This window comes from Acartia tonsa, chromosome 11 (assembly GCF_053477335.1).
Source record: "Acartia tonsa isolate MP-2025a chromosome 11, ASM5347733v1, whole genome shotgun sequence".
Taxonomy (NCBI): Eukaryota; Metazoa; Arthropoda; class Copepoda; order Calanoida; family Acartiidae; genus Acartia; species Acartia tonsa.
In genome coordinates, this window is record NC_137270.1 from 48,409,054 (window position 1) to 48,481,142 (window position 72,089).

The 72,089-nt window shown below is 31.4% G+C and overlaps 4 protein-coding genes and 1 long non-coding RNA gene across 5 annotated transcripts; all 5 read right to left on the bottom strand.

Moving 5' to 3' along the window:
- Window positions 1-14,892: 14,892 nt before the first annotated feature.
- Window positions 14,893-29,209, bottom strand: LOC145331342 (polycystin-2-like protein 2). The gene is made up of 24 exons (XM_080175959.1): window positions 29,052-29,209; window positions 23,668-23,728; window positions 23,560-23,597; window positions 23,043-23,148; window positions 22,804-22,946; window positions 22,664-22,733; window positions 22,270-22,421; window positions 21,707-21,778; window positions 21,516-21,588; window positions 21,124-21,155; window positions 20,957-21,045; window positions 20,569-20,638; window positions 20,082-20,194; window positions 19,531-19,627; window positions 18,902-18,975; window positions 18,727-18,780; window positions 18,516-18,611; window positions 18,070-18,186; window positions 17,670-17,746; window positions 16,999-17,067; window positions 16,566-16,659; window positions 16,243-16,310; window positions 15,438-15,504; window positions 14,893-14,978 (listed from the first exon to the last, which is right to left on the bottom strand). The coding sequence occupies exons 1-24, from the start codon at window positions 29,117-29,119 to the stop codon at window positions 14,893-14,895; spliced, it is 1,986 nt and encodes a 661-aa protein (XP_080032085.1). The 5' UTR covers window positions 29,120-29,209.
- An 886-nt stretch (window positions 29,210-30,095) lies between these two features.
- LOC145331343 (polycystin-1) lies at window positions 30,096-42,590 on the bottom strand. Its single transcript, XM_080175961.1, has 50 exons — window positions 42,477-42,590; window positions 42,332-42,377; window positions 40,897-40,980; window positions 40,632-40,801; window positions 40,143-40,251; window positions 39,978-40,075; window positions 39,525-39,616; window positions 39,366-39,442; window positions 38,983-39,136; window positions 38,576-38,649; window positions 38,419-38,456; window positions 38,316-38,353; window positions 37,822-37,884; window positions 37,667-37,728; window positions 37,423-37,570; window positions 37,276-37,359; window positions 36,889-36,985; window positions 36,540-36,619; window positions 36,403-36,478; window positions 36,220-36,287; window positions 35,989-36,074; window positions 35,831-35,912; window positions 35,699-35,772; window positions 35,536-35,638; window positions 35,404-35,477; window positions 35,263-35,338; window positions 35,034-35,189; window positions 34,881-34,952; window positions 34,691-34,800; window positions 34,473-34,559; window positions 34,302-34,382; window positions 34,007-34,124; window positions 33,833-33,930; window positions 33,668-33,771; window positions 33,493-33,563; window positions 33,342-33,396; window positions 33,175-33,267; window positions 33,045-33,115; window positions 32,906-32,978; window positions 32,760-32,826; window positions 32,539-32,634; window positions 32,157-32,232; window positions 32,034-32,091; window positions 31,733-31,822; window positions 31,427-31,520; window positions 31,292-31,363; window positions 31,073-31,209; window positions 30,890-30,973; window positions 30,279-30,327; window positions 30,096-30,215 (listed from the first exon to the last, which is right to left on the bottom strand). The coding sequence occupies exons 1-50, from the start codon at window positions 42,545-42,547 to the stop codon at window positions 30,096-30,098; spliced, it is 4,356 nt and encodes a 1,451-aa protein (XP_080032087.1). The 5' UTR covers window positions 42,548-42,590.
- An 86-nt stretch (window positions 42,591-42,676) lies between these two features.
- On the bottom strand, window positions 42,677-43,876 carry LOC145332142 (uncharacterized). Its single transcript, XR_013884034.1, has 4 exons — window positions 43,753-43,876; window positions 42,965-43,054; window positions 42,806-42,876; window positions 42,677-42,720 (listed from the first exon to the last, which is right to left on the bottom strand). It is a non-coding gene; the product is annotated as an uncharacterized LOC145332142 (long non-coding RNA).
- A 108-nt stretch (window positions 43,877-43,984) lies between these two features.
- LOC145331344 (uncharacterized) lies at window positions 43,985-56,235 on the bottom strand. The gene is made up of 29 exons (XM_080175962.1): window positions 56,140-56,235; window positions 54,948-55,003; window positions 54,202-54,250; window positions 53,831-53,900; window positions 53,169-53,264; window positions 52,742-52,832; window positions 50,927-51,023; window positions 50,321-50,392; window positions 49,997-50,041; window positions 48,713-48,761; window positions 48,322-48,419; window positions 48,172-48,245; window positions 47,812-47,928; window positions 47,521-47,568; window positions 47,347-47,377; window positions 46,984-47,079; window positions 46,599-46,638; window positions 46,384-46,461; window positions 46,234-46,306; window positions 46,031-46,126; window positions 45,914-45,961; window positions 45,499-45,619; window positions 45,376-45,438; window positions 45,241-45,307; window positions 45,055-45,128; window positions 44,893-44,991; window positions 44,738-44,834; window positions 44,571-44,649; window positions 43,985-44,128 (listed from the first exon to the last, which is right to left on the bottom strand). The coding sequence occupies exons 1-29, from the start codon at window positions 56,228-56,230 to the stop codon at window positions 43,985-43,987; spliced, it is 2,259 nt and encodes a 752-aa protein (XP_080032088.1). The 5' UTR covers window positions 56,231-56,235.
- A 3,179-nt stretch (window positions 56,236-59,414) lies between these two features.
- Window positions 59,415-65,275, bottom strand: LOC145330988 (dynein axonemal light chain 4-like). The gene is made up of 6 exons (XM_080175575.1): window positions 65,239-65,275; window positions 64,934-64,982; window positions 62,813-62,872; window positions 62,136-62,205; window positions 60,509-60,563; window positions 59,415-59,687 (listed from the first exon to the last, which is right to left on the bottom strand). Exons 1-6 carry the CDS (start codon window positions 65,268-65,270, stop codon window positions 59,621-59,623), a joined length of 333 nt encoding a protein of 110 aa, XP_080031701.1. The 5' UTR covers window positions 65,271-65,275; the 3' UTR covers window positions 59,415-59,620.
- Between the last annotated feature and the right edge of the window lie 6,814 nt (window positions 65,276-72,089).

Sequence of the window (72,089 nt, forward strand, 5' to 3'; positions counted from 1 at the left end):
TTTATTTTTTATATTTTGCCGATTTCTTTTTGTAGGGTGGTGGTAACCCCCCCCCCCCCAGAAAAAAAATAGTCGTAAATTTTCCTAGGGTATATGAAAAGCTACACTGTAAAGGAGAACCATTTCGATTCAGTGGTTAGCGAGATCCTTCGATACAATCAAACACACATCCTGTTAGTTTTATGTACGATTAAGTAGAAACTTTTAACACTTAATTTTAAAAGCGAAGCTTCTCTATAATTAGGTTCGGTTTTACTTTTAAAAGCGAAGCTTCTCTATAATTAGGTTTGGTTGTACGGCCATAATGATTAGCTCTTTACATTGACATGTTAGAATTATCCTATTGATTTCAAACTTTACATGATGATTGCCCTAACAATTAGGTACATTTTAAAAAGCGTAGTATCTATATAATCTTTAACAGAAATTCCGAACGTCTGTACGTTTGACAACAAATTTTTGATGATATTAACATCCTTATTATCTTATTTTTGTGATAATGATTACTTAGACAAAAGGGTACAAAAATCATAAACATATGCAAGTAAGTCCTTTTACTGTATCCTGAATTAAACAATTTTGCAACAAATTTATGCACAATTTTGTGTAGACATACAAATTAATGTTCCAGTTCTGTGTCTTATGTTAGTTCTTCCTACATCTTAGAGTTCTGTTTTATGGAGGTTGCCATCCTTGTTTTTTTTTACTGTTAAAGATGTCTTTATGCGTATATGTTTATCTATCTTTGTAATATTACTTGAATCTTACACCAGATTTTTAATTTTTCTGAAATAACGATTTCCTTTTCCACCTCCCTTTAACTCAATCCCTCCCCTCCTACTGGTTGAACTAACTGGCCAATAGACAAGTTCCATGTTAGCAAGCTAAATCTACGATAATTTTTAACAAAGAGAGAGGGGACGATGGGCGGTTTATTACACTAGTCCCCAAAGTATTATAATTACGTTTTCTTATACATTTCCTTAACAACTTTGAATACTTTAGTGAATTTTGATTGGTTGATTCATTAAGTTGAATATTCAAACAGAAAGGGTAATTTTGTGTATCATCATCATCGGCCATATCATCATAGTTATATCACTTTAGATTTTTTCCCTATCATAATATCCATATATATTCTACATCTATTATCCTTGTATAGATGTTTAAATAGACATACTATATCTAGATTACCCGTATTATCCTAATTTTCGTCCAATCTAAAAGGAACATTTTTGACAGACAAAAGAATTGTTTACTTTTGACTCAAGCTGAGGTGGATTCTTAAATTAAACACACTACTCGTTGGAGGAGCAAAATTATTTTTGCGAAAAATCCTCCAAAATCACATTAAAGATCTTTGAAAATTAAACAAAATCTTATGTTAATGACCCTTTTATGATTTTATTTAAGTTTTTTAGATTTTTTATGCGATTTTGGAGGATTTTTCACAAAAATAATTTTGCCATACCAGCAAGTAGCGAGCCTAATTTTTTGTCCGGCTATTACTGTAGACATATATCATGAATATCGTGGCTTCTATTACAGCTAGAGACCTATACATTGTTTTGGTAAATACTTGAGCAACAACAAACAGATAAAAATATTAATTGGCGCCGCCAACCGCCGTTTTACCGACGTAACCGCCGAAAATGGCGGTTTCCGTTATTTCCTGTTTTTCAGCGATGATCAGAAAAAGTATTTTTTTTTGTTATGAAAAATAAAAGTTCGTCCTAAAATTTGGTTATCCTGGCTGCAAAATTGGCCGCTCTACAGCTGTTTTAAAATTTAGCGGCTGGCCCCTAAAAAGCGGCTAAGGAACGGTCTTACCGCTATGACTAGAAAAAGTAATTTTCTCTAATAAAACACATGAACCACCAGAAAAATCTCTCTACTGATGTTGGTAACTTAAAAGGATATATTCTAATTTGTTTGTTCTAACTTTATGAATAATTTATTTATTTCCAGCTAAATTTTAAATTCACAGTCAAACAACCACAAGTGTTAATCCTTGTAATAAAGTGACAGGATGTGTGTTTGTTTGTATGTCTGTTTGTCTGTCTGTCTGTTTGTCTGTTTGTCTGTTTGTCTGTTTGTCTGTTTGTCTGTCTGTCTGTCTGTCTGTCTGTCTGTTTGTCTGTTTGTCTGTTTGTCTGTTTGTATGTTTGTCTGTCTGTCTGTCTGTCTGTCTGTCTGTCTGTCTGTCTGTTTGACTGTTTGTCTGTTTGTCTGTTTGTCTGTTTGTCTCTCTGTCTGTCTGTCTGTCTGTCTGTCTGTCTGTCTGTCTGTCTGTCTGTCTGTCTGTCTGTATGTCTGTCTGTCTGTCTGTCTGTCTTTCTGTCTGTCTGTCTGTCTGTCTGTCTGTCTGTCTGTCTGTCTGTCTGTCTGTCTGTCTGTCTGTCTGTTTGTTTGTACCGAAGGATCTCGCTAACCGCTGAACCGATAAAATTCTCTTTAACAGAGTAGCTTCTCATAGGTCCCAGAAAGGTTTATAACTATTTTAAAATCCTAGATAATAAATTGGATTGTCAAATTCGACTCTCCCCTCCTCAAGTGCTCCTAAAGGCCTCTAGGGGGCGTAGCCGCTAGTTACATATATATAAGTAACAGGATGTCTATCTGTGTCTAGCAAAGGATTTATACATATATAGTTCTCCTTTACAGTGAAGCTTCTTTTGTTCAGGATCTCGCGAGCCATTGAACCGATTGATTTTGCAAAAAGTCATGGTATGGTTTTAGGCTATTGTATTTATGTATTTGAATCGTATTATGGTTTTAATCTATTTTAATGCATCCCTCCTCAAAATCTCGCTTTGAATGAATCCATGGATGGTTTAAAGCTATTTTAGTTCTACATGTGAGGTTTTTGATAGTTTGAGGCCATTTTCTCATTTGTGACCACGTATTTTATGTACTGATACCAAATTAAAGAGTAGCTGAACTAGTAACAAGTAATCATAAACACCTTTCCGCAGTCAAGAAAATGAAAATAAAATTAGATTAAAACCAGTTTTGTTATCCCCGCGGAGCCGAAGGTCAGGGTCAACAAAACTGGTTTTATTATAATAATTTTAATTTCATTTCTCAAAGAAAGTGTCTGTAATACAATGCTATACATGATTTTTCCGTATGGCTCAGATGTTGCTCTAATCCAACGGATATTAAACTGTTTCCAAGCCATACTAGAAAACTATTTCTACATCTAGTAGATCTAGATGGTAAAACTGGCCCTATAATCCATCAAACTATACATATCTAACTCATTATGCGAATGAAAAAAAATGCTGCCTTTTTGTATCGAAACCAGTACATTTTCTGACCAATAACATGGCTAGATTTTTGCCATTGGCTGATTTAGAGATTATATAACTATTTTAATTATATTATATCTATTTTAATCGATATATTTTTACTTGTATGTTGCACTAGATTTTCATGTACTCTAATTAAGTAATAAACAGATTTTTAATATAGATGTATATACGGTCAACTACCTCCCTTCCTTTTTCAAAGACCTCTTTAGTCTGCTTCTAAATTATTTTCTGCTACTTTGCTGTGTTATTATAGGCGACACCATTGGTTGATTTGCAATGACCCAATAGAAAGGTTGCACAAGGTGGTTGCGATGGGGAGATACTGTTATTTAACTCTTTCTCCCTCTAGTGTTTTACTCTAATAAGAAATACTCGCAGCTAGTAAAAATATTAATTCGCTACTTCCAAAGCTGATACTTCATCCCCTCCCCTCCTACTTGATAAACGAAATGACCAATAAATGAGGTCTATGTTAGCAAGCTAAATTATAACCAATTTTTTCACATGTTAATATATCCACGTATATGCTATATCTATTTATTGTACATATATCAAGTTAGAAATTCTAGGCTTTATGTGTATTAGTTTTGAAAGGCTGATCTAAATTTAGCACACTATATTATTTCCACAAAACAAGAAATATTTAAATTAGCATTTAAAAACAGGGATCTAAAGGGATAAGACAATGGCCGATGAATTGATATACAGGGTGCGCCACATAAATCCGGACTTTTTTAAAACGGCCATAGCGCTAAAACTACTTGACCAATCAGGACGTTTGACCCCACTATAAAAAGCTTAGGTAATGACCTTTTCGCCCATGAAAATCTTTGGACGATGAAGGACGTGTATGCCGAGCTGGCCGCACAAATGTTCAATTGCGCAGGTAAATTACCGTGGATTTATCCTCAACTGACCTAAATCTGACCTCAACCCATCTGTAGGTGAGATGGACTTATGAAACTTGCTGGAGATACTATCAGATACCTAGTGAAAACACTAGAAAATACTAGAGCTCTCTATCCCAGCTAACTTGGCTGTAGTACTCCGACAAAGTGGATCGTGGTAGATTTTAAGATGTCAAAAACGTCAAAAATCTTGAATATTTCTCGGTTCTTGACTTCAGGGGCCCATATGGAACCTTAAAACTCGTTTTAGACTATGTATTGCGCTGATAACCCTATTCTAATCTTCGTGCCATTTTTAAAAAGATATAAAACGTTGTTCTAGCTTAACTGTAGCCCAAATGAGAGCCGCCGTGTCAAAGGGTAGCTTTAAAGATAGGTTAATTTGGATCCTGCTGTTACTCAATCCTTAAGGAGATGTGGCCTCCTAGCAGCCCCGATCTTAATCCAATGGACTTTTGGGCCTAGAGCGCCATTAAAGCATGAACCAATAGACGCGCCCATACCAAAAAGACCTCTCTCATTGCTCCTATCATGGAGAACTTCGCCTGCTTGAACAGGGACATGGTGACCAGGGTCGGCGGGCGGTTCAAGGGGCGGGTAGAGGCGGTGATTGAGGCTGGCGACGATTTTATTAAATAATCTAATAGTCATATACCTAGGTTGCTTCCCAGTTTTTAAAATTCAATAAAATCTTTAAAATTGACGATTTTATGTTTATTTGTTTGAAAATAAGAAAAAGTCCGGATTTATGTGGTGCACCCTGTACATTCCCAATGATGACAAAAAAATACCTCTTCTGTAGATTATATGTAGTGACTTGCTTTTAATGTTGCTTGAATTATGTTTAAAATGGACGTATGGACATTCTGGTAATGATTATAGAGTTTCTACGCTTTCTAAATTGTACCTAACTACTACAGGAATCACCATGCAAAAATTTAAAATTGATAGGACAATTTAAAGAACCTAGTAATAGTGTCTAACTTTTTATCTTTGTGACGTAACAAAAATCAAAGGATGAGAGGGGAGGTGGGAAAGGAAACCCCCTAAAAAAAAGAGATGGATTTTTGTTACGTCACAAAGATAAAAAGTTAGACACTATTACTACTAGGTTCCAATTACAGAAATTTTTAAAAAAAATTCTGCTGGAATGTATACACACAGCTCCACAACACATTTTCCTGATTAAACATTTCTATATTCAAACCAGAAATTAAAGGGATAAGAAAATGGCCGATAAATTGATGGATAACCCCAATAATGATTCTCAAATTTACCCTTCTGCAGATAAATGGTTGAAATGTTTGAATACTTAACTTATTGAATCAGCCAATCAAATGTCACTAAGGTCCCCAAAGTTGTTAAGGCAACATTATTATAGGACTTTGGGGACTAGTGTAATAAACAGTCCATTCTCCCCTGTATTGAAACGCATGGAGAATCATGGATACGACAACGGATAAAATTCTAGAATTTTTAACAAGGAAGGAGGGGACATTAGGCTGTTTATTAACTGTTAACTACAATTGGGGTAATTTTGTGGATCAACATTCTGGATGTACATTAATTAAACATTTCTATTCAAACATGGAGAAGAATCATGGATAAGACAACAAAACTAGAAACGTAATAAGACCTTGCTGTTGTTTTTCCTATAAAGCAAAGCTGATTACATTCATAAGTAGCGAAGCATAATAAATCAAAGGATTTAAAATGTATTAGTTAAATCGAGAATATTTTTAAAAAAAACGTTCTAACATATTTGTTTTTTATTTTTCAATAATTATATTTTCTATGACAGAATGATGGTCAAAGTAAATTGAATGCTGAACCTATGAAAGGTGAACATTAAAGGAGAACCATATCGGTTCAGCGGTTAGCAAAATACTTTGGTACTTACAAACAGACAGGATACACATCCTGTTATTTTTATACAGGTATACCTCAACCAAAACATATTTTCTCGCCAAACAACAAACGGTCGGATATCCAAACAGACGAACAACGGGAATATATAATTAAATCAATATATTGTTACAGATTAACATTTGCTCTAATAAAATGAAACTCGCAGCTGGCTAAAATAACAATAACCCCCATCAACCCCTTTTATTCCCTCCTCTCCAATGAACGAACTGAGTATTAAATCAGATCCATATTAGAACCTAAATTGACTAAATAATTTCTCCTGTTAATATATCCACCTATTCTATATTATCCATTTATATAGCAAAGCAATATTCTGAAACTTTACATATGCTTTATTTAAAACAGCAGAAAACTTTTGAAGGAGGTTACTTCAAACACCCCCCCCCCCCCACCAAAAAAAAGAATACTTTGTATCATATGTAGTCTATGGGCTTTGCCGCTGGGCATTGGACAACAAATAAAATAACATAACAATTTTGGGTAGGCGGAAAAAGATATGACATAACAGTTTTTTGGGGGAATCAGAATTTTAACAATACCCAAATTTTTAATGAATTATTTTTCAAAATGCTTAAATTCAATATTTTGCATAAACACTAAATTTTCCATTCTGATATACGCTATAAAGTTTGATTTTACATATATTTATGTTTAGAAACAAAATATACAGGGATCTAAAGGGATAAGACAATGGCCGATAAATTGATTTACATCCCCAATGATGATACACAAAATTACTCCTTCTGTAAATTAAAATTAGTGATTTAAATACTCAACTTCATGAATCAACCAACAAAAATTTAAGAAAAGTCAACAAAGTTATTAAGCCAACGAATAAGAAAACGTCATTATAAACTTTGGGGACTAGTGAAATAAACAGCCCAAATTCCCCTCCCTTCCTGCAAAATATCAGTTTAGAATAAAGAGGAATGTATTATACTAGCAGCTACGACCCTGTAGGGCCTCTAGGGACTCTTGAGTGAAGTTGAGTGTTAAAGTCGAAAAAAGATGTTTTCCCGTATTTATCGAATCCGGTGGATAGGAACCGGTTCTCAGCCATACTGAAAAATTATGTCTAGCATCGTGTTATTTTCATTTTTCTACAAATATAAAAATGTACAATCATAAGATTAAAACCGTTCTTATAGCCCATACCTTCTGCATTACAGGGCTAAAAACTTGTTTAACTCTAATGATTGTACATTTTATATCCGCGGAATGCTGTTTATAATACGATGCAAAGAATAACTATTCCATCTATTTTTTCTCAATCTTTATCATTTAGGATGAGTTTGGATACTAAAGAAAGGAGCAGAAGGTGTGAAATTAGAATATTTGAATAAATTTGTGTTAGACTTTAAAATTACCTCATCATTTGTTTTTGTTAGTTCTTGGCGTTCTAGTTCAGGCATTTAAAGGGATTAGACAATGGCCGAAAAATTGATGTAAATCCCCAATGATGATACACAAAATTACCACTTCTATAGATTGAAATTAATGGTTGAAACGTTTAAACACTCCACTTAATGCTCTGGTAATAGTGACAAACTTGCTTCTCTGTAATTAACTATTTCATACCGTCCGTCAGGCAATCAATGTATTATTTAGACAACTAACTGGCCCAAGTGGTGGAGACCCTTTTCGTCTACTAGCCAATTACTTTCTGTTCGTTTGTAGGAACTTGACTGTGTTTATAATTCCGATTTCAAAGACCAAATATAAAATCGGGACAGGGTATCCACTCTATAGGCAGAATTACATATAGCTCATGCCCCCTCTTTTTTTTCTTTTCTTTAATCGTCAGTGCGTCTGTCTATCTGTCTATTCCGCAGATAATAAAATGAAAAAATGACACATTAAAACCAGTTTTGTATAGCTCCGAGGGGATGAAGTCAAGTCCCGGACTAACAAAAAAGGTATACATTTTTTTATTTTTATTTATTATTTGTTGAAAATTGTCTGTCATACGATTATATACATGATTGATCAATACGAATGAGAATTGGTTCTAATCCAGCGAATATTAAGCGGTTTTGAAGCCTATACTGAAAAAGTATTCAGTTTGCTGTTGCGCTACTTTTTTATTGTATATCTAGTTTTGCTTCGAAACTGAATTATTTCCACTGGATTAGAACCGGTTCTCAGCCAAACTGAAAAATCATACATGTATAGCATGATATTACAAACCCATTTCCACGAATATCCAAAAAAAAAACATAAAATAAATTCAACTTTTGTTAGCCCTGGCCTTCGGCCCCTGAGGGCCAACAAAACTGGTTTTAATCTTGTCCATTTTTAATTTTAATATCCGCGGAAAGCTGTCTGTTATACGCTGCAATAAATGACTAATCCTTTGTCCCTGACAATGAAAATAAAGATTTAAGATTTAACTCTCTCTAGATTTGACTCAATTTATAAAGAAAACACCACACTTATATTGTTTATTTTAATATACGCGGAAAGCTGTCTGTTATAGGCTGCAATAAATGACTAATCCCTTGTCCCTGAGAGAGAAAATAAAGATTTAAGATTTAACTCTCTCTAGATTTGACTCAATTTATAAAGAAAACACCACACATGGAAAAAAACAGGGTATATAATGTCCATAAGTTGTGTAGTTACTAGAGGCCTATAAAAATGTAAAAACATACTTTAAACTTTAAAATATTATAATAGACAGCTTTCCGCGGATATAAAATGAAAAAAGTATAGACCTAATGTTTGATATTTTGGTCCAAAGGGGCCGAAGGTCTAGGTAAAAAAAACAAGGATTTTAATTTTCATTCGTGTTAATTTGTACATAATACGAATTGATACATGACTTTTTTTCAAATAGCTAAGGACCGGTTCTAATCCAGAGAACATTAATCGGTTTCAAAGCCATCCTGGAATAACAGAAACTTTGTATTTAAATGTTTCTTTTGACTGTTTGGCCAAGGTAAACATAGTGGTACACAAAACAAATACAGAAAAATGTGTATTTTAAACTAAATTATGTCAAAAAAGATCTCAAAAACCAGTAAATTCAATTTAAAAAGTAGATATGAACATATGTTAAAGAATGTGTCTGTCTGTGTGTGGGGTTGTACCAAAAGATCTTGAATACTGACACTCCTTCTCAATGAAGTATTATATTTATAATTAATTGAATCACTTTTAAGGACCCACTAGGGGCGTCTAGCGTAAATTATATGAATTAAAATGCATGAAACCAAAATATAGGGTCTTCAATAACAATTACTTCAAAACCTATTAATATCCGCTGAATTAGAACTGGTTCTCAGCCATACTATCGAAAAGGCATCTATAGCATTGTTTCTAAGGCAATTTTCTACAAATATTAAAATGAAAATAATAAATCGAATACAAGCTTCGTTAGCCTGGACCTAAAAGTCTATAACATGATGCGAAAAATAACTTTTATATAAGTTTTTTTTTTCAATAGTAAAAACTAAAAGTTTGAAAGTTATGTGAGAGGTTATTCTAGTCACGTAATCCAGAGCTCGATCTTTAAATCATTTTGATGGTGCGCCAAATCGGGGCGATCCAACTTTCCACCAATGAGAGCACAGCATTGTGTAAAATGCCGCGCTGGATTGGCTGAAAATTTGGTGCACCCCGATCTCGCGCACCATCAAAATAATTTAAAGATCCAGCTCAGATTTCTTATATCAGCTAACAATAAAAGATTCTAAGCTTTTGTTGGTCTCACAAAACAACAAGTTTTCAATAAAGGAAAAAAGTAATAGAATGTTTGTTTGTTTGTCTGTGTGTCTGTTTATGCCAAAGGATCTCGCTTAAAGCTGAACCGATCCCGTTTTCCTTAACAGGGTAGGTTCTCATAGGTCCCGGGAAGGTTAATACCTATTTTTGGGGAGGGTTACAACCACCCTCCCGAGATAAATCGCCCCTAAAAAAATTAACCCCCCAAAAAATGTTTCTACTTTTCAACTCCCCCCTCCTCAAGTGCTCCCAGAGGCCTCTAGGGGCGTAGCCGCTAGTGTAGGAAAAAAAGTAACAGGATGTATATTATTCTATCCGGGTGTGTTTTCTGAAGGATCTTACTAACCACTGGACCGATATGGTTCTCCTCTACATTGAAGCTTCTAATAGGTCTTGAAAGGTGACGGTACGACTACTCTCCCAAGAGATATCGCACCTAAAATGGACCTACCTCTCATTTAGAATACACAGTCTCTAAATGCTAGGGACGCAGGGTTTTAAAAGCGAAACTTTTCTTTAATCAGGGTCGGTCCGTCCTTCCCTGTAAAAGATAGCTTTTATTCGTTAAATTAGGCATGTTAAAATTGTCCTATTGATTTCAAACTTTGCATTGTGATTCCTGTGGTAGTTAGGTACGATTTAGAAAGCGTAGCAACTCTATAGTCGTTACCAGAATGTCCGTACATCCATTTTAATTTTTTTTTACCAACTCATTTTTAATTTCATATTCTTATTATTCAGTTCTGACATTCTACAAGGGTTAATGTTCGTTTGTCCAACCGTTTCAGAGCTTTGCTTTTATGGGTGTTTTCATCCTTCTTTTTCTGTAAACAACTCGCCAACCACTAAGCTTTTTGAGCCCTAAATTTTAGAAAAGTTTTACATATCTTTCCAGATGGTTTTTGGGCTAACATACAAAAGTGATACAATAAACTAGTTCAAGGATTCGCAATATCTAAACCCGAACAAACATATTATGCAAATCTGAATTTTCAAAATAGCAGCTTTATTATTCATTTAGGATGATTTTACAATAAATATAAAATTTAGATGCCTCTTTTGGTTACAAAATTCCACTGTTATTTTTTAATTAATCAGCACCAATAAAGCACAAGATCTCAAAAACAGCATTTCGGGGTAATACTGGTGAACAAATATATTATGCAAATCCAAAACAAAGCAATAAAAAAAAGGTTTTTTTGGCACTTTTCTCCTCTTTTAAAGATTGATTATGATAAAATAATATTTTTTTAAGGGATTTATGCATTAATTATTATGAAATATAGTATAAGGTAGAAATTAATGATTTTTCTAAATAAGAAATGATTGAAAAAAATAAATTCGATCCCTATCACTTTAGAAGACAGCTGCTGACCCCCAGTCTTATGGATGGACCTAAATACATGTTAAAGATAAAAATTACCCTGAAAATTATACAAAAATGTTTTTAGGTGTGTTGAAAAAATCTATTTTAAAATCTTGATTTTGAGGATGATGACCTTTAAGATGCCCCTATTGGTGGTGATGGTGAGCCAAATGTTATCAAACTGCATGTCCATGATGACAACTTATATATTAAACTATGATCCAATTTTTGTAGTTATAGTATCCTTCAGTCCAGCATTATTAAAAAAGAAAAGAATTGCAATTTTATTTGCTTCAATTCATAAGGTGAATACTGTAGTTTTTAGAAGATGGTTATATTTCTTGTCGGAAGGCTCCATTGGAGGCTGCTTTGACTACAAAAAATGGTACATAGGTTATTAGACAAGTTGTTGTAATGGGCATGTACTTAGATAACTTTTGGCTCACCATCACCACCAACAGGAGCATCTGAAATGTCATCATCCTCAAAATCAAGATTTTAAAATGAATTTTTTAACACATAAAAAAAACATTTTTGTATACTTTTCAGGATAATTTTTATCTTTAACATGTATTTAGGTTCATCCATAAGACTGGGGGTCAGCAGCTGTCTTCTAAAGTGATAGGGATCGAATTTATTTTTTTCAATCATTTCTTATTTAGAAAAATCATTAATTTCTACCTTATACTATATTTCATAATAATTAATGCATAAATCCCTTTAAAAAATATTGTTTTATCATAATCAATCTTTAATAGAGGAGAAAAGTGCCAAAAAACCTTTTTTTTGTTGCTTTGTTTTGGATTTGCATAATATATTTGTTCACCAGTATTACCCCCAAATGCTGTTTTTGAGATCTTGTGCTTTATTGGTGCTGATTAATTAAAAAATAACAGTGGAATTTTGTAACCAAAAGAGGCATCTACATTTCATATTTATTGTAAAATCATCCTAAATGAATAATAAAGCTGCTATTTTGAAAATTCAGATTTGCATAATATGTTTGTTCGGGGTTTAATATACAGGAATACATACTCACATATTAGATAGTATAAAACTTAAATTATTCTAAAATTGTTCATTTAACTATCTGTTGCAACTAGCGGCTTCGCACCAAGCCTCCAGGAGCTTTGCATCAAGAGGTAATTAAAAAATATTCATTAGGGGCATAAAAAATAATTTGTGAATATTGAAATAATAACATCTTTTATTACCTACCCAGCCGAAAAAAATTCGTAAATTTCGCAAAAATTCTTTTTTAAATAATGAAGAGGAGGGTTGGGGGTGTCCAACCCCCCTAGAAAATAGCCAAAAATTACCACAGGACCAGTAGGTATATTCCCTGAAGTGTAGAATCCAATCAAACAGACAGCATTCTACTTTGTATTTTAGATAAATGATTAATACAGACTGAAAGGTTAAAGCAAATTTAGTATTAAGTTTATTTTTTGTCAAACATTGGTAAAATCACACAAAAATCTTTAATTAATCACAAACATTTCATGATTTGTCATCTAAATAATCAGGGATCTAAAGGGATAAGACAATGACTGGCTATTTTAGTCCTTCCTCAATGATGATACACATAACGACCCCTGTTGTAGATTACAATTAGTGGTTGAAACGCAGGAACACTCAACTTAATGAACAAACCCATCAAAATTCAGTAGAGGTTCCCAAAATTGTTAAGCCAACAAATAATAAAACGTTATTATAAAACTTTGGGGACTAGTGTATTAAACAGACCATTGTCCTTTCCCTCCCTGGATTATTTTCTATTCTTCTCCATATTTTCCACCGTATCAAGAACCTTGTGGATCCTGTTTAATTTTTCAGCAATTTCATCTCCCCGCCTGACTCCTGGCTCTATTGCAGTAGCTCCTGCTTTTTTATTGTTTTTACAATTATATTTATTTTAAATTGTCGTAGAATGTTATTTTCTCGTATTCATTCGAATCCGGTGGATAGGAACCGGTTCTCACCCATACGAAAAAACTATGTCTAGCATGGTATTATATACAGCTTTCTTCGAATATAAAAATGTACAGTCAAAAGATTAAAACCAGTTTTTTTAACCTGTGCCTTCGGGACCTCGGGGCTAAAAAAACTGGTTTTAATCTTATAATTGTACAATCTATATCCGCAGAAAGCTGTTTATAATACGATGCGAGAAATAACTATTAGGGAATTGGGAGGACGGGGACATTCCATTCAAATTATATTTAAACTGGTACCTAACGTTTTATAAACACGTTGCTTGGCTTGAAAGCTTTAAATACTCAATCAAATCTAGATGGTTTCCAAGCTTTTCAACTAATAAACTATTTACACAGAAATAATTATTATCTGTTTTGTTGGATATCCATTCATTTATTGTTTATTCGCCGCTTAAATAGAAATGGTTTATAATACGATGCTAGACATATAACTATTCCAGTATGGCTTCGATTACTGATTGATATCCGCTGGATCAGAACAATCATAAATAGCATCGTATTACAGACAACTTTCCACGAGTTTTAACATCAAATCATAGAATAAATACCAGTTTTGTCACCACGGCCTCTCGGGGTTAACAAAATTGATTTTAATATTATAATCTTTTATTTTAATAACCGCAGAAATTTTTCCCTTAGATCTATATATTAAATTTTGCTTTTTGTTGGCTATAAATGTTTTTAAAGAAGTTTGTCAATGTAGTTTGTAACAGTGATCTTAATGGATAAGACAATAACCGATAAATTAATGTATGTCTCAAATGATGATACACAAAATTATACCTTTAGTAGATCAAAATTAGTGGTTGAAACATTTCAACACTCAACTTAATGAATCAACCAATCAAATTTCAGTAAAGCCCCTAAAGGTGTTAAGCAAACAAATAAAACAACGTAATCATAAAACTTTGGTGACTAGTTTGATAAATAACAGCACGTTGTCCCCTTACTCTATGATTAAATAACCCACTTTGCTTCATATGCTATAACTTTCATGATCCTTTTTTTTCTTTTACCCTTCTGACAAGAAAGAAAATTAGCACAATTAATAATTTTTTCCTATTGTCTCATCACTAAGCTCTCTATTATATTATTACAAATTTTTATCCACTGCACTGCAAGAAAATTTGCACATAAGAAATTAGTTAAGTTTTGTTATTTTTCTTTTTCCAAGATTTTTCAGTATCGCTTCGAATCCGATTAATATCCAGTGGATTAGAACCAGTGATCATTCATACTGAAAAATTATGCATAGCATCGTATAATATTTTTGAATACAATAATGTGCGTACAATTATAAGATTAAAACTAGGGCATCTCGAAGCTAGAGAAAACTTTCAATTTTAGTTTAAATCTTATAATTGTACATTTTTTATCCGCAGAAAGCTGTTTATAATATGATGCGATAAATAAAGATTTTATATTTCTATTTGTATGTATAAATGCATTTTAATGAAAACAGATCTATAGTATAGATGTTTATACAGATAACTACCTCCCCTCCCTTTTTCAATGACCTGTTTCGTCTGCAAATTTTGTTTGCTACTTAGCTGTGTTAATATTCTGACACAATTGGTTGATTTTTAATGACCCAATTGAGAATCGGCACAAGGTCATTGGGATAGGGAAATACCGTTATTTAACCACTTCCCTCTCTAGTGTTTTACACTAATGTAATGTAAACACATTCCTGTTTTAACTTTACTTTCATCATCAACCACCAATTCTTCGTTTTTTAAACCTAGAAAGAAAGAAAAACTTTTAAAAGAAAATCAACTTAGAAATACATATATGCATCTAATATGAAAAAAAGTTAAATTTGAAAACAGTAAAAGTGTCTGACTATGACGTCAGAAAAAATTAACAATTAACCAATGAGAAGCCAGTATTCACAATTGTAAAATATATAACGGCCTCTCATTGGTTAATTGTTAATTTTTTCTGACGTCATAGTCAGACACTTTTACTGTTTTCGTTAAATTTTATTGAACTATTTTTTTTAAATGGTAAGGGACAAAGAAAAAAAGAAAAAAATACCCCCCCTCATTATTTCAAGTTCATATAAAGAAATTTAAAGAATTTTTGTGCATGAAAAATTATAAAGATAGTTGCTGTTTTTACAATTAATATTAATGTATAACATTTTATGTTTAACAGACAAAAATTAATAAATTTGATGATACAAAACACAATAGTTTACCTTGAGGGGAGAATTCATATAGGAATCCAGGCCTAGCCCTTACTCCAAACATGTATTTTGTCACATCCTAATTCAATATGTAAATCAGGCGGCTATGCCCCAAGAGGCCTCTTGGGTCACTTTAACTGGGGGTTGGAGGACAAGGAATAGGTTGACACCCCCTTTGTGGGGGGGGGGGCATTTTTAGGGGTAATTTCTCTGAGGCGAGCGATGGTACCCTCCCAATAAAGATAAAACCTTCCCAGGACATAGTGAATGAGAACCATATCGGTTTTGCGGTTAGCAAGTTTCTTACACACAGACAGACACGCACAAACATAGACATCCTGTTCCTTTTTTATACATGAAACACAAGGATAAAATCATCTGTAAGAAGAGAAGCGAACAAAAATTTACGGACAAAGTAATTTGAGAGCAGATGTGTAGTGTTGATATTTTTTAAAATCACAAAACCTTTCATATACGATATATAGCAGCCCAAAAAAATTTGCTTTAAGGACTGACAGATGGGCAGATAAAGAGTAGCATCGCTACTAATATTACTAAAATATGAAGTATAATTTTTTAACGTGACAAATTGGAAGCTAGTAGAAGTGGCTGACTCAGATTATGACGACCAAAAAAAAAAAAAAAATGAGAGGCCACTCTAAATTTTACCATTGGTCAATAACAGTGCAGTGTACACTGGTTAATTTTTTTTTACGTCTTATTCTGAGTCAGCCACTTTTACTAGCCTCGACAAATTGAATTCCTCTTATTAAATTTCACAGAATTTGATAGTTTTGATATTACAAAACCAATTTACCTTCATGTACTGAATAACATCTAACTCATTTTTCTTTCCAAGCAGTTCTTGTCTCACCTTTTCATACCCTTTCAAAATAATAATATTTTTTGTTAAATTTGCTTTAAAAAATTGTTTTCTCTTTCATAAATACACCTAACTAAATGATATAAAAACAAGGATGACAGCATCTCTGACAAGCAAAAGGAAACAAACAAATGAAACATGACTGATGAACAGACGGACAAAAACAATGTATAGATTAGATGTCATAGGAATCTTATATTTTTTTATTTCATGATTTTTATTTTAATAACCGCGGAAACCTGTTTATTAGTTATTACCTTCAATGATAATAGTAAGCAGAACATTTATGAGGATAAAATTGACAGAAACAGCAAACAAGAAAAACATTATTGCTGCAGTTGTGCTTGTGTCCTAGATTATTAAAATTGTCATTTTTAAAGCAAAGCATTTCTATAATTATGGTCATTCCGTCTGAACTCTTTATCGTTACAGGAATGTTCGTAAGTACATTTAAAAAATTTTATTTTTGATCTTTTTAATGAATATTTTTTATAATAGATAATTATCATATTCAACTGATTTTTGGAATACTGATTACAACAAGGAACAATGTTTAAGTAAAATATCTCTATAATCAAGTATGTCATTATTAGTATCCTGTACTTGAACATTTTTGCAACAAGGTTACCACAATTTTATTTAGACTTATACATTCATATTCTGCTTATGCAATAAATTCTAAAGATTTACCAGAAGATCCCCAAACTTGAATTTGTTCAGCATCATTGTAAAACAAGTTTTGAATGCAGAATTTATATCCTAAAAAATGTAATAATGTCCAATAAAAAGTTACGTCAATCAATACAAATGACCAATGATAGGATAGTATACAATTTACCATAGGTCAATAACAAACTATACTGGCCTATCATTGGTCATTTGTATTGTATGACACCATTTTTTATTGGACACTGTAAGCTGTTTCTAAAAAAATGAAACATCTAAAATCATACTACATTTGCTTTCCAATAATATTTCCACAATTCATTTTTCTGTCATGTCAGTTTTATGCACCCACAACAAAACCAAAAAAATGATAAAAGGTTAAAAAAAAAATTTTTTTAAATTAATTCAAAGACTTGGTTTTTACTCATATTTGAGAGATAGATTATTTTCAGAAAATGTTTTCAAGTACATTTGGATTACTTAAGAATTTAAAATGATTTGTTACTTGAACTAACCTGCTTGTCCTTCTTACTAATAAAATTAATGACTGTGTGATATTCAATATCTTTAAAAAGGAAAAATTTCTAGCCCCTTATCTTCATTGCAAGTTGAGATAATAGGGGACAAATTCCCTAAGGAACTAAGTCTGACAATGGTTTAGGTTTACTTTAAAGATGTTTTAATAAAAGATTTACCTTGAAATCAAACATATCAGAGAAGAGAATAAAGAAGAAAAGCTGAACAAATGCAAACAGAACAAAGAAGAATATTACTGAAACAAGTTATAGGATTTTATTTCCAGTATCGCTTTAAAACCGATTAATTAATATCCGGTGGATTAGAACCGGTTCTCGGCCATAATGAAAAATTATGGAAAGTTTTCTACAAATATGAAAATGTACAATCATAAGATTAAAACTAGGTTTTTAGCCCGGGCCTTTGGCATCTCAGGGCTAAAATGACTGGTTTTAATCTTATAACCTATATTTTTATATCTGCGGAAAGTTGTTTATAATACTTTGTAATAAATAATCATTTTGTTGTCATATTTTCCAAACTATTAAAATCTAACAAATTATTAAGACTTAACCCAACCTAGGAAACCAGATAGTTCAGACCAGCATCTGTTAAGTGTTGTTGTTAGAAGAGAAATCTTGTTATTAAATTCAAGAATCTTCAGCAGTTTCAGAATGGCCATGAATAGAAGCAGGCCTAAAAAAATAAAAAATACATTCTTTTCTTCACAGATTGCACATTCCAAAAGTTGTACAGAGTAATGAGTAGATAATGTTGTAGCAATAAAAAGATACTTTTACGAAAATATAAGAGAAGAAAGCTAAAATTTCTTTTATTCCTTAAATTCATGTAGCTGCCAAGATCAACAAAACTGTCTTAATTTTTACATTAAAACTGGTTTGAACTCCCTAGTGTTTAGATCAATCTTTGATTCTTTGAAAAACAATTTTACTTGCATATTGCAAAATCAAACAAGATATGAGTCTATTCTCTATTTAAAAGTGAAAATTAGTAATTCATTTTACCTATGGTATAGCCATACATTTCATCAATCAGACCAACCCTTTGTAACTTTATATATCCATTACCATAAGTACTGCTAAACACATTCAAGATTCTTTCTAAAAATGTAAATACTCTTACATTTTTCAAGTTGAAGTTTAGTCTTAATGTTTTAGTAATTATCTCAGAACAAAAGCATGTTAAGAATTCTTAAGGCTAGCACAAAAAATAAACCTGTTTCAATTCTCTTGTAGAAATAAAGTCCAGTTGCACCAAAAGCATCAAGAACTAAAAATTAAATGTAATTTCTTTAAGCATTTAAATTACCTAATCAAGGACTTTTTAAATTCAGAAATTATTACAACTTATAAAAAGAGATATGTTTATGCAGGAAAGGGTGAAAAAATACTTATGCCCCATTCCACAAAAGACCAGTAGGTACTCCAGTAAGCCATTTTCAGTTGTACAAGCTTAGTAAATTCCCTTAACAGATAATTATTTGGTTATGTTTTCTATTCATAAATTTAAATCATCAATAATTTCCAAAATTCCAATATGATAATTTCAGTATATTATATTTTGTTTTATTTCTGTAGATTGTGCTAAGTAAGACGACATCTATTATTACTATTAAATACTGTAAGATTAAAGTAGGAACTTTTTTGAATTTTTTATATTCTGTATCATAATTAGAAGACTACAAAAAAAGACAATAAATTGATGTACACTCCCAATTACAAATAATAAAACAACCTTTTAGTATATAAGAATTAAAACACAAAATATGATATAGAGAAAATAAATCAGTTATCCTTCCCAATTTAGAGTCTTTAGAATAGTAATTTATCACATCATATCACCAGTTTTGTTAGTCTCCATGCATGGGCTAACACCACTGCTTTTATTTTTATGATTTTTATTTTGATATTTATGGAAAAATGAATGTAAAATTTAATTTTTGGCATTGGCTGAGAACTGGTTCTAATCCAACATATAATATTCGGTTTCCAAGCCATACTGGAAATAAAACTTATATACCTGAGAGTAAAGTAGATAATAAAGCAAGCACAACCAACCATTGCAACATAAGCACTTATACCATTGAAGTCAAAAAAAGTTATCAATCTGATGGGATCTGGAAAAAATCAATTGTTAAATTAATTAGAAGTTTGACAACAAAAATCATAGAAAATTGCCTTTAAACAAATCAATTATCATAAAGATCAGAAAAAATGAATCAAAATTCCTTTTTTTTATCCTTATTCAAAGAAAAGGACCAAATATAGATTTCAAAAGCGTATTATATCATATAGGTTAACCAATAAACAATTAATATTGCAAAAATACATTAAGTAGTGAAACTGAACTATAATTTACTTTTAGTTCATAACACTTTCTATCTTAGCTGTTATTCAATATAGAAAGGTGAATTTTTGTGAAGATTTCCTATACCAATAAGCATTTAGTATGTAATTTACTCAGCAAAATAATAAATATCAAAAATGTTTATTCTTTATTCCATTCTCATCCATGATTTATTTGTGCTTCAGTACTTTTTTACATTTTTCAAAAAAATCCATAATTGTTACCTATTCTCCAGTAAGGAGTAACCCCACCCCCAGGCAGCCATTCAGCCACAAATGTACACACAGCAAACAGGTTCAGGTTCACATTGTAAACACCAAATTCAAGAAGAACTGCCCTAATAATTTATACTTTGTTCTAATATGTAGAATGATGATAAATGGGGGAGTGGTGACACTTTGGATACAAGTCCTCTCCATGTCACTTTTGAAAATTTTTTAGGGTAACCAACACCCATCAGACAACAAACCCTTTGATTGCATGACCTTTGGCTGAGGAGTCCTAACTGTGAATGGTTATGAGTTACACCTGTTTTGGGCCAAGGCATTCCCCCCACTCAACTCTTCATATTGCGCATCTGACATAGCAGCAATAGAAACCATTTTGACATCTTAAGTTATGATGCAGTGTCAGACCAAGATTATAACCTTCCTGACAACGAGCGGATGAGCCTAAGAAGTAATATAAAGATGAAAAAATTCTCTGTAAAACCTGGTTTGGTTATTAATCCAATGTTGTTGTTGTAGTCTGCGTATATTTTCTCTGATAACCTTGTTTCCACCTAAATTCAAAAGTTTAAAATCTCTGGATTAAGAATGTTTCTGAAAATTCTAGCAGAAAACAAACCCAGAGATCTAAAGGGATAAGACAATGGCTAATATATTGATGCAAACACCTAACTATGATACACAAAATTGTCCCTTCATATATAAAATTAGTGGTTGAAACTTTTTAAACTTAATACATCAAGCAATCAAAATTCAGAAAAGTCCACAAGCTAACAAGTTGTTAAGCTAACAAATAAGAACATGTTATCATAAAACTTTGGGGACTAGTGTAATAAAAAGCCCATTGTCCCTATTCTCTCTCTGGAACAAACCTTTAATTCTGAATACATATCCACCACCAAGATAGGTATCCTTTCTTCCAATTACTGGATAACTATGCAATTCCTCAGCAGTACTATATCTAAGTAATATTAATTTATTTAATGAGATAGTTTAAAATCAGAATTTATTAATCTTGTAATTTTTCTTAATAGGTTACCTAAACTCTGGCATGAGGCAGGATGGCAGATCCTAAAGACAAGTTGTATGAGACCCAATTTTCCATATATATGTATATATCTTACATATTTTTGAAAAATATTCACCATTTTATTATTTTATTCCTTTTTATGTCCTTTTTAAATTCAACTATTTTTAGCATTATCAAATTGATCACTAATTAATTTTTAAAATTTTAAATCTTAGGTGAAATAAGTATTTTAAAAGCCCTTTAGTGATCAGGCCTATTATGTTCAGAGCATTCTGCTAAGGATAGAAACATATTTTTCTACTTTTGAACATTCAAATCATATCATCATTTGAAATATTAATACTTTTTGGTTAAAAGACCAAAAGTAAGTCAAATATTCAATTCTATTCCATAATTTCTACCTTTGTCAAGTCATTTCTCTCTTTCCAAGCATTACAAAAGTGGCTTGTCTCTTCATTTATAATTCCAGATTGTCTGCAACAAATTAAGAAATATTTTTCCAGTATCAATCCGAAACCGAATAATATCTGGTGGATTAGAACCAGTTCTCAGCCATAATAAAAAATCTTATGGAAATATGATATGTAATTACCTTGCACATTCTCTGGTGATATTGACTATGGCAGGGGCCACCATACAAGTATTTCTTTTCACTAGAATTTGTCTAAATTTATTTCAAAATAACATACAAGAATATTATTTTTGTAACAATTAAGATAATTCAGGAAGGGAGGGAACATTGGCTTGTTTATAATACTAGTCCCCATAGTTTTATAATACCATTTTCTTTTTAGCTAGAATAACATCTATCGGGACTGTTAATGAATTTTGATTAGTTGGTTCATCAAGTTTAGTGTTCAAACATTTCAACCACTAATTTAATCTACAAAAGTGGTAATTTTGGAAGAAATATTGTGCTGTTTATAACACTAGTTCCCAAAGTTCAATAATAATAAATATTTTCTATTCTTATTAGTTAGTTAGAATAACATCTTTGGAGACTATTAATGAATTTTGATTGGTTGAGTATCCAAAACATTTCAAGCACTAATTTAACCTACAGAAGTGGTTTTTTGTGTATCATCATTAGGAATGTACATCAATGTAATGGCTATTGTTGTATCCCTTTAGATCCTTTTGATATAATAAACTTACCTTAGTGTACCATACCCAATCATTCTCTGGGTGTGATCACCAACAAATCCTCTCAGACCATATGGAGGTTTACCATTGTACAGTGGGCCAGCTTTCAGTTCAGGGATCAAAGTTTTCTGGGTCCAGTTCCAGTAGTCATTTGTTGTATTAATCTATATAAATAGTTTGTGTCAAACACTCACTTTTTATTTCTGGAGATTTAAATAAAACTATCAACATTATAACTATTTTGGGAGTTGTATGATCATCCTCCAACAGATATTATCTCTAGTAAAAAATCCCCCCTGCCCCCAAAGAAATTTCCTTTTCTTTTCTAAAACTATAAGTTCCATTTAGAGGCCTCTAAGAGTGTAGCTCGTTGAAATATAATGTGATATATTTAATAACTATTTACCATATGAAACCCATGTTTGTACACAAAGTTATTTTCTATCTGAGACATTAGCTTGTAGGAATAAGTGTCTCTAAATAAATAATAAATCTTAAAGATTAATACAAGTACTAATAAATCAAAAGAAAATTATTTATTTTAACCTGTTTTCAACAGAAATTATGTATATCATTGCCAAGAATATTAGGTATGTAATAATTTCTTTGGCAAATGCCTGACTCTTTATCTCTTTAATTCTTGCTTTCCTAAGTGCTTCTAGATGTTCTTTTGTATATGGTAGATAGAACTAAAATTGATAAAGCTTTAAATAAATTATAAATTCATATGCTATTATCTTAATATATTTAAATATCTACTAATAAACTATTTAGGAAATTTTTACTTTAGTTTTTCTCATTTTTTCAGTTGACTGCCATTCTTTGTGAGGTTGAATTATTATTCCATCTTCATCAAATTCACTATCATCTAACCCAGCATCTAGCTCTAATCTATAATAGAGTTGGGCCAGATATCCGGTTTGGCCAGATACAGATATTGAAACTATCCAGTTACAGGATATCCGGCTGATTTCTAATGCCAATATCCGGTTATCTGGTATTAAAAATTAGCTGGATATCCGGTATCTGGCCAAAAAGTATCCGGACCAACCCTAAACTATAATTTACAGTAATATTTAAGATACCAATTGATATTTATTAGTTTAGAAAAAGAAAAAGTTTAATCTGCTAAACTTAAAATGTTCACAAATCATTGTGTCAAAAATCTTTTTTTTGTAATTTTTTTTATATTGAATAAATCTAAACTGCCTAAATTACTGATTTCAACAATATAACTTTCTTACTTTAGCTTTTGCTACATTAATATGCTTTCTATTTTAATGTTAAATAAAAAAAACTTACTTTCTAAAGAAATGGCTACAGATTGCAAAAATCACAACCTAATCAAAGCATATTTATAAAGATTTATTGGAGTAAAAAAATTGATAATTTTCAAAAAAAAAGTTTTACCTTTATTGGTTCAATTATCAGAAAACTTGTAAAGAAAGTAATAATCATACAGGCCAGCCATCTAAAACAAGAGTTTTGTAAGCATATTCTCAATTTAAAGTTACAATAGCAATGTATTGACTTAGTAGTAGATTTATTTTCCAATATAATAAAAAAAAAGACAATAAAATAATGTACGATAAAATAAGCATAGGTATATTTATAATAAAATAATTTCATATTTGTGTTGCTTCTGTATTTACATTGGCAGCTAAGATGTCGCGTGAGCGGTGTTGTCTCTAGCTGTTGAAAAAAAAACTTCTTTGGTTACTGAAGCAAGAAGATGTACATATGTACATTTATATCAGGTCCCGTTTTCCCGTGTGCAGCTTTGTAGTTCCCCCCTTTTTTATACACTTGAATTGTGTATTGAAAAAAAGTTATGTACTGAAAACCTTTCTGAAAAAGAAATAAATATAAAAAAAAATTAAAAATTAAAAAAAAAAAAAAAAATCTTTTACATTTTTTATAGGTTTAGATGACATACAGGGCATAGTAGTCTTGAACATTCAATATTAATAGATTCAATAAGATGTGCTTTAAGTTTATTTTTAAATTGAATTTTACTGGCCAAATTTTTGATAATATGGCAATCAAAATCATTCCAAATTATAGGAAAATTACAGTATGGCAATCTTTTTAGAAGCCCAGTTCTAAATCTAGGAATTCTATAATCAAAATTGTTTCTTAATTGATAATTGTTATTGAATTCTGCATTAGTTTCCCAAGTGTTTGAAAAGGATCTAGGTAAATTATTCATTTTATAATTATGCATAAATTGCAATTGAAAATATTTAACAAGCAAATCAAATGGTAAAATATTTAGCATTTTAAACATTGGCGCAGTATGAGCATTATACTTAGAGTTCATGATACATCTAATGGCCATTTTTGCTTTGTTATAATCGGTGTTAAGTTGGCAGAGGCAGCAGTAGAATAAATGAGAATTCCATACACAAGATGGCTATGAAATAGTGAATGATATAGAGAAATCATAGATGTTTTATCAAGTATGTTTTTTGATCTTCTAAGAATAAACAATGCTTTGGAGAGCTTAAGACTCAATTGATCAATGTGATATTTAAAATTTAAAGTTGGATCAAAGTATATACCAAGAAATTTAATGGCAGGAATTTCACTAGAATTATTAACATAATCAAGTTTTTTTACTAGAGCATCATTGTAATTTGTACAATCAGGATCATTTTCATCTATAACAAGGTTGATATCATCCCAAGGAATATTTTGTCCTTGGGTGTGGAAAATAGTAAATTTAGTTTTTACAGGATGTAAAGACATTCCATTAGCCCGAAACCATTGAGAAATTTTTCGAAGTTCAGTGTTTACAAAATTGACAAGGTCATTAAGATTTTTTCCTGAAGCAAGAATAGTTGTGTCATCACAGAATAATAACATTGATAGTAAAGTTGATCTTGGAAGATCATTAAAGAAGATCAAGAATAATATAGGGCCTAAAATACTTCCTTGTGGTACACCACTATCAACTATGAGTAAGGAAGATTTGTCTTGGCCTATTTGAACAAATTGTTGACGTTCAGTCAAGTAGTTTTGGAACCATGTTAAAATGTTTCCATTAATACCTATTTTGCTTAGCTTATTTATTAACAATCTTATTGGAACCATGTCAAATGCTTTGGTTAAGTCACAAAATATTCCAATGGTAAACTCCTTATTATTAATAGCTTCAGTAATTTTATTAAGTAAATGAATCATGGGATGGATTGTTGAGTGATTTTTTTGAAATCCAAACTGGTTTTTGTCTATTATGTTATTAGACAATAAAAAACTACTGAGATGGTTACATACAATTTTTTCTAGTAATTTACCAAAAAGAGAAATCAAAGAGATTGGTCTATAATTATTTGTTTCATCTAGAGAGCCACTTTTAAAAACAGGGTGTACCTTAGAAATTTTTAGTTTTTTGGGTACTATTCCTGTCGCTAGAGATCTATTAAAAATATGAGAAAGGGGAGATGAAATTAATTCAATAATGTTTTTCATGAAATGAGAAGAAAGATCCATATAATCACAACTTTTTTTATCTTTTAAATCCTTAAATGCTTCAATGACTTGGTTAGGGGTAATTTGGGGTATTTGAAAGTTTAAATTTAGTGGCTCAATGTAATCATCTGGAGGCTTATCTGTGGGAGTTATAGTTTCTTTAATTTTATTTGCTATGGAAGAAAAATGCTTATTAAACTCTTCTGCTATGAGTTTATTATCTTTTACAGTGTGACCATTGATATTTAGATTAGAAGGTAGACTAGAAGCTTTAGCTTTAATACCTGCAGCTTCTCTAATAGTCAGCCAAACATTTTTTAAATCACCTTGGTGTTTTTGGATTTCTTGCTGATAATATAATTTTTTCATATTTTTCAAGAGTTTGTTATATAAATTTTTATAAGTTTTGTAAATATTATGATCTTCAATGGTTCGGCTTTTAGAATAAATTTTGGACAATTCATCTTTTCTTAATCTTGATGTTAAAAGACCAAGAGACATCCAAGGTTCAATTTTATGTACATTACGATTAAACCTTTTTTCTTTCTCTTCAAAAACAATGTTAAAAAGATCAAAAAATTTGTTATGAAACAAATCATAACTTAAGTTGGCATCATTTTCTTGAATAACATCAGCAAAGCTTAATTGAGAAAGTAGTGATTTAAAGGAATTTATGTTATCTGCAGAGTAATCTCTATATTTAAAAGTTTTTGGAATTGGGCGTTTTTTCTTAGAAGATAAAATATGAAAGATAGGAAAATGATCACTTAAATACATAGTTAATATTCCTGTTTTATATTCATTACTAATATAATTTGTCCAACAATGGTCTATAAGAGTAGCTCTATTTTGTGATATTCTAGTTGGATGGTTTATAAGTTGAATAAATCCACATGCAAATAATTTATCTATGAACTCTAAGGTTTTAGGATGGTCCTTAAATCGAATTAAATCACAATTAAAGTCACTAACCAGGTAGACTTTTTGATTAAGTGTTGATAATTGATCTAAAATATTACTTAAAATGTCTAAAAAAGAATTAAATTGCTCTGAAGGAGTTGATCCATTATTTGTAGAGGGTGAACGATAAATATTACCTAGTATAAAACTATTTTTTTCGGAAACATCTACTTTAATAAATAAAGATTCAAAAATTTTCTCTTGGAATATTGAAAGTTCCTCGAGAACTTGAAATTGAAGATTGGTAGAGACATAGAAAGCTACGCCCCCACCCTTATGTATCGTTCTTGTTTTATACTGTAAATTATATCCTTGTAAGCTAAACAAGTTTGGATCAACTATAGAAAATGTTTCTTGAAGTGCCATTATGTCAAATTTACATTTACTAGTTACTAATAAATTATGAAAATCTGAGAATTCATTAAATTTAGAAGCCAAGCTTTGAATATTTAAACTAAAGAGAGAAAGGTTGGTTTGATTTTGATTGCTTTCAATAAATTCTTCAAGACTATAGTAATTAGAAAGAATATCAATATCCCTGTAGGGTGAATCATTAAAATTACTATTTACTCCTACATCAATACTTGAATTAAAAATTTCTTTAAAGTTGAAGTTAAATGAACGTGAAAGGTTTTCAGTACTTAAAAAATCCACATTATCCTGGTTCATAGTTGTAAAAAGGGGAGAGAAGCTGCGCACGGGAGGGGAAACCTGAAAATAAACATATTTTAGTACAAGAATTAATCAGGGACAAGGGACGGCAATTGCCCTGATATATATACAACAAGTAGAAAAAGTAAGACATTACAAAAAAAACTAAATGCATAAAAAGCGAAGTATTGTTTAAGTGCATATTTATTTTAATTTTTAAAATAAAATTCTATTCTTAAATTTGGATAGATTTACATAGACAAAAAAAGTTTTTATCAATATCATTATACCAATATACGTGGTGTAGTTAGTTTTTTAGTTACATTCAAATTTAAATTATACATCATACACGAAAGTAGGATGTCTGTCTGTATGTATATAAAAAAGAGATAGATTTGTCATATTAGTATAAAACAGTTAATAATTTAGTTATTTTAATCGATAGAAAATAAATAAGAAAGCTGATAAGAAAACCATCAAATTAAAACACAGAAAATCTAAATTAATTATTCTTAGGATTATGAAATTTTACATTATACCTTTTGATTATCAAAATCAACATCAGAGTCCTCATTTAAAAGATCTCGCTGCCTTCTGGCCTCCAGGACAGCTGGTGATGGGCCATCAAGCAGGACAGCTCTGGTACTGCTGTTGGTTCGCCTCTGCTGCTGCGGCTGCTGGTGTTGCTGCTGTGGCGGCTTCTCCCGGGCACCCTGTGCTGTTGAAGTGGGTGCGGCAGGTGCAGCGGCGGTTGCCGCTACATATGATGTTGGTTTCTGAACATCTGATGGGAATGCCTTGCGTCTGGATATTCTCAGAGTGTTGACAGCTGAATCAAGTATTTTATCTACAGAATCTAAAATACAAGAAACGGTATGTACATACTTCTGCTTCTGTAGGTCTTGGACCAAGGTAAATTTTATCTTGCCATCTAGGGTCCAAACTTTATCAACCCTAGCATCATCACTGATCAGTTTCATGAGTTTGTAGTTGCGTGTAGTTAAGTCGGCGGTGGCAGTGAACTTTTCTACACCTGCTTCCATCTCCAATTCAGTAGGGCTAGGCATGTGGTCCTTTTTTAGCCGCAGGAACAAATTACGCTGCCATCTCTTAGTGAAACGTATGATTATAGGTTTTGGCAAAAACAATGAAGGATTTCTTTTAGATTTAAATGATTTACCAACAAAATGTCCGTTTTCGAGCAAATCAAACCACTCTGGCACTGCAGGAAGGATCTTTTTGTCAGCACATTCCAAGACAGGTTTGACAACACGTTTGTAAACTGTTATCATGCAGGCCACATCAAGGCCGAGCTCGTTGATGTCCCCCTGTTCGACATTGATGCCGAAAAAACGGAGAGACCAGTTGCGGCAATACTGCTCACGTTCATTGTCACAAATAATCCGCTGACGGTCAGAGTGGTAAAAATCACTTTTTAACTTATCATAGTTACTTTGAAGGGTTTTCAATTTCATTAAAAGTTCTTGGTTGTTAGCCATAGTTATTATATAAACAAATATAAAAAGAATAGCAATATATGTGATGTGTTTCTTGCACAACAATACTCCCGCCAAATAATTATACAGTCATGTATGGTGTGTGTGTGTGACTGTGTACAGCGGGCGGTCAAAATGTTCAAACACTAGTATAAGGAGGGGAGAATTTGGTTACTTGTTACCCCTTCGGCGTCTGAACTGAAACTGAAACTTTACCTGTAAACTCTATCATTGCCCATAACTATAACAAATGTCCAAAGAAAAAATATTGAAACAACCACCATAAGGATGGACAATATCCATGATAGTAACACAAATATTGATGGTAATTCACATCTAGTTCTTTTGATTTTAGTTTGGGCTGGGTCATCAGACAGACTACAGTTAAGAATCATTTTTAAAGGTTCAAAGATAAAATGAAGGTTTAAGCAATGATTGTTGCCTTTATGTAAACCTTTTTAAGCATGGAGGTATGATTTATACCTACCATTTGAAACAGGTATAATCTTAAAATAGTATTTTAAAAAGCCATGATGGAAAATATGTTTTAGAAATGTTCCTTGAGACCAATGGTGATGATTGTATCCATCTTTCAATATTTTCTTTTTTCTTCTTGTTATATATTTCTTAATAGATTAGAATTTGGCATAGTCCCTTTCGTGACATCACTTCTTAAAGGGTGTTTCCTTGTATTTCCAGAGTAGCTATTGATTGGTTCTTTTAGGTTAGGTTTGGTTAAGTTGGATTAGGTAATTGCCCTACAGGGTTAGGCAATCGGCACTGCAGGGGCTAGAAATAGGGGAAAAGCTACTGTAAAAATACAACTGAATACCCCTTAAGAGTCATTGCCACAAAAGGGACTACGCCAAAAGATGATTAGTTAATTTTGTTTACAGGAAGAATTGAAACTGTTTGAGCTTTTAGATTACCTTGTAAATCTATATCAGATTCATCTTGGTTGTGTATATCATGTTCTTCTCTCATCTTTTGTTGAACAAGAGAATTTAGAAGACCCATTATGATTCTTCATTCAGATGATAATTTAAAGATATAATTTGAATTTAATAATTTGATTAAATCAATGTAAAAACAAATTGGGGAATGGAGCATAAAATCCAATCTACATTAAATTTATTATCATAAGTAATATGTTCCAATGAAATTTAATTTTAGGTTTTGTTTATCTTACATTAAAAAAAAAGTTAAAGGCAATACATTTTGTCTCAATTATTTTATGTACTTTCTCCTTATTCAAATAACTCAATTTACAATATCATTCCTATTGTTTCTTAAGCTGAAATGTTTTGAATGTTTGAAAAGGTATGTCAGTAGGAATATTGCTGGAAAAGAAAATACATTTGCCATAATTCCAATAATAACCTAAACAAAATATTTTATTATAAATCTTCTTTTGTATGAAACATTAATGGAAAATAGAAATACCTCTCTCACAGATAGTTTAACAATTCCCAAGTCTACATACTGATAGTCTCTGAACATCATAGAAAAGTATATTTATCATATGCATTTATGAAAATTTTAATAAAATAATTGTTATTTCTGGCATTGTATTATAAACAGCTTTCTGCAGATATAAAATGTACAATTTTAAGATAAAATCCAGTTTTTTTAGCCCCTAGATGCCAAAGGCACTGGCTAAAAAAATCTAATTTCAATCTTATGATTGTACATTATATATTTGTAGAAAACTGGATATAATACAATGCTAAGCATTATTTTTGGTATGGCTGTGAAGTGGTATAATCCACCAGATATTAAACCGTTTTGAGGCAATAAGGGAATAGTTATTTCTTGCATCGTATTATAAACGGCTTTCAGCAGATATAGAATGTACAATTATGAGATTAAAACTAGTTTTTTTAGCCCCGAGGTGACGAAGTCACCGGCTAAAAAAACTAGTTTTAATCTTATGATTGTACATTTCTATATTCGTAGAAAGCTGGATATAATACGATGCTAGACATAGTTTTTTCGTATGGATGAGAACCGGTTCCTATCCACCGGATTCGAATGAATACGAGAAAACTACTTACTCAACTTTTGTTATGCTGTACCAAAAAGCATTGCCAAGCATTGACACAAATAGAAAAGTAAAGCAGCAGGCAACTCTTTGACACCTGTATAATAAATTTTTGAATTTTAATAGATAATTACTTTTTGAAAATGCTAAATTTAGTCAAAACATATTTAAATTTAGATTTTGATGACAATGTTACCTTGTGTATCTAGATCTTGGTGGTCTATCAAAAGCAGAAGTCCAGAGATGGTTTTGTTTCATACTTCTCATCTTTTGAGTATGAAAGTTTTGTATTAAACTAACATTGTTTGAATTTACTGGTATTGTTCTCTCAATCTACAAAATAATAATCTTTCAAGATAAAGCTTAAAAATACAAATGAAATACATGATTACTACAAATAAAAAAAAGAGAATACCAATCCATCTCCTTTTTCAAGAGCAAGCCATTTATTACACACAAACTGATAGTTTACTCCTGTATTTATATCCTAAAAAATGTATACATATATAATAAACATACAATTTACAAAAATCAATAGAAATTAAGTTACCTTTACAACAATGCCGCTTAAAAACCATGAGGCGTAATCACCTATGCCAGAATTATCATGCCAAACACGAAAAAAGTTCAAGTCTCCAAGAGGTCTAAAATATTTTGTTTTATTTTTTTATCTCTGGATAAGTAATAAGTTAAATAAGATATATGTGAAGATTTTTTTTTTTTTTTTTTATTTTGATTGGAATATTAGAAATATAGCCTTTTTAGACAGCCTTTTGTTTTTAAATACCTTATTGTTTAAAGAGATAAACTTACAGAAGCTATCTCATCCAATATGCAGAGACGAAAAATGTCTTACCTTTGACAAGTCAAAATAAAACTCTTCATTCCTCCTTTCTTGAAATATTCTGTTTTAGAACAAGGGAACCTTCTTATGTCTGTTTCATTTCTAGAATAATATTTCATAATAAGCTATATTTGTAATGATTGGTATAGTATCAGACACCAAATTTCTTATTGTGGTATTTAGTCTCTAGAACATTAACAAAAAAATGAATTTTTAGGAAGTATTTAGAGGCAAGGTAAATCACTTTAATTTATTAGATTCTATTTTTTTTGCCTTAATGTTTTTGAGAATAATAAATATTAAAACTTTTTACCTATCTCCATTAATAACAAAGTATATATTTGATTTGCAGGTTGCCTGGCTTTTATTTCCTAAAAAAATATTTTGTATGATCTGTGATTAGAATCATTTCGTAAGAAAATTCAAAAGTTTATACCTGTAAAAACTATAATCTCATAGACATATGTATCAATTTCTAACTTATTATCCTCAAGACATATGCTTGACAAGTTCTAAAGTTTATAATTGGATTATGGTACTCACAAAAAAAGTTTATAATAATTATCTCTCGCATCATATTATAAACAGCTTTCCGTGGATATAGAAAGTACAATTATAAGATTAAAACCAGTTTTTTAGCCCCAAGATGCTAAAGGCTCAGGCTGAAAAAGCTGGTTTTAATCTTATGATTGTAAATTTCTATATTTGTAGAGAACCTGATATAATACAATGCTAGACATTGTTTTTTTGTATGGATAAGACCGCGTTCTAATCCACCGGTTTCAAATGAATATGAGAAAAAATTTATAAATATATACCTTTGTGTCTTTGTGATCCATGAATCTTGCTCCAATTAGAAATATTGTGTAACATATAAGGGTTATGATTACAGTCATGTAGATGATTGTATTATCCTAAAATTATTTGAAATTATATCATTATTAAATATTATGAATTTTAAAAATACAAATAACACTTTATTTTAAATAAATTCAATATTTATTTACAACAGTTAGTTAAAAGTGTTTTATATTTTTACCTGAAAATCAGCTTCTTTTATGATAAAGTCAAAATTATATGGAGTTTCTTGAAAAAAGAATCCAGCACTAAATTAATATAGTTAATATTTTTATCTATGGCAAAACTAAATTACTCTTTTTATTGTTGTTTGAATAAAAATGGTACCTGAATAAAGTCATGTGAGAAGTTAGACATACAGTTTTTTCATAAGTTGTTTCTACAACTTTTATTCCACGACCTGTTATTCATAGATTAAAAGCCAATACTTTTGTCACTGTTATTAAAGAATTAGAATCTTTTTTACCTGTCCAAATGTTATGAATTTCATCCAAGTAATAACATCCAGAAGTGAAGATACGCAAATCATAATTAACTCTAAAAAAAAAATATAAAAGTTCTATTATAATCAGTTTATTGTAAATTATTTAACAAACCTAAAATTGTTAATCTTTGCTTTATCAAACTTTCCCTCTGTTATTTCTTGGTCAGATAATGATTTAGAAAGGTCAGCTACTGTAAGAAACCACCTATAACAATTTTAATTTGAGTAATGATTACAATTGAAGATGTTGTTAAAGGCATTTATTGAAAAATTTTGTACCTTCCTCCAGTTCTATTTTGAACCACTGAACTATCCAAGAACCAGTAAGATATATCTAAAATATGGATATTTACAAGAAAATGAAGTAATTATCAATTGTATTTGTTTGAAATCACAATCGTGAAAATTCAACAAAATTAAGTTGTTATACCATTTCTTGTTGGAAGATTTTTAAATTGAATTGAATACATAAAGCTTCTGTAGGTTGGTATTCTTTCATGACTAAAACAATAAAATTTTATGCAACCAAAAACTATTTTACCACTAAACAATTAGTTTACACAACACATGTAAGTATTTCATTGCATTAGTTTTAAAAGTTTTACCTTATAAACAAAGTTAAGTTGTGGCTCTCTGATCCTTTGACTTTCATTTCCACAGTTATGGTGGAATCAGCTTTAGGTACAGGAACAAGGTGGGAAATTGGAACCTGTCAAATTTAAAGTTAACAATATAGATTAAAACCCAAACAAATAGATTTACAATCACACCTGTCTTTGAGTCTTAGAAATGCTGATTGCATCTGTGAATGTGGGTTTCTTAGGATTTTTCAGATTTCTAGGAATCTCAATTCTTATACCAGGATTCACTAAAATATAAAATATCAATTATTAATGAATGTAATTTTAAAAAAAGATCAAATTTAAAACAATTATTAAATAAACCTGATTGTGGAGGGTCATATATACCAGTGACATCTGAGGGTTGGTGAACCCTATCGGATAATTTTACTTCTACAGCAACAGAATCTGGACTAATTCTGTCTACATATTTGGCAGTTGTCTAAATTGAAGTGAATATACAATTATTGGGATCATGGAAAGAAAACAGAGAAGTGGGTTTTGTTGTATTTTCACTGTAGCTTTTGATTATTTTAGGTTAGTTTAGATAAATGTTAATAATTGCCCTAGAGCGTTAGATAGAGTCCCTTACAGGAGAATAAAGACGAATATAACTTACTCTAGGGTTAGAGTTGTAGACAATAGCAGATATACCAACAGGTGCATTACAATTGCCCTTTTGCTGATTTTCCAAGCAAAACTAATATTAAATATGTTATTAACAGAAGATGATAATTTTATTATGCAACAATATTCATTTTAGATGCAAAATGTATCTTATGTTTAATACCTCATCTGGTAAATCTATTACAACTTTAGTATTGGGAATTTCAAATGATTTCTTTGCATCTTCTCCACTAACAAGCTTTGTGAAGATCTAAATGTTTATCAGCTATCAATCTTAATTCTAGCATCAAAGTATGAATTGATTTTCTGTATAGAATTTACATATTCTTTCTCCTAATCAAGAACATTTTATAATTAAGCTTTATAGGAATATAATTGAACCTTAATATCATCAGTTTCCACTAGAAATTCCTCCCCAATAACAGACTTTGATAATATTAATGCAGCTAAGTCTTCAACCATATCAGTAGCCTTGGTACCAGTAACTCCACCTATAATTTGAATAGATTATGATTTTTAAAAAGAATAATAAATTTTATTGATTCCTTCATTAAAAAAAAAATAAACTTACTAGCTATTTGAGTAGCTGCATGAAGACCTTTACATTGCTGAGCTTTTGGATCTACAGGAACAGTCATTGAATCTTGAAATACATTACATTATTATAGTAACCCAATAATACCAATGAAAGATACAATTTAATGTATGGCAAAAAAATACTTACAATCATCCCCAATCTCTGTCTCATAATCAGTGCCAGGTTTCTCAGCATTGTATTTATCAATGGGAGAAATACTTGCGCACAATTGTTCAGAATCATCAGTTTTGGTTGCTGTTGATTCATCCTTCTTCAAAATGTCTAACACTTTTCCAATATTTTCTACACACAAAAAAGAAAAATCCAATATTTCCATCATTGTAAAAATTTTAAACTTTGGAAAATTGATATTTACCTACAATTGAAGTTGCAACTGGCAGTATTTCAGTAGGTGTTGAAATATCCATAGTTTTCAAAGCTGCAACTGTATCCTATTCATTAAAATAATTCTTTTTTCAAATCTTTAAGGTAAATCATTGTAGAAATAGAAAATTACCTCAGTAATGTTTATAACTTTTTCAGTCAACTCTAATCCAATTGTAGCTTTGTTTGCAGAATCACTTGTATCTCCTTTTTTAAAATAATTAATAAAGATTCTATTTCATTTTACAAATTTTATCAGCTTTACCTAATACGTTTGAAACTGTTTGTGAAACAATATTAGCTCCATCTAATGTTGTTATAAGATCCCCACCATTTTCTTCAATAGATACCATAGCATCAACTTTCATCTATATGGATAATGTGTCAATATTATTGACTGAGATTACTTCTGTGTATTTTTATCATACCTGACCCAATGAAACAGCAACTTTTTCTGCCTTTTCTTGTGGAGAAAGAATTTCATTTTCTGGACTGTTTTCCACTTAAATTAAATGAAGATAAAAACATTAAGTATTTTTAAAAATATAGATACTTCTTACATACTAAAGCAGTGTCTCCAGTAGATTTTATAGCCAATTGTGCTGCAATTATAGCAGCAACCAAGTTGATGTCTCCACTTGCCTGAATAAATATATAAAAAGAAAGATTAGATAAAAATTTACATATTATACTTCAAAGTAATAGTAAATAATATTACTTTTGCTTGTTCAATGAACCCACTATCTTCCAATTGTTTCAATTGTTCAGCAGTTGGCAAACCAACAATAGCTGTTTCTTGCAGAACTATAAATATAAAAACATTTAGTAGACACAGGAATAAGTGTGCAATAATTTCACCCATTAATTCACCCCTTTAACCAACTTCCCTTTTATTTCATCTGAAACTAGTTTTATTATTTTCAAAGATTATTTATATTATAAGACTTACCCGTTTCTTTTATAGCTCCATTTACATCAGTTACTAACACTTTAAAAGAAAATGTTCCAGGTGCCAATCTGAAATGCAATTTTTTTAAAAATAATTAATTTTCAAAAAAATCATTTTATCATTTATGTGTTGATTCTAAATTTACATTTAAAAGATAAGAAAACAATTATTTTATCCATTTACCTAAATGTAGAAGGCTCATCAGAATTAAATCTAGACACAACAATAACATTTGATTCTTTTCCTGTTCCATCAATAACTGAAAAATTAAAATTAAGAATTAAAGATTGTTTAAAACTCTGCAGTAACAAGATAAATACCTAAGAGTTTGTATGACCCTATTCCAATATCCTCAGGATCCATCCAGCCATCACATGACAGTACCAGTTCATCTACAAGGCTAAATAGATAAAACTATTTTTATAAAAACAATTATTTTAAATTTATTTAAAAATATAATTTATAGTGAAAAATCTAATAAGATCCTTTTTAACTAAATTCCTGAGACAATCGATATATAATTGATTGGATATTGTGACAGTGGAAAACTTTTGTTGATTCAGGTTGCTACTAAAGTCTACATGTATTGGTCAGCAAGTTCCTGCAGTGGGTAGCTGGGGTATTTTATTTTTATTTTTTATCCCTGAATTCTATATCTATAGATAATACCTGGTTACACTACTCAGTACCACTGGAGACTTTGTTGAAATTCTACATGATCCACCATATGGAGCCTTGTTCAGTTTCAATGTGAGATATATAAAACCTTAAACCAGATTAATCAAATTTCTAAAATTCATTCCATTATTAATATTTGATGGATAAGAACTGGTTCTCATCCATATTATATCCATTTTTCTACAAAAATTAAAAATGTAAAATCATAAGATTAAAACCAGTTTTTTAACCTGTGTCTTTGGCATCTTGGGGCTAAAAAAACTGGTTTTAATCTTATAATTATACATTTTAAATCTGCAAAAAGCTGTTTATAATATGATGCAAGAAATAACTATTATTTTATATGGATAAGATTACTGACAAATTGTGTTTTAGTACCTGTGTCCCCATTTCCATTTGTAGCAGTAAGTTTGATATCATATGCATCATTTTCAAAATCAACAAAGAACTTTTGTAATATGCCTAAATGGTAAATATTTCTATATAGAAAACATAAATATTAAAAGAAACATATAAAGATACTACCTAAATCAGATTTACATACAAGTTGTCCACTAGAAAGCTTGCTGCAACCAAGACTGTAACTTGGATCTGATAATTCTAGCAATGTTGTAGTCATTCCAGTTTTAAATATTTCCCATTTATATGCTAAAGGCTCTGTGCAATCACTTCCCTTTAATAAAAACTCTTTTTTTACTATTATTGATGGTTATAAATTCAACACAAATAAATAACATGAATAGAAATATTTATTTCATATAATACTTACAAATTTTGATGAACACACTGCTCTTAAACCTAATCTTAAATTAGGATTGATACACTGCTCTCCTAAAAATGATTTTATTTTATGGCTGTATGCATAAATAATCTTAACAAATCAAAATATGTTAATAATACTGTTGGAACATTTAACTAGTTTACCTTTACTGTTTGTGAAACACATTGAAGGATCTGAACAGACAACTTCCAATATAGGTGGGACACCTATAACAAATAACATTTAAAGGTGCCCTTCATTAAAAATTTGATTTTCTAAATGACTGCCACCTATATCCTTATTTACAAAATATGATTGTATATATACATTTGAATAATTAAAAAGTTACAAGCATTTTGAAATGGTCTGTATTGGGGAAAAAAACTCGCACATTTACCAGCCATAAATAAAAAAAGATACATTATATTAGATCCTTTGTAAGTAGAAAAGTGATTAAATGAAATTATAGCAAATATTCTAAGCATTCAAAGTAAAACCCTTTAGATAAAATATTAAAAATAGGTCACATCTAATTTTGTACAAAATTTAATCATTTATTTCACATAAGGTGAGTATAATTTTTCTTATTATATTTATTTCTACAGATGGTCCATTCTAATTTACTGATAAGATGAAGTGTTTAAAATTTATGTGTTACCTGTTACATAGCTAACAATAACAGATGAGCTTGCATTTCTAAAACAAAAGATATAAGTAAATAATTTGAAAAGTTGTATAGATTAGATATTTAACTTACTTACCTTCCTGCCTTTCTGGCAATTATTTTGAATTCATAATCCTGAAATGAAATATGTGTATTCTTCATATAGGTTTAGCAGCTTTTAAAGTATTTTCAAGACAATTGATTCTATTTAATGCTTTAATCTATTTTTTATCATATTTACTAATATGTTTAACCTTTCCAATTTCAGTTAGGATATCAGTTTTTATGTTTAAAATTCCTTCTGTTTGTTCTTCTTTATCCAAAATTCCTAAAATGAAGGAATATATTTTTCAATCTCAAATTATAAAGCTATACTACACAATTCTAATAGTTTAAGAGTTTCTGTAAAACAAACACATGTTAACTGTTGGTTACATGGGGTGAGGAGAATCTACCCTTACTTTCAATTCTAGTTTTTACAAATATTTTTGGGGAATCAATTTTCCTACAGTTGATTTCTCTTTAGAGGGTGGTGGTTCCCTCCAACAAAACAGTTGTAATCCTCCCAGAATCTATATATAGCTTCACAAAATATATCAGTTAACTATTCAGCAACATCCTTTAGTACAAACAGACTAATAACTATTATATGGATTATTACCTGGTCCTGTTCCAAAGCATCCTCCTAGTGAGATATCAGATAGTTTTTCTTCTGGTATGGTGTGATTGTTGGCTGTATAGAGATCTCCACTTCCCAGCACAGGATATACCTCATGGCTTTCCTTGCATAGCCAAACAAACTCTATACCTTCCATCTTTAAAAAAAATTAGTTTAACAAAATGAACTTGTGGCTTATTCCATAGAGGTAATAGGGCAATGTTTTCTCACACAATTAATTATGATTTCTCTCCTTGTCTCACTAGCCTAAAACCTTTGCAAACTTTTCTAAAAATGTTATAACACTCCAGCCAAAAACAAATCACTACTTTTAGGCTTTATAGATATTTTGCTTTAAAAATATATGTAAAGGAATTTCTTATTACCTTACTATCTGGGAAATCAGGATCATAGGCATATAGATAAGGTTCAAGCACAATATCTTGTCCTACACCTCTGCTAACTGCAAATAACATTCTTCATAAATATAATACTAAAATAATTTCAAAATAGAAAATAAACTACAAAAAATACACTAATTGTACCTTTACTGGGAGAACCAGTCATAATTTTAGCCACTAGTGGTGAAGGATAAATTTCAATGTAGGTAAACACTGTCCTTTCAAATGGCAGTTTACTGAAAGCAGAAGACATTAGATATTTAACAACTGGCTACCTCCTAAATTACCTCATATGGGCAGGGTTGCTGTAAGTAACACCCATCAGACAACCAACTCTTTGATTGCACAACCTTTGTCTGAGAAGTTCTAGCTTGGTAATGAGTTGTGCCTTTTTTAGGCCATGGCATTCCCTCTAACTATCTGGTACACATGACATAGTAGCAGCAGGAACCATTTTTAAAATATTTTGTTATGACATGGTGTTAAGCAGAGTTTCGAACCTATCACCTATATGACATCCTGAAGATGTGCTACTTGTTGAGCCACGGTTGCCAGTTAATAACTTGCAAATATATGTTGATTGAAAATAGCACTTACTGTGTTAAACTAGGATCCCTCATATCTAGATCCCACATTCTTGCTGTGAATGTAAGCTTGTAGGTCCCATATAATAATCTCAAAGGTGGTATTATCAGCTAAAAATATATTAACTTAATCTAAATTAAAGGTGTTTTTATAAAGTCTTTTTGAAATAAACAAAACCTTATTTCTTTGATATGTATCTTCAGCTACAGTATGACCAGTTATTTCAGTCAAATTCTCTGCACCATTAGTGATGTTGACATCAGCTCTATAAAATCTCCAAAGCATACTAGAATAAAGCGATATTAAAAATATTTTGAGGGGGTCATTTTTTTCTAGTGGTGATTTTTCTTTAGAGGCTGATGGTACCCTCCAACAATATAGTTATAAAATTCCTCAAACCTATGAGAAGCATCACTGTAAAGGAGAACAATATTGGTTAGGCAGTAGTTAAATCCTTTTGTAACAGATAGACATCTTGTTACTTTTATATAAGGTTTTTCCAATATATTTGGATGGAGATTGGAGGGTTACTTAGCTAACACAGCTATCTAAGAGACTATAAAATTCAGAAAAATGAAATGTCATATTTGAAATATATTGGCCTTTTTAATCCCCATAGCTACCTACTTAAAAGGATGGAAAACTTGGAGGAATACTTTGACTTACTTTCTATTATAGACAGTTCCACAGTCTAGTTCAGCCTTTGTTTCTATAATAATTTCTTCTGACCTCATATACTTTGTTGGTACACGATTATCAGAGGCATTGAATGGAATACTGTAATCAAATGTACAAATGTTCTTATTGGAAATGCAAGAGAAAAATGAAAATTTCATCTGGGAGAAAATTATTACTTGAAAGTTTAAACTACTTATTTATAGAATCTATAAATAAAAATTTCAACAAATAACTGAAATTTATATTAACATACAATTGTACATTTCCTCAGTTTTGGTGGTCTACAAATAGTGCTGGAAACTATAACTTGTAAACTATAGCTTGTTGGCTCATCAGACTTAAAATTAATGTATTATTAAAATGTTTTATGGCAGAAAGTGATTTTAAGCACCTTTCAGTAGTGAATTTGAGTATTTTTTGGTGAGTTTACTAGGTTTCTGTTTAATTTAGTAATGTTAACCCATTAGTGCCGAACCGGGCAACAAAACCCGGTTCCGAGAAATGGAAAAAAAAACGGTTTCCGGCTTCATAATTGCATCATTCTTAGAATGAATCCCCCCTCTACTACCCTGACTTTCATTTCCCCCTGGAGCAGGCAGTTTAGCTTACTTCCGTTTGCTGGTATAGCTCAACAAAATTTGAAAATCATGAAAATTCAAAATACCCCTTCTAACTTTTTTGTTTTTATAGTAAAGTCGCTGATTTTTTTTGTGAAATCTAATGTTTATTGACAAGTACATCTATTTGTGAATTCGTTTTATTCAAATTATAATTTTTTATATGATTTTTTTATCGTTTTTTTACGCCCTATTATGACCCGGTTCGGCTTGGCCATAAATACCCGAAAATTTTAAAACCCGGCTAGGTTTCGGTTTTACCCGGTTTTAACTTTTCAACCAATAAAGATAACAGTTTGCGTCATTAGTTAGGGTTTGAGCCACCCTAATAACCCTAGTAATCTCTATAGGTGTCACCCAATAGTTTTATGCTCGTTTTCTGATATGTAACACCCAAATTTTATATGTTCTTTTTTTGTAGTGTGTGTCTTTTAAAACTTCGAGCAACGGGTTTTTTTACCCGAAAACGGCGGCACTTATAGCCGAAACACTAAATTTGAAATAAATCGCTTCGTATTATACTTGTAGCTCTTTAGATTACATGAGGCTGTGTAGTTTTCAATTACGGATCGTATCAAAGTTCTAAAAAGTGTTCATCTCACTTTTGGCGTTCAAAAATTACATTTTTCGATTTTTGGTCAAAATAACCAGGTTTATACAGGTCAACCGGGTTTTAAAACTTGGGGAAAGCACCAAAAACGGGTGTTAATGCCTGGTTGGTATTTATGGCCAAGCCGAACTGGGTTTTTTTGCAACTTTCCTGTGCACGCCACTAGAGCAAAACAAAAAAATACGAATTCCGTTTTGACCATTATAAAGCTTCCCTGAAACTTACAGCTCGATCGGCCCATAAAAGTGGCGCTCGGCACTAATGGGTTAATTTAAAAACTAAGTTTCGCCATTGTTTTATATAAAAAGATTAAATATTCAAGGATGTTAAAGAATATATTTTCAAATATTTTATTTAGTTCAAACAATCTCTAGCTGTCTTAAAATGAGTTATTTACTAAAACTTATATATAGAATATTTAATAAAAGAACTAATAAAAAGACTATTAAACAAATCTACACCTGTTTATTGAATGCAATCCCAGAAAGATTGTATACTCCGTTTTCCCTAAAATAAGTAAAATTATCTTACTTTTTATCTGTTTGCAATAATATTTGTGAATGAAAAATATTTTCTAAACAAAGTTAGTTTTAAATAAAATAAAACCAGTAGGAGTGTTGTGTGATGAATGGAACTGGTAAGGCATCAACAATTGGATCATATTGTATTGTGGGCATCCATTCATTACAAAAATTTGCATCTCCATATGCTCTTTTAATACCATCACTGAAAAATATATATCTAGGGTTAGAATACGAATTATGTAAGAGAATGGAAAAAAGCAAGCTACAAGGTATAAACTTACTTATAATCAACTACCAAGCAAGTTCCTGCACCAACACTTTGGAATCTAAAACAGAGACAAAAAAATATATTTTTTGTTCAATTTACACTTTTTATATAACTCGGTTTGGATTTAATGAATATATTGGTACCTGAACTCAACATTTTTAGGTTCTTCTTTCTTGGTAACAATTTGATAATCATCAATCAAAAGACCGGTAACCTATTTTGGTAATGACAGTTTTAAATGTATATTCTTTTATATGATTTATAAATACAGGGAAAACTCCATATAAAAACTATACACTTACTTTGCCAACAATCTCAAAAGTTATTTCATATGCTGACCAATTTTGTTGAGCACTATTTGTTGCTTCAAATTTAACATTGTAAATTGTTTCCTAGATTCAAAGCAAAAAATAAATAAAAATCATTAAAGATATATAATTACTATAATTGGGCTCGATATAATTATCTCGCTATTGGCTAGGTTTATTCAATGTTTTATCTACTTTCTTTTGTTTATCTGAATTCTAACTATTAACCCTATTCTTCCATTATCTTCTCCCTGGCAATTTCTTTCTTTAAACTAATTTAGGAACTTAATATTTTTTATTTCAAATTATCGTCCTGAAAGGGTTAAAATGTTTAGTTAACTGTTAAATTTTTGTTCAATATATGACCACATTACGCACGTATCGCTAGTATCAAATTATTTTAAAACTAAGTTTTCTTTTATTTACTATATTATAAATTTAAATTTTCTGTTTTATGGATAGAAATTTAATACTTCAATATGATTCAAATAGCAACATGAAATAGAAAAAATTATTTTATTCTTCATACAGTAAAATAATGGATCTTATTGTTCTGGTCAATGAGAGTTTATTACGGATTATTGGAGCACTATGAGTTTTAAACATGTATTGCTTGAAAAACTTGAACTCATATATAGACATTTATTTCCTATATAGATCTGTCATGGAGCTTGATAAAATAAAGCAGGCTGTTTTGTAAATGTTAAAAATTGGAAGATTTCATTAAACAAAAGATCCCGCAAATATAAGTATTAAATAGAAAATTGTTTAGATTTACTTACATATGAAAAGTTGAAGTGAAGTCTGAATTCTCTAGCATTGAATTTGTTAGTAACATTGTAAGTTCCAAGATCAGTGATTGTTCCATTTGTTACATTTGTAACTTTAATTTGTTCTATAGTGCCTATGAGTATGAAAGTTATCAAATAATGTTATTTCATAATTTTTATAACATACATTTTTTTATAATTTTAGTTCATTTCATTGTTTGGTTGCAAAGAGTATTACTTTTTTCTAAAATTGACAGTTACCTTTTGCATAATCAAAGAAAAAAGAAACTTTTCTGTCTAATGGAAGCTGATTTTTGTCTGGGCCCATTGCAGCCATGCCAGGATCAGTATCTTCATCCTTTCCTTGGGGAATGTATTTAGCCTCAACCTGAAGTATAATATTTAATCATTTCTCCATTTATGATTTGGATAACATTACCATTACCTCTAAAGGGCGGGATTCTCCTTTGATTTAAGTGATCATCTAGAGAATCCAAAGCATAAACCACATGTAATGGGATGCTCCCAAGGATATTAGATTGAGTAACATTCATCCAACCATTTGATTGCATGACTTTTGTCTGAGAAGTCCTAACTGTGCTTTGTAGTGAGTTTATCCTGTTTATGGGCCAAGGCATTCGCCCAACTCTTACTATTTATGGTGTGCACCTGACATATTAGCAGTAGGAAGCATTTTTAATGTCTTTAATTTTTAATGACGCAGTGTCAGCCTGAGATTTGAACCTATCACCTCCTCAGCGACAAGCATATGCACTACATGTTGATCCACGATCATGGGTTATTTTTTGGATAGCATAACTGAAAATTACCCTAAAATCTTTAATATATTCATGCCACTCTTCATTAGCATCAGCACCAAGGAATTGTTCTGATACTTTGTTCCACATTCTACCAATATACATTTATTTTCAGTTTTGTGCATTTCATTAAATAAGTTTTTAATTAGATTAAGAAATCAATTAGATACAAAACTTACCTGCAAGTCAAATTATATATACCAGTCTTTAAATACATATGCTTTATTTTATATTTGATAGTATCACCTTCCGTTAAAGGGGTTTGATCATCCAATTCTGTAAAAAAGATATAAAATTAAATCATATACATTGGTATTTCTAAATTCTATCATACTTAAGGTTTTGGGACTAGAACCATCTCCCCAATCACATGAATAGCTTACTCCTGTTGGAAACAAAGCAGATGCACTATATTCCAAGAATGCAACAAAATCTAAAATAGTTTTTTTTTGTTATTGTTGAAAATATATTTAGAACTATTATTCATACTACATACCTCCATCTACATCAAGCCAAGAATCTTTAACATTTAGCTCCCAGTTCATTATAGGGGTTTGTATTTCAATAATTCTTAATTAAAATCAAATCAAAATATTGAAGAAACAATTGTAGATTAATAGTGGATTATTTCTTTTACTTTCTGTATTATATTTTTTAATTTCTAATCATATTTCTGTCTTACCTTGTTGTATTTTGTAAGTGATAACCCTCTGTGTGGTCTGTGTGAAGATTATATGCTGTTATGTATACTAAAAAAATATGAGAAAGTGATTTGTTTCATAAGATATATGAATATAATCTTTATGGTTTAACTTACTTTCATATCTGTCAGGAGAAGTGTAACTTTCAGTATATACTTTATTTGCAGGTCCAATGCTTCCTACAAAATTTCAAATATTAAAAATATCTTCCATGAAATAAGAATTATTAGAATGAAAACCTTTGATTGAATAATTGGTTCCAATTTCACTATTGAAGCCATTTGCACTGGTAGATGTCAAAGAATATGATACAGGATTACCAGCTGAGAGTGTAATGTCTATGGAAATCACTTCATTGACCTTGAAAAAATAAATAAATTTTACTTGTATGGCTTTGAAACCTATTTATATCCACTGGATTAGAAATGGTTCTCAGTCATATTTAAAAAAGTCAGGTATATCATCGTAATTTTCTACAAATATTCAAATGAAAATTCATATAATTCATACCAGTTTTGCTAGCCCGGTTTGTTTTTGACCCAGAGGGCTAACAAAGCTGATTTTAATCTTATTATTAATTTAATATGTGCGGAAGGCTGACTATACTATTTTGCAATAAATAACTATTCTTAACCAATGAAAACTTTAGATGACCTTTGCATAGTAAACTGTGGATGGGTCAGTCCAATCTAAGCCAGACTCCTGAAATTACCAAACATTCACAATCTACCTTAGACACTATTTTAGAATTTTTTTATTTAATAAGTCTACCTGAACAGTTTCAGGAAAATTTAACAGTACATTCATGTTTTCTATAGGAATTTGACATTCTGTTGTATTGGTTTTAATTTTGGAGGTATCTTTGCCCTAAATTAGATTTATTTTCTTCTGTGTTTCCATTTTTTTTTAAATCACTGATATTATTAATAATAAAATTTCAATTGTACAGAATTATAGATAAATATAAAAAAAACCTGTGCTGTAAATGTAATTGATTTTGCTATATCTGATTCTGTACATGTGTTTGCAATTTCATACATCTCCATTCTAAAATATAAAATTTTTGAAATTCAGCCACTTATTCTGGTAGAAGAACAAATCATTGTGACAAAAATGTACCTTACCTTGCTGCTATAAACTGTAAATAATAAATTCTTGATTGATTAACTGATCCTGTGTCTCCAAGGCCCTCACCCACATTACTAAATGAAACAGTTTAGGTAATCATATTATTTTAATTAAAGAGTTTAAATTTCTAGTTTTCAAGCTTCACAATATTTCAATATTATTGTATCTTTTGTGAATAATGTCATAAAAAAAAATAATTAATAACTATAACCTGTATAAAATCTGACCTCCGATGAAACCAACATATTCTCCTAGAAAAAGTCAACAAGTAAATGATTGCCTGTGATTCATGACGTGTGTCTGTGTCATAACACATAGCACAGTTGCTCATTGTCATGAAGGTGCTAAGTTTTGAATCTCAGCCCCTCCCGCATCATAAATAAAGATGTTAAAATGGTTCATACTCTGCTATGTCAGGTTTTCAACATAAAAAGTTAGAGTAGGGGGAATGCCTTGGCTTAAAACAGGCGCAATTCATTACCATGCACAGTTAGGACTTTATGTTACACTGCATTTAAAAGCAGAGAATGTTTAAGGTGGTGTGGAGAGGATGTCATATAGCAATACCAAAGCTAAAGTAATTTTCAAGAACTAACCTGGCTCAATTATAAATTCTGACGGCACTGTCCACTGAAAGGGTCCAGTACTTACTGTGGCAGTAAGACTATCACTTAACACTTCAAACATCTGGTCTAGATTCACAATAATGAAATTTATTTATTGATTTCATTCATTTCTCTTTCTTTATAAGACAATTTTTATCTTCAAACTTGGCGGTTTCTTTTGAAATTATCAAAAAAATAAATTTGTCAATTATAATTTTACTTTAGTTAAGGGCTGCTTAATTGTTAATAGTCAATTTCAAATATCAATTTTATAACAACTTAAATCTTACTTTACTTGTAAAAACCTAAGCATATTTAAAAGCATATGAGCACTTTAAGTCAAATAAAACTTACTGCATTCTGATGATACTGGGGAGTTTGAATCCTAAAATTTGAAAATTGTTTTTTCATACAATAATATATTTGTTCCATTTAAAAATCATTGTAAAACTCCAAGCGATTTATTTTTAAATGTCCCAAAGATTTTAAGGTGAATTTTCAATATTCCATTTAAATGTTGTATCATACCTGGACATATCCTGTTGGTATGATACATCCACTTATTTCTTTATATTTCTAAACAAAAATAAATATTGCAATTGATAATAGATAATAGTTTTAGTTTTAATTAACAATAATATATCCTTTTATGAAAGTAACAGGATGTTTGTCTGTCCTCCTGTACCAAAAATTAAAGGGTTTTTATCAATTTTTATCAATTTTTGGACATATGACTTCACCCTTCAAGGCCTAGTCAACAATGAACAATTGTTCCCAGAGGCTGAGCTGCTAGTATGGACTAAAAGTACAAATAAACACCTGTATTATCATAGTACCAGATTGTTTAGCCCACCCAAGGACTGTTTTCAGAATAAGCCTTGAATGTTCAGGTTGTCTTGTCATAACTATATCCTCGGTTGTATCTGCCATTGGCATCTGTATAATAAATACAAAATTAAAAGTTTTAGTAGTTATTTCTTGCATTGAATTATAAACAGCTATTAGCGGATATAAAATGTGCAATTATAAGATTAAAACCAGTTTTTTAGTCCTGAGATGCAAAGTCTCGGGCTAAAAAGACTGGTTTTAATGATTGTACATTTTTATATTCATATCGGTTTTGAAGCGATAAGAAAACAATGTTTTAAGAATGATACAAAAAGTTAATGATATATTTACCACATATGTTGAAGGTTCTAGCATTGGTTCACCCAGTCTTGGGGGACTGCGGCCAATATAAACCATTTCATAATCTGTAAATATAATTTAGTATAGAAAGTATTAAAAAGCCCAAGATATGCAGAAATTTTTATTTTTGTTTATTATTACCTGGAAACCAAAAAGTTTTAGTTGTTTGGTCATATGTGAGAGATGCATCTCCCTTGCTTCCCATCATAAGTACAGAACAGTAATATTCTTTATTCAAACTTTAAAAAATAAAACAGTTTAGATTGATTAACAGTTATTTATTGCATTGTAATATAGACAGCTTTCCGCAAATATTAGAATTACAGATTATTAGATTAAAATTAGTTTTGTTAGCCACAAGAAGCTGAAGGCCCAGTCTAACAAAACTGGTATTAATTTTATGATTAATATTCTAATATTTATGGAATAATATGCTATTTATGATTTTTCAGTATGTCTGAGAACAGGTTCTTATCAAGCAGATATGAAATGAAAATAATTTTATTTCAACAAAAAATCAAAATATAATTACTTAGCTACAATGTCACAGTAGACAAGTTCTGGATAATTGGGAACATTCACTAGAAAAATATTCATATCATACTTTTATTTCTTATCATTTTATTGAGTAACAAAGATCACAACTTCCATGAAAGCAAAGCTCTTAACCCTTAACGGTCGGGGGGGGGGGGCGTTGAACGCCCCCCCCCATCCGGTTTTTTCTATCTCATTTTCTGTGTGTGGAAGATAAAGAGCCCAAGCTGCTTGACTTTTTAAGTATGGGTATGACACATAACTGAGAGTTGGAATTTTTTGAATATCTCCATCCTGGCGGGCACAGGATGCCAGCAAACCTGGCAGGGTCATCCAGGTAAAGAGCAAAAATATTTTTTGACTAAAACAAAGCATTTTATCATACCATAATACTAAAAAAATCCTCTAGTAGTACATCCTTATATGAAATACAGGTGTTCAAGTCACTTTCAGGTTCCAGGTATGATCCTGCAGGTCCTTATCCTCCAGGTCTCCAGAAATCTTTAAAAGTCTCCTGTGGCCGCAATTTTTGACTTAGAGACTTCAAATTTTAAACTTAAGCTTTTCTGACATGTCTACATAACGTATTAAAATTTCATGAAGATCCGCCGCCGTTTTCCCGCCGACCGCCGACTGCGGCGGCTGGCAGCTGCCAAGTACAGCTGCGGCCGCTGAAATTTATATTTTGATATTTCAAATGTAAAATTTACATAAAGTTAAACATTTTCTGTAAAAAAATTTTTCTTCTAGCTTCAAAAATAAGAAAATTATAGCCGTTTGAAATTTTTAAGTAAAAAAAGACCTAAAAACAAAGGTTGTTAAATAAAAGGGTGAAGGAAGCGAAAATTGACTTAGACTTATAAAAGGTCGGAAATTCATTATCAAACAAGGGACTTGCACAAAAAAATTTAGCCCTCTAGCTCTAATGGGAACTGAGATAATTAGGGGGGGCGTTGAACGCCCCCCCCCCCCCCCCCCCGACCGATTAAGGTGCGGCTAGGGGCCCGACTGTAAAGGGTTAAACTGTAAGATAACAAACACTAACACCTATAGAATGTCAGAACTTAAAAAAGCAAACTAATGATGCATAAGTCTGAACAAAATTATAAACAAATTTGATGCAAAACTTCAAAATACAGGATACTGTTTAAGGACATACCTACATTGTTTAGACTTAATAATAAAAAATCAACTTTTTTGTATTAACTGGACGGATGGACAAACCAAACCTAATTATAGAAAAGCTTTGCTTTTAAAAAGCATATTTAATAAATTACTTTACCTTCAATAGTTTTTGTTGTTCGAACATTGTATTTGTCATCATACACTAATTAAATAAAAATTAAATATACAATTCATTTCAATAAAAAAAAATGTTTAAAACAAGTTTTCTACTAATATACAGTTATAAGATTAAAACCAGTTTGTTTAGCCCCTCATGGCCGAAGGCTTAGAAAAAAAATAGTTTTTATTATGATTTTATTTTTATATTCATATAAAACTGGATATAATAAAATGCTATACATAATTTTACAGTATGGCTGGGAACTGGTTCTAATACAGCGGATATGAATCGGTTTGGAAGCGATACTTGAACTGAACTCACATGAAACTGAATAATTGCCACCATAAATATAATCAGTTCTACTTGCAGCTTGTGAAAATTTTGCTCCAGTCACTAAAATGAAAAAAAATGCTTATTAAATTAAAAGAATAGAGCTTTATGTAACTTTTTCACAGGGCAGGGACCTAAACCAATTTGTATTGGGCCTGTGAAATGAGCTGATACTTTTGGAAATATAAACATAGCCAGATTTCAAAAAAGAGCAGAAAGCAATTTGCTAGCATATAAATAGGGTCTCTGACAATTTGGGGAAGATATATGTTTGGTTTGTACATTTATACTTTATATATTAGTAGCGGTTACACCCCTATAGGTCTCTAGGAGCACTTTATTTTGAGTGGAGGTGAGTCGACCACCCCCCAGTTTTAATTTAAGTTTATTTTTATGGAAGGGGGTGGTTTAATTTTTTTCAAAGGGCAATTTTTCTTTGGTGGTTGGTGGTACACTCCCCCAAAATAGTGATAAACCTTTCCAAAGCTATCCTGTAAAGTAGAACCAGATTGATTCAGCGGTTAGCAAGATCATTTCCTACAGACAAAAAAGCTTACTACTTTATATTATTGGATAACCTATTATTACAATATTTACCTCCATCATCTTCCCCAACTTTCATATACAATGTAGCTACAGCTAATGCACCTTCATAAGCTAAGCCTCCAGTGTTTACATTTGAAATAGCGATATCCTGAAAAAAAATGTATCAAGTATTTCTATAAAGTTGGGTGTAAGCTTTTATAGTCAAATGCTCTTATTAAGTCAAACTGATCATAATTAAGAACAGTTTGACAATTTCAAATTTTTACATTAGGTCATAAATGAGAACAGTTTAACTTAATAAGAGCATTTGACTAAAAAGTTGCACCATCATAAGCTATGCCTCCAGTGTTTACATTCAAAATGGCGATATCCTGAAAAAAGCGGGTAATTTTTTTCGTGTATTTCTGTAAGTTGGGTGTAAGCTTTTAAAGTCAAATGCTCCTAATAAGTCAAACTGGTCCTAATTTGTCATAGTTTTCTATTTTAACATTAGGTCATAATTGAGAACAGAGGAGAATTCTTAAAATTTCTTTTGCACCTTTAAAATCAGTTTGCTGAACAAAAATTTTAGTGAGGCAAAATTATCCCCTCAAAATTTTTAGTTAGCCTCACTGATTTTAGTGGGGCAAACTGATTTTAGTGAGGAAATTTTTTTAAAGAATTAACCTCAGTTTGACTTAATTAGAGAATTTTACTAAAAGGTTACACCATCATAAGCTATGCCTCCAGTGTTTACATTCAAAATAGCGATATCTTGGAGAAAAGTTGGTAATTTTTTTTCATGTAATACTTCAAAATCGATTAATTGGTTTTTCGTATTAAATTCAGTTGGGTGTAACCTTTTAGTCAAACTGTTCTTAATTATGACAAAATGCATACATATATAAAATAGTCATCATTTTGTTATGCCTCCATTGTTTACATTAGAAATAGCAATATCCTTGAGAAAAGGGGGTGATAATTTTTCTGTATTGCTTCAAAATTGATTAATATCCGGTAGATTAGAACGGGATCTCATCTATACCAAAAAATTATGTCTAGCATCATATTATATTCAGTTTTTTACAAATATAAAAATGTACAATCATAAGAATGAAGCCAGTTTTTTAACCAAAGTAATGACCTCTTTTGTAGATAAAAATGATTGTAATTTAAAATTTAAGAATTATTTTTGTAATACTATAGCTAAATACTAGCGGCTACGCCCCTAGAGGCCTCTACGGGCACTTGAGGAGAGTCGAATTTTAAAACCCAATTTCATTATTTTTGATTTTAAAAAAAAAATTTTTTTAATTTTTGGGGGAATTTTTTTTTGTGAAGGGGGAATTTTTTTCTAGGGGCGATTTCTCTTGGGAGGGTGGTGGTACCCTCCCCCAAAATAGTCATAAACCTTCCCGGGACCTATGAGAAGCTACCCTGTTAAGGAGAACCCGATCGGTTCAGTGGTTAGCAAGATCCTTCGGTACAAACACACAGACAAACACATAGACATCCTGTTACTTTAGTATAAGGATGACTTTAAAAAATCTTATTAAGAAAAGTTTGTCTTAATAAGAGCATTTGACTAAAGGTAACACCAAACTTTATGGAAAATACACCAAAATAATGACCCCCTTTGTACATAAAAATGATTGTAATTCAAAATTTAAGAATTATTTTAGTAATAATACAGCTAAAGATGAATTTTAGAAAGCTTATTAAGAACAGTTTGACTTAATAAGATCATTTGACTAAAAGGTTACTACCAACTTTATAGAAAATGCAGAAAAAAATTGCCCCTGTTTAGTTACTAATGATTGCAATATAAGAATAATTTAGTAATACTAATGTCAAAGATAAATTAAAAATAGTTTAAAAATAACTTACAGTAGTTACAGCAAGGTCAAAATCAAGGTTCATGACAGTTGGGTCAGTTTTGTCATACAATAAGGACATCTCTTTAGCTGGAACTTCAGCACTAAAAAAGCAGGGATGTAAAGGAATAATACTAAGGCCGATAAAATTATGTACATTCCCAATGATGATACACAAAAATACTTGTTCTGTTGATTACAATTAGTGATTAGTCTGGGAAAGGTTTATATCTATTTTGTGGAAGGATACCGCCATCTCCTAATTGTAATTGCCTCTAGAAAAAAATAACCCTCCCCAAAAACATTTTTTTCTTTTTTAAAACAAAATAAAAATTGAGTTTTCTAATTTAACCAACCCCGCCCCTTAAGTGCCCCTAGAGACCTTTAGGGGGCGTACCTGCTAGTAAATCAAATTTAGTAAAAAGAGATTTTAAACTAACCTGGATGGAGCCACTGCAGAAGAATCCAATGGAATTTGTGCCACCCCTCCACAAAATTTAGTAGAATCTCCAGTGCATGGGTAGCCAGAACAATGACTAGAGATAAACAAAAAAACTCTAAAAGCTTTTTTTATATTTACGGTCAGTCTGTCTTGCTTAGCTCTTTTATACATTTTAGAATTGTCCAATCCATTTCAAACTTTGCTTGAAGATTTATATTACTGTGTGTTAATTGTTAATTACTGGGAAAAGTCGACAATCTAAATATAAATTAGCTTCTCATAGGTCCTGGCAAGGTTTAAAGCTATTTAGGGGGCGGGTAACTACCCTCCCAAGATAAATAACCCTTTATTAAAATCAAATTCAGGTGCCTCTAGATACCTCCAGGGGCCTAGGCACTAGTAATATATAAAAAAATTTCTTGTATTCATTCGAAACAGATTAATATCCACTGGATTAGAACTGGCTCTCATCCATATGAAAAAGTTATGTCTAACATCATATAATATCTAGTTTTCTACAAATATAAAAATATGCAATCATAAGATTATAAGTACAAGTTTTTTTAACCTGTGTCTTCAGCAATATGGTTTTAATCTTATAATTGTACATTTCATATCTGCAGAAAGCTGTTTATAATACAATGTGAAAAACAATTATACCTGGGTTCTAACAGAGCTGTTCCTGTTGGTGGTTGATTCATACAAATACAAACTCCTTCACTAGTTAAACCTAAAATAAACTTATTATAAATTTGCACTAGGGGAATTTTTATCCATTTACTTTAATTTTTAAGTATTTAAATGGATTCTATTTCTCAAGACCTTTCCTGGGAGCACAATGAAGCATAGTCCTGATAATTTTTTTACCCCCCTAAAGATGGAATAAAAATCCCCTAATTTACAAATAAGCTTTAAAGTTTAATAATAATAATGACTTCAAAACCGATAAATAAGCGCTGGATTAGAACCGGTTTCAATCTAAACTATACTGGGAAAGCTATCTATAATACGATGTGATAAATAACTATTACCATAGTACTGTTGGAACCCAATCACTTTTCCACAGACACCTTTGCATATCTATTTAAGTAAAAAAATTTAAATTGAAGCTTTTCTATAATTAGACTTAATTAGTCCCTTAGTCCTTTATGTTAATTTAGACATATTAGAATTGTCCTTTTGTTTCCATACTTTGCATGATGATTCATGATGATACAGTTAGGTAAGAATTAGGAACCATAGCAACTTTGCAAGTGTTTTTTTAACTTTTTTGACTATTTGTAGGATATAAATATTAGATTTATCTAATTTTTTTAATAATGATTCCTAGAACATCAAGCTACATTATTGCATCTCAAATTTAACCCAAAAAATAAAAGTATATCATTTGACTGTTTCCTGTATTTAAGCAATTTTGCAAAATTAGAATGTACAATATTGTTTAGACTTACAAATTATTTATCAAGTTCTGACACTCTACAAGGGATATTCTTTTGTTTTTCCCAGGGGTAGCTATTCTAACAATCAATTCTACAAAAAAATCACAAAACCTTTAAAGAATTGCGGAAGCATATTTATATGAAACTGAAGAGGGTTGGGTAAGAAGGGGAGGAAAAGGGGAAGGGGGCAGTGGGAAATTTTCCTTTAGAATTGTTTGTCAGAATATCATTCCCTTTTATTTTTTCCTTTCTTATGGTTTTATGGATGTTGTTAATATACTTCATATTGTCAAAAAAAAAAAAACATCATTTATTTACTACTTAATGAAAATATTTACCTCGTGTGTCATATTTGCACTATCATAGTAGCCAGTACCAATATTTATTCCTGCATCTAAAATATATTAAATATCAAAGTAAAAGAATAGAGGGGGCACGAGCTATATGTTTCTATGCCCATGGAGTCGGGACCCTGTCCAGATTTTGGGTCTTTAAAGTCAGCCAATGATGGTGTAAATATAAATGCAGCCAAAAGAACAGAAAGCAATAATCTAGCAGACAAAAAGGTTCTCCACCACTTAAGCCAGATAGTTTTTGATTACACTTCATCTATACTTATATATTTATTTAATAAAAAAAGAAGGTCTGATTCAGTTGATTTTTATTTTTTATTTTGAGGAAGTTTAATGTATTTTTAAAATTTAAAAAGATAAAATGAGGGGTTTCAAAGTTTGAGGGGTTAAAAACTCCATTACCTCCCCCCTTACACGTAATTTTTTTCTCTGGGTAATATCTTTTTGGATATAGGGTGGTGGTACCCTCCCCCCAAAAAATAGTTATAAACCTTCCCAGGACCTATGAGAAGCTACACTGTAAATGAGAACCATGTCGGTTCAGAGGTCCTTCGGTACAGACAGACAGACACAGATTCTGTTACTCTTTTTATAGAAATATAAATAAAAATAAAGTTACTAGCGGCTGTGTCCCTAGCATTTAGGGGCTCTATTTTCAAAGGGTTGGGAAAGGACAGAAAAATAGCATAAAACCATCCCAAGACTTAATCTAATAATAAAATAGTTAAAACTGTCCCCGGACTTAAAATCTTAAGCTTCAGACAAAAAAACAGTATTACTTTATGCTATACTAGCGGCTTCGCCCCAAGAGGTATAATTACTCTTCTATTACCTACCCAGCAGAAAAAAATGCAAATGGATCGAAAATTTTCGCACCTATCCAGCAGAAAAAAATGCGAATGGATCGCAAATTTTTGCGATTAAATAACAAATTCGCAAAATTTACTCAATTACAAAAAAAATGCGGTTGGGGAATTTTTGGTTTTTGGGGGGGTTAGGGGTGTCCCGCCCCCTAAGAAAATAGCCTAAAACTACCACAGGACCAGTAAGTATATTCCCTAAAGAGTATAATCAGATCAGTTCAGTGGTTACCGAGATCTTAAGAAACTGACAGACAAACGGACGGACAGGCATCATTCTACTTTGTATTATATATGGTGAGTATTTATTTATTTACCTGGTAGAATACAAGTTTGAGTTTGTCCAAAGACAAAGAATACTGCCAGCTTGAAGTAAAGGAGTAAAAATACCCCATAATGTTTAATCATAATTGTTTTCTATGGCCAAAAAATAAAACATAATAAATACATCTATGTAGTAGGGTTGTAATTTATGAAAAGAACAAAAATCTTTAGTTATCGCAACCTAAATCTAAAATGGGAAAAAATAATTACAGTAATTTCCTTGAGCGGAAAAAAGCCTTGGCGATTAAAAAAGGTACTAATGAACCTAATAAAAGTGTCTGACTCTAATTATGACGTAAAAAAATAGCCAATAAGAGGCCACTATAAATTTTACCATTGGTCAATTACAGTGTAAAATGGCCTCTCATTGGCTATTTTTTTACGTCATAATTAGTGTGAGACACTTTTACTAGGTTCAATTCTAATAAATATTCCTAGAAATTTGTCTGTAATACGATCCTATACATGATTTTCCTGCATGGCTGAGCATCGTTTCTAATCCAGCAGATATACATGCACAATCTGATTATAGAGGTACTGCGCTTACTGTACTGTTAAAAGTTTAAAATAGACAGGACAATTCTAACAGGCCTAATCAAAACGATGATAGCTATCCGTGATACTAGCTGTGGTTGACGCACGGATACATTAACAGAACCTAAATGTAGAAAATCTTCGCTTTTAAAAAAAAACATAGAATTAAAAACGTTTGTAATGGCAAAGAATAATTTTAATATTTAATTGTCTTTCCAATGTGTTCACGTAACTGTGTTCATAATAGTTACACTTCACTTGACCAGTTAATTTGGGTTTCTATGACAATTTTGTCAGGGATCTAAAGGGATAAGACAATGGCCGATAAATTTAAGTACATCCCAAGCATATTTCATGTCTTTTTTAGTATATTAAACTTAATGAACTATCAAATCAAATTCAATGTCCCCAAGGTTGTTTAGCAAATGAATAAGAAAACGATATTTTAACACTTTGGGGACTAGAATAATAAACCAGGAATCTAAAGGAATATGACAATGGACGATAAATTGATGTACATCCCCAATAATGATAAACAAAATTATCTCTTCTGTAGATTTCAATTAGTTATTGAAACATTTGGACACTCAAATTAATGAACCATCCAATCAAATTCAACAAAAGTTGTTAAGCCAATGAATAAGAAAACAATATTTTATCACTAGTTCAATAAACCATGGATCTAAAGGGATAAGACAATTGCCGATAAATTGATGTACATCCCCAGCAAATTTCATGTCTTTTTTAGTATATTAAACTTAATGAACTATCAAATCAAAGGAAAGTACCCAAAGTTGTAAAGCCAACAAATATGAAAACGATATTTTAAAACTTTAGGGACTAGTGTAATAAACCAGGGATTAATAGGGATAAGACAGTGGCCGATAAATTGATGTGTATCCCCAATAATGATAAACAAAATTATTCCTTCTGTAGATTACAATTAGTGATAGAAACGTTTTGATCACCATCAATATAATGAACCATCCAATCAAATTCAATGAAGTCCCAAAAGTTGTAAAGCCAACGAATAAGGACTGTTGGGGATATTGGAAACTAGTTTAATAAACCAGGGATATATAAGGATAAGACAATGGCCGATAAATGTATGTACATCCCCAATAAATATAATTCCTTCCGTAGACTACAATTAATTGTTGATACATTTGGACACTCAATTTGATAAACCATCCAATCAAATTCAACAAAAGTTGTTAAGCCAACGAGTAAAGAAAACGATATTATAAAACTTTGTGGACTAGTGTAATAAACAGCCCAATGTCCGTCCATCCCTGCAATTTTATAGTTAACGTGGTCATGTAATAATCAGGGTTATACATTTTTTATATAAAATAATCATTAAAAAAAGGGCTCGGCAGCCGCCTTAGGAAAATCAACTTTTTACAACTTAAAAAAACTGGAAGTGTAAACCTGACCTGAATAAGGAAATCCCTTTTTTTAAATTAAAATAAAAGTACCAAAAAAAATTTTAAAGGGGGTCAATTATCTTCGTAGGGTGGTGGTATCCTCCCCCAAATAGAACCTATGAGAAGCCAAACTATAAAGGAGAACCAATCCAGTTCAGCTGTTAGCGAGATCCTTCTTTACAGACAGACAGACTTCCTTTTTACTTTTATATAAGAATGACCACAACTTATAAGTATCCATGACAATTTTCATTAATATTAAATTATTTTATTAGCTGGTTGATAATTATGCATTTCAAATAACCTTACATATATATTATACAAATTAATATTTCATCAAACGATGCAGGGATACAAAGGGATAAGACATTGGCCGAAAAAATGATGTACATTGTGCATTCGCAATGATGATAACAAAATTACCCCTTCAGTAAATTAAAATTAGTGGTTGAAACATGTGAACACTCAATGAAACAAAGAATCAAAATCCAATGAAGTCCCCAAAGTTGTTAAGTCAACGAATAAGAAAACTTTATGATAAAACTTTGGGGACTAGGGTATAAACAGCCCATTGTCCCCTCTCTCTGAAAGGGATGGTATAATCCTTTAATTTGAACACTAAAGACCATTTTTAACCACCATTCCCCTCAACCAAAACTCACATTTCAGCAGTCGGGTTTGTATTTTGTTTAACCACTGAACCGATTGAGTTTCCATTTTAGTTACGAGAGGGTTCTGAGCTATCTGATTATAGATTTAAGTCGGAGAATGGTTTTAGGCTACTTTACCGGCCCCATCTCCGTCCTTTATATTACGGGCGCAACCGATTGTATTCAAATAATAAAGTAAAGGATCTTTGTGTGTCTTCTGTGTATACCGAAGATCTGGCTAGCCACTGAACCGATATGGTTCTTCTTTACAGAGTAGCTTCTCATAGACCTTGAGAAGGTTTAGAACTATTTTTGGGTAGGGTACCACCAAACTCACAAGAAAATCGCACCTAGAAAAGAGAAATTCCCATCCCCATTATTTCCCTTTTGAAAACTAAAAAAATGGAAGGGGGGGGGGTGACTTCCCCACCCCATTCTTATACTATAAGGGTTTTAGTGAAGACCTTCCAAAAGGTTTAAATTTTCAGACTAAACTACCTTTTCACCTATTTAATAAATAGGCCCCTAGAGGCTGGGCTCGCATCCTCTAGAATTATGTAAGAAAAAAAATTTTATCAATTTATACTTTATTTTTTATAATACACAATAATAGCTATTTAGCGCATCGTATTATAGACACTTTACCGCGGATAATAAATGTAAAATTTGAAAATAAATACCAGTTTTGTTAGCCCCGAGGGGCAGAAGTCCCAGGCTGGTTATACTATGACTTTTATTTTAATATTCATAGAAAATTATCCATAATACATTAAACGATACATTAATTTACCATGTAGCCCAGAACCGGTTCTAATCTAGCGGATATTAATTGGATTGGAAGCCATACTGGAAAATATAAGTGATTATAACTCCATTTTCCAAGCACAGACAGCTAGGTGTCCTCCAAAATAAACATAAAACAGTTGATCTCTGAAAAAAAAATAAAAGCTATGTTAGCAGAGGCTTGCAAAGGCAGGGATCTAAAGGGATAAGACAATGGCCAATAAATTAATGTGTATCCCCAATGATGATATACAAAATTACTCTTTTAGTAGATTAGAATTAGTGATTGAAATGTTTGGACACTTAGTCCGTAATGAACCAACCAATTAAATGTCAATAAATGTCTCCAAAGGCCAACAAATAAGAAAACGATATTTTAAAACTTTGGGAACTAGTGTAATACACAGACCAATATCCCCTCCCTCCCTTGTGCAGATGAGGGGTGGATGTACCTCCCTAGATATCCACCCCCTGTCAAAACAAATTAAATATAGAGTAAAAACTTACATATTAAGACTTTACTATGAATATTTTTTGCTTATAAATTTGTGCCTAGTCGTTCTAAGAATCAGGATTTCAAAAATCTAGTAAATTTGATTATCAAAACAAAAAAAAATATTAAACATTTTTTTTAAATAGTGTTACAATAAACTAGCGGACAATTTTTGAACATTTTTTGCATTAATTAAAAATTTAAAAACAAGAAAGATACCTTGCAAAGCTAGTAAAGTAGCACAGGACATACAGAAATATCCAAGTTATAGAGAAGGTGTGTTACAAAGCCCAAATTGTGTCAAAATTGTGTCTAAAATCATCCATGTGACGTCATAAAAATGAGGGATTATCCATCTCTTTTTCAGGGGTTTTCTTTCCCACTTCGATCCTCTCATCTCCCTCATTTTTATGACGTCACATGGATCATTTTTGACTCAAATTGGGCTTTGCCAAACTATGTTAAAATAATATACTTGGCATAAGTGACTTCAAAGCTGAATCCTTCTCCTGCTACAACGTTCCAACCACCTAGATATGTTTATGGCATTTACATGTGTCGGTGGTGAAAAATATACATGGATATTATGACAGGGTAAAAATTCAGGTTGCTTAAAGGGAACTCATGTATGATGCTGTGAATATTGGTGCAAAAAATATGACGTAACAAAAAAAATTAGCCAATAAGAGTCCACTACCATTGCCGCCACGGGTCAATAACGGCCTCTCATTGGCTAATTTTTTTTGATACGTCATATTTTTTGCACCAATATTCACAGCATCTCATGTATTTGTCTGTTTGTCCATCCAGTAGAAGGTGATGGGATGGGGAAATTGTGGTGGATGGAGAAAGTCATTATTTAGCCAGCTACAAGTTTCACTTTATAGAGTACATGATAATCTGATACGTGTAAGATTTAAGAGATTATAAATCTACTATGTTGAAAGTTAAAGTATATTTCTCTTGGTGCTGATTCGAATTTCTTAGTCGCAATACGTAGACACAAGTTCCACCTAGTTGTGTAAGACTAGAGATTGTTGAGTTGACTGGATGCTTGATAGTCACGCAATAGTCTGCAGAGAGTGTCATCATTCCTTGCAGTAATTTTATTTCTCGTATTCATTCGAATCCGGTGGATAGGAACCAGTTCTCATCCATTCGAAAAAAACTATGTCTAGCATCGTATTATATCCAGCTTTCTACAAATATAAAAATGTACGATCATAAGATTAAAACCAGTTTTTTTTATCCCGTGCCTTCTGCACCTCGGGGCTAAAAAAACTAGTATTAATCCCATAATTGTACTTTCTATATCCGCGGAAAGACGTTTAATAATACAATGCGAGAAATAACTATTAAGACACCAGAGCTGGATCTTTAAATCATGTCAATGGTGCGCCAAAATGGGGTGCGCCGAATTTCAGCCAATCACAGCGCGGCATTTCGTAAAATGCTGTGCTCTCATTGGTTGAAAGTTGGCTCATTCCGATTTGGCGCACCATTGAAATGATTTAAAGATCCAGCTCTGATAAACTCGGCTAGGATGAGGTAAATTTATGAGCTCTTATGAGTTTGAGTTTGATCAGCTTCTATAACTATAATACACAGGTGTTCAACCATTCTCTAGGGCAAATTAGGTACAAACAAGAGAAGACTTTAGATAATTAATCAATGACTGTAGTTTTGGCAGAGGTTTCACGTAGTGACAAAAAAACCTTAAGTTAAATCTTAAGGATCGGGCTCTTAGGATCTAAATAGATTGGGGTGGAAGAAGGATGTAAAACACCCTTCTAACTCAACTTCTTTTTTTATCTAAAGGTCTCAAACTCGTGTTTCCTTTTCTGATGAATATTTCCTAAAGTAGTTTTTTTTGTATGATGCTTAAGATTTTTATGACTGCTAAAAAGTTGGGTTCTCCAACTTAGGTAAGCTTCACACAGTTCTAAGAGTTGGTTTATACTTTTTTAAGTTAGGATTGGGAAGTCTTGGGAAGTTATTATTTGCTTTCATCGGGGAGAAAGAAAACAATGTTAGTTTTAAAGAATCTACAACCCTTTCTTTCACATAACTATTGGGTGGCATATTAATTTTCTGACTTTCACCTCCATATCTTTCATTGAAAGCTGTTCCAATAAACTCTGCACATCTCTCGTTGTTTCTTTGGTCACTGTTCTACAATAAATAAAATATTATTAGCTGTGGACAATTTAGCCCTCCCCCTCTATCTTAGCTCCTGTTAGAGATAGAGACATAATTTTTTTTTCTGGTGGTTCATGTGCATTCTTAAAGAAAATTACCTTTTCTAGTCATAGCGGTCAGACCGCTCATTAGCCGCTTTTTAGCGGCCAGCTGCTGAATATTAAAACAGCTGTAGAGTGGCCAATTTTAAAGCTATGATTACATATGGATTATACATATGCTCTAAAACTTACTTTGTTCATTTGTCTATCCATGACTTTTTTGTTCTTTGCTTTTCATTGATGTTGTCATCCTTTGCATGATTATTCCTGTAGTAGTTGGGTACGATTTAGAAAGCGTAGCAACTCTATAATCGTTACCAGAATGTTCCTTCGTCTATTTTAAACATGTTGATTGTCAAAATTGTCCTTAATTTTTATCCAGTATTTAAGAAGTTTTTCAACAAATTTACTTTTTTTCGACTATTATACTTTTTTATTCTAATTATTTATTATTCTGACATTCTACAAGTGTTAATGTAAATTTTTCCTACCCGTTCAGAGGTTCGCTGTTATGGATGTTGTCATCCTTGTTTAATTACCTTATCACTTGGACAAAATCGTTCACAGGCCACTGTACACAGTTCTAACATTTCCTTGATCTAAACAATTGGAAAAATAGTTTACAAGCTACTGTACACAGTTCTAACATTTCCTTTATCTTAACAAATATAAAAATAGTTTACAAGCTACTGTACACAGTTCTAACATTTCCTTTATCTAAACAAATAGAAAAATAGTTTACAAGCTACTGTACACAGTTCTAACATTTCCTTTATCTTAACAAATATAAAAATAGTTTACAAGCTACTGTACACAGTTCTAACATTTCCTTTATCTAAACAAATAGAAAAATAGTTTACAAGCTACTGTACACAGTTCTAACATTTCCTTTATCTTAACAAATATAAAAATAGTTTACAAGCTACTGTACACAGTTCTAACATTTCCTTTATCTAAACAAATAGAAAAATAGTTCATAAACTACTATACACAGTTCTAACATTTCCTTTATCTAAACAAATAGAAAAATAGTTCACAAGCTACTGTACACAGTTCTAACATTTCCTTTATCTAAACAAATAGAAAAATAGTTCACAAGCTACTGTACACAGTTCTAACATTTCCTTTATCTTAACAATAGAAAAATAGTTCACAAGCTACTGTACACAGTTCTAACATTTCCTTTATCTAAACAAATACAAAAATGTCTCTAGTATCGCTTCGAAACCGATTAATATCCGGTGGATTAGAACCGGTTCTTAGACATACAGAAAAATTATATCTATGTAGCATCGTATTATAAACAGCTTTCTATGAATATAAAAATGTACACCTCGGGGCTAATAACTGGTTTTAATCTTACAATTGTACAATCTATATCCGCGGAAAGCTGTTTATTATACGATGCAAGAAATAACTATTCTTATATTGCTTCGAAACCAATGAATATCCGGTGGATTAGAACCGGTTCTTAGACATACAGAAAAATTATGTCTAGCACCGTATTATAAATTTAAAAATAGTTGTATAGCCCAGAGAATTTTTAGCTGAATTGTACATTTTATATCAAAGGAAAGCTGTTTATAATACAATGCAAAAAATATTTATTCTTTCAGTGGCGTGCACAGCGTTGTGCCAGGGGCTCTAGCTGTACACCTTGAGGGGGTAAAAAAGGTCTTCCCAATTTAGATTATTTACATTCCCATGGACCCATCTTCTATATGCTATTCCTCAAAGTTGCTAGCGAGCACTAAACTTTCCCCGGGGGGGGGGGGAGGGTGCGAGTTATAAAGCGAAGCAACTCTATAAACGTTACCAGAAAGTCCGTACGTCCATTTAAAAATGTTGCTTTTCAACTTATTTAACATCAAATTTTTCTGTAATAAAATCATCCGAATGGTCTGACTTCTGGAATACTGATTCCTGGGACAACAAAGTACATTGTTATAAGAGTGCATTGTTATAAGCGAAGCATTTCTATGATCAAGACCTAAAAGTATGTCCTTAAACAATATCCTGTATTTAAGTAGTTTTTCAGCAGATTTAAATTAAAATTTTGTTTCCTTCGACTTTTTTACATTTAAATTCTGATTATTCAGTTCTGACACTATACAAGTATTAATGTTCGTTTGTCCTACCGTTTCAGAGCTTCGCTTTTATGGATGTTGTCATCCTTGTTTTAAATTAGGAATACCCATACACAGATTTTTCATTTAATAATAAAAGTTTTTGTTGATTTTTAGTAGCGAAGCTACTCTATAATTTTAAATGTCTGTCTGTCCATATGTCCGTCCGTCCATCCGTCTAAAACGTTTTTGGGGGAAACGTAATTTTCTCATTTTTAAGTTTTCATGGTTTTCTAGATTCCTGAGTCCTATTCAAGATATACGGCTGAAATAAATTCAGGGATTAAATAAGTTCGCATTTTACATATTCACATAAAGTTTCATTTAGATTTGCTTATTCGTTGTGGTGTAGATCGATTCCTAGATTTTCACATTATAGATATCAAAGGTTTTGTGATTTATTTTAGTTTAATGTTTTTTTTATAACACTGCTTAAAAGTTTGTTTGTTTTTCTGGATGTCTATGTTGGAGCTTCGCTACTTATGGATGTTATCATCCTTTTTATTGTTTTGTTACAAATTAAAAATAAATTACCTTCTTTTCGTCTTTTATTTCAGTATTAACAAGTATACAATAATTATACCTAAAATATAGTTGTATAAAATTGTAAGGTTTCGTGATTTCCTAAATCTTTTTTTAACCATTGAAAGTAGAAATTTAACTTTATTTCTGGTCTATAGATCTTTTGATATTTTTTGACATTATATTCCTTGTTCATTTGTAGTAGGGAAAGAATCAATTGATAGAAAAGTTGGCTCCCTTAAGCAATTAATGCTTGTTATTATTGTAATGAAATTCTGTATTATTAAGACATTTACAGAAATATAATTTTAACTTACTTATTTCTTTTTCCATCACTATCTGTAGCCATTCTGATAATCTTAATGGAATTCAATAATTATATGTATATATAAATATGTATATTTTCTGCTTTAGCTCAACCCTTAAAAGTCGTACCCCTTTCTTTAACTGGATGACCCTGCAAGGTTTGCTGGTACCCTGTGTCCACCAGGATGCAGATATTCAAAAAATTCCAACTCTAAGTTATGTGCCATATCCATATTTAAAAAGTCACTCAGTTATAGCCCTTTATCTTTCACACACAGAAAATTATATAGAAAAAACCCTACTGCTAAGGGTTAAATATTAAAACAGCCGTTGCCTGATTTTCCAGAATGGCAAGAAACTCAAATCATAAATCAGCCACACTAATTATTGACAGTCTTCAGTTGCAGCTACAAGAACTAGCTATTCACAGGGATCTAAAGGGATAAGACAATGACTGATAAATTGATGTACATCTTCTATGATGAAACACAAAAGTAAACTACCAATTCTGTAAAATACAGTGGACACTCAACTAATTAACCAATCAATCAAAAGTCCCCAAAGTTGGTAAGCCAACAAATAAGAAAATGTTATTATAAAACTTTGTGGACTAGTGAAATAAATAACATAATGTACCCTCCCTCCCTGGATTTTTCAAGTCCAGCTGACATTTTTTTAACTTCAGCATATAAAGGAAAAAAATACCACCCCTTCCAAAATATTTTAAAAAGAGGAAGGGCTTTAGTGCCCAATAAGCTGTTTGAGGGAAAATACCATTTTTTATCACTATTAAATTTTGTATGTAAGTTGTTGAGGTGTAAAGCTTTACTATTTTAATACATTATCATGTCTTTACAAATTTATATGTGTATACATACAGAGGCTATAAATAAATATACTCTAAAAAGTTTTTCTTGTATTTATCCATACGAAAAACTATATCTAGCATCGTATTATATCCAGTTTTCTGCGAATATAAAAAAGAACAATCATGAAAATTAAAATTAGTTTTTTTAGCATGTAGCTTCAGCATCTCGGGGCTAAAAAACTGGTTTTAATCTGTACATTAATCCGAGGAAAGCTGTTTCTAATATGATTATTATAATAAACTATTATTTACTTTGGAAAAACTAGCTACAAAGTAATATGATGTGTGTCTGTCTGTGTGCACCTAAAATAGACTAAACGAATTGCCAGGTTAAAGAGGTGCTTTTTAATGTTACTAGCAGCTACATCCCCCCCCCCCCCTTGAGGCCTCTAGGAGCACTTGAGGTAATATTGTGGGCTTAGACTCGACCACTTGCCCCCCCCCCCGCCATTTTTATTGTAGTTTCAAAAAGAAAAGTTGTGTTGGTTGCAACCTTCCTAAAAATAGCTATAATTGATTTGTTGATCTGATTTTTGGTATATTGATTCCTGGGACAACAAAGTATAATGTAATAAGCAAAGCAACTCTATAATCAAGTCCTAAAAATGTAAGTATGTCCATAAACATTGTCCTGAATCAAGCAGTTTTTTTCAACAAATTTATTTACATTTTTGCTTTGACCCCTATACATTTATATTATAATTATTCAGTTCTGACACTAAACAAGCGTTAATGTCCGTTTGTCCTACCGTTTCAGTGCTTCGCTTTTATGGATGTTGTCATCCTTGTTTTCTAAAAGACTCAAACATATTAAAACACATAATTTTTTTACCTGTTTTTAGAGTATATTGCAGTATATGCATGGATAAAGAAACATATATCAATCTATCAGTTGCCAGAATTCAAGTCCATATTCACTAAATATATATCGGAAATTTTCTTATTTCACTTGTAGGTAGAGGGAGACAGTCACTCAAAAATCAGCCACGTGACGTCATAAATTTGAGGGCTTATCCATCTCTTTTTCTAGGGGTTATCTTTCCCACTTTTCCTCTCATCTCCCTAATTTTTATGACGTCACGTGTCTGATTTTTGAGTGACTTTCTCCCCCTACCACTTGTAAAAGCGCCTTTTGAAAGTAATTTGGGGTTTAGTAATTTTCGTGACATCGCCTCTTAAGGGGCGTTTCGTCATATTTTCACAATCGCATATTCTAACCTAACCTAAAATAAACCTATAAAGAGCTACCGTGGAAAAACGACGCAACGCCCCTTAAGATGTAATGTCACGAAAGGGACTATTTTGTTAAGAAATTGTTTTCTACAGTGTACCTTTCAGTTGTAGGAATCTTCAAGCAAAGTTTGAAATTGATAATTATAAACTTGCTGAATTAACGAACAGACCAAACAATGTCACTTTAATGAATCCACCCCTTGAAAATTCCCCATGTTTGAAGAATTGCTTAGCTAAAATGATATTAAACTTTACAACCTATTTTATATTAACAAACATACATACCAGGGAGGGAGAGGCCATTTGGGCTATTTATTACACTAGTCCCCAAAGTTTTATAATAATGTTTTCTTATTCGTTGGCTTAATAACTTTTTAATGGACTTTTAATGACTTTTGATTGATTGGGTCATTAAGTTAGTGTTCAAATGTTTCAACCACTCATTGTAATCTACAAGGGTCGTAATTTTGTATATCGTCATTGTGAAGGGACATCAAATTATCGGGTATTGTCTTATCCCTTTAGGTCCCTGAATACATACATATCACAAGGGCGTACAATATGGGGTAACTGTTAAGTGTTAACCCTCCCTCCCCCCATCCAAAAATATTGTTTATCTAAATTTCATAGAAATATTGTATGTACATAAAGTCTCACTTTGTTAATTGAGGCATGTTAGAACTGTCTTACTGATTTCAAACTTGGCATTATGGTTCTACCACCCAGTAATCATTACCATAAAGTACATATGTCCATTTTAAACAGGATGTTTGTATGTTTGTTTGTTTGTCTGTACCGAAGGATCTCGCTAACCGCTAGTGTAGTTTCTCATAGGTCTTGGGAAGGTTTATTACTATTTTGGGGGAGGGTAATACAACCCTCCCAAGAGAAATCACCCCTAGAAAAAATTATTCTACCCACAAAAAAATTAAGAAATCAAAATTAAAAATGGAGGAGTTGTAGTCGACAAAAAATCCCCCAACAAACTTTTTTTTACCTTTTCTTTTTGAATCAAATTCAACTCCCCCCAAATGATAATAATAATAAAGTAAAAGGATCCCACTCTGTGTGTCTGCCTGAACAGTAATATCTCACTATCCGCTGAACCGACATGTTTCTCCTTTACAATGTAGCTTCTTATAGGTCCTGGTAAGGTTTATAGCTATTGTGTGGGAGGAAACCATGACCTTTTTAAGATAAATCGCCCATAGATAATAATTACTTATCCCCCCCCAAAAAAAACTTTTTTTTTTTTTAGATCACCAAAAAACAAAAAAAAATGAGTTGACAAATGTAATCCCCCATCTCCCTAGTTTTAGTGTCAGAAAGATAAAATACAACGCCCCTAATTTTTCGGTGTAGGGGTAACATTGATCCAAAATACTTATAAACCTATAAATCTATGAGAGGCTACCCTGAAAAGAAGAAACATATTGGTTCAGTGAATATTTAGATCTTTTAGTACAAACAAACATCTTGTTACTTTATCATAAGGATATTTAACTGGGTTGTTTCATGACGTATATGAAGATATTTTACTCTGTCCGTCAGTCAGTCAGAAACACAATGGGGCAAACGTTATTTTTCGGCTCCTATTAAAAGATAGAAAGCTGAAATTTTCAGTTAAGGTTTCTTTGCCATGTGCGCAATTAGTCTTTTTTGTCTGTCTGTATGTCGGCCATACTATAAATACATAAATATGTACTTTTCTTTGTATAATTATTATATCTATCTGACATTTATACATATATCCCTAAATTAGATTATTACTATTGGAATTAAATTTGATGACATGTTTGTTTCTTTAAATATGCTTTAAGTACATGTATCCAGGGAGTAAGGGAGGGGACAATGGGCAATTAATTCAATATAAGAGTTACCAAAGAAAGGGCATGAAATCCAGTTTAATCCAATAAATTTGTAGGAAATTATAAAGGGATTGTTAATTGAATAATAGATTTCCATAGCGTCATGTAAAGTGAAATCACAACTTGTTTTTGATGAAATATATTGAGGTTTTTTTTGTGTGATTTTTATATTAAAAGATTATTGGACCCGGCCAGCTGCTAGCAAGAATATGACTGCCCCTTTTTATTCTGTTTATTTCCCTTGCCCCTTGCCCCCCACCTCCCTTCTCCTTTCTCCCCGTCTGCTACATTCCAAACTACTAACACAAAGAGTGTTTATTTCCCTTCCCCCCACTTCCCTTATCCCTTCTCCCCGTCTGCAATATTCAAAACATACATACGAGTAGCGGCATTCTATGCGCAAGTCCCCAAACTCAGTCAGAAACTGCTAAATTCTTGCACATTCCCTTTAAGCCAGTCTCCAAAGTCTGAGACTCCTAAAAATTGAATATTCGATCCATTGTCCCCTCCCTTACTCCCTGACATGTATCAAACAAAATACATTTTAACAAGGATGACAACATCCATGAGAGCGAAGCACTGAAGCGGTAGGACAACCGGACATTAACACTTGTAGAGTGTCAGAACTGAATAATCCTAATATAAATGTATAAGAGTTTAATATAAAAGTACAGGATAATGTTTATGGAACCATTGAAAGTAGAAACTGTATTTTCTTAATAGCCTATGGACCATACATTTTAGAGGGTGGATACAACCTTCCCAAAAATAGTTATGAACCCTCCCTATATAAAGCTTAACTAAAGGCTAGGGGCGAAGCCGCTAGTATAATATATCCTGTCAAATTGCCTAATAATTTCTTGAGACTTAGGGGATAAGACAATGGACGAAAAATCACTGATATAAACCACTTTTTCTTTAGATTAAAATTATTGGTGAAGTGTTTTTATAAGAGTTTTTATAGAATTTTGGGTACCAATATAATTTCAAGTCCAATTTCAATTCCCTCCCTGATGAATGTACAGTCGGGATTTTGAAAAGCGAGGCTTTTCTATAATTAGTGTCAGTCCGTCCGTCCGTACGTCTGTCCGTAACGGATAGCTTTTTTTGTTAATTTAGGCATGTTAGAATTTTACTATCTTCAAATTTTCAAATTTTGCATGGTGATTCCTTTAGTAGTTAGGTACGATTTAGAAAGCGTAGCAACTCTATAATTATTTTTAACATGTTGATTTTTTTACTTTTTCAACAACAAATGTTTATGTGATCTTATCATCCGACTGATCTGATTTTTGGTATATTGATTCCTGGGACAACAAAGTATAATGTAATAAGTGAAGCAACTCTATAATCAAGTCCTAAAAATGTAAGTGTGTCCATAAACATTATCCTGTATCAGGCAGTTTTTACAATTTACTTACAATTTTGCTTTGACTCTTATACATTTATATTAAGATTATTCAGTTATGACACTCTACAAGTGTTAATGTCCGTTTGTCCTACAGTTTCAGAGCTTTGCTTTTATGGATGTTGTCATCCTTGTTAAAAATAAGGCCACACTATAAGACAAAATCAAGTTTATATTTGTTATCACATGTTCACATGAGGAGACAATATATAAATATTTATATGGGGAGACAATAACAATTAACAAGGATTAAAACATACTTCAAAGCAAAGCTCTGTGATAGTATCACAAACAAACGTTAACACTTATAGAGTGTCAGAACTGAATAAAGAGAATATAAAGATAAAAGTTCGAACAAAATTTTAACTTTATTTTTTTGCAAAACTGTTAATACAGAAAACTGCTTAGATACAGATTACTGTTTAAGGACATACTTACATTTGATTATGGGTACTGTATCAAGCAGTTTTTCAACAAATTTACTTACAATTTTACTTTGACTCTTATACATTTATATTCTGATTATTCAGTTCTGACACTCTACAAGTGTTAATGTCCGTTTGTCCTACTGTTTCAGTGCTTCGTTTTTATGGATGTTGTCATCCTTAATCCGGTTTTACCATATTTTTTATATTGATAGATCATGAACAACATGAAAACTCCTATATCTCCCTGAAGAAAATTATATATTGTTCAATAATTTCTGACAGGGGTTATTGAGTTGAATACTTTTGTTCCATTAAAACAACTGCATGAATAAAAAGTTTGGATTCAATTAAAAAAGTTCAGATGTATTCACAGAATTTTGAGAATTTTCCGAGAGGGGGAGGGGGTGCGTCCCCACAAATAAGACAGGGATAGATAGGGATAAGATAGGGATGGTTTTAGGCTTTTGTAGATACTAGATACTACTAATTATTTCATAATTAGATAGGTACTTTTTACATTATTAAATTACCCCCCAAAAAATTTTACCCCGGGGGTAAATTTTGGGGGAGGGGGTAAAAAATTATTCCTGACAACAGATTTCAGGGGGGTACCCCCCCCGAGCAAATTTTACCCTCAGGGTAAAAATTTTGGGAGGGGTAAAAAAATTTTACACCCAAAACCAAATTACCCCCCCCCCCCCCCAATAAAAAAGCTTAGACGCCCCTGCCTCAAATACTTGTTTTTTTTATATTTTTACTGCATGTTGTTTTTGTGTATGTGTGTGAGTGTGTGTGTAAATAAGTATCTACACTTGATCAAAGTCGTTCAGTTTTTATCAGACTTGTTCTCACTGTTAAATTGTATTTCAAACAGTGAAGTTGTGTTTAAAAATCATATGATACAAAAAAACTTGTTTATAAAATAACTTAATATTATATTTAATAACAACTGTTTTAAAGAATTTTATTTTTTAGAGGGTTTTGGGAGGGCACTTTTTATAAATTATAAAACAAGAATTTATAATCATAATTCTTATTCCATAAATCTTGTATGACT

Bases quoted from the DNA above. Each gene is read 5' to 3' on its own strand.
- LOC145331342 (XM_080175959.1), bottom strand. From the start codon at position 29,119: ATGGTGGTTGTTTCAATATTTTTTCTTTGGACATTTGTTATAGTTATG. The intron at 22,734-22,803 runs GTTAAAATAAAT...TTATTTATTTAG, and splicing joins ATAATTTCTGTTGAAAACAG to AGACACTTATTCCTACAAGC. The intron at 17,747-18,069 runs GTTGGGTTAAGT...AACTTGTTTCAG, and splicing joins TGAACTATCTGGTTTCCTAG to TAATATTCTTCTTTGTTCTG.
- LOC145331343 (XM_080175961.1), bottom strand. From the start codon at position 42,547: ATGCCCACAATACAATATGATCCAATTGTTGATGCCTTACCAGTTCCA. The intron at 36,075-36,219 runs GTAAGTCTTATA...TTATATTTATAG, and splicing joins TGGAGCTATAAAAGAAACGG to TTCTGCAAGAAACAGCTATT. The intron at 33,397-33,492 runs GTATAACAACTT...TCCATATTTTAG, and splicing joins AAATCTTCCAACAAGAAATG to ATATATCTTACTGGTTCTTG.
- LOC145331344 (XM_080175962.1), bottom strand. From the start codon at position 56,230: ATGATTAAACATTATGGGGTATTTTTACTCCTTTACTTCAAGCTGGCA. The intron at 50,393-50,926 runs GTAAATATTGTA...TTTTCATTTTAG, and splicing joins AGTTGGGGAAGATGATGGAG to TGACTGGAGCAAAATTTTCA. The intron at 46,127-46,233 runs GTTTTTTTTATA...AATCTAATTTAG, and splicing joins CAATTACATTTACAGCACAG to GGCAAAGATACCTCCAAAAT.
- LOC145330988 (XM_080175575.1), bottom strand. From the start codon at position 65,270: ATGGCTACAGATAGTGATGGAAAAAGAAATAA. The intron at 60,564-62,135 runs GTGAAAGTCAGA...AAACATATCTAG, and splicing joins TTTCAATGAAAGATATGGAG to GTGGTTGGAACGTTGTAGCA. The intron at 59,688-60,508 runs GTATATTATTTT...TTTTTTTTTCAG, and splicing joins TTTGAAGTCACTTATGCCAA to AGATCAACTGTTTTATGTTT.